The sequence below is a fragment of the Homalodisca vitripennis genome, chromosome 2 (assembly GCF_021130785.1).
Source record: "Homalodisca vitripennis isolate AUS2020 chromosome 2, UT_GWSS_2.1, whole genome shotgun sequence".
Taxonomy (NCBI): Eukaryota; Metazoa; Arthropoda; class Insecta; order Hemiptera; family Cicadellidae; genus Homalodisca; species Homalodisca vitripennis.
The window spans coordinates 136,523,351-136,595,439 of record NC_060208.1 but is presented as its reverse complement, the minus strand read 5'-3'; the positions used below and the strand labels follow the sequence as shown (position 1 = coordinate 136,595,439).

The window sequence follows — 72,089 nt, the reverse complement described above, 5'->3', positions numbered from 1 at the left end:
CACTATACTAACCGCAAATGTCGAGAAATTTGGGAATAAGGGTTGGTCGACAGCACTCTACTTTAGTGCGGAGAATAAATGTTCGTGTAAGTGGGGCATCAGAGGAATCACCCTTAAATTTGCTAGTCTAGACATGAAGGAATATTGTCTCCTTTAGAGAGCTAGCGTACCCTTCTTCGAGTTGGCGTGACAGAGATACTACCCGTTACCTTTGACAAGAGATACCCCCTGCCACCAACCTTACCCGTCATGAATATCCTGTCATTCTGGAAGCAGGTCCTTTTACGACTAAGTGCATTAAAGGGTATCATCATCTTGTCATAAGTGAATAAACAAAACAAATGTTCAAATGTAAATTTTGTCTGACTTTTTAATTGAAAAATATATAATTACATAAATATAATACAAACGTACAAAGAGGTACTAATCGAACATAAGAACTCACTACAATCTTTAAATATAGCTATTATTTATTTATCCCCATTGGCCTGTGCGTATATCTTATCAAACAAAAGAAGAAGCTCTCATACATCTATTACCATCTATTCTCAGAACCTTTTACTGACAAGGTACTAATAATAGATGCACCTGTCATAGAAAGTACTTGAATCTGACTGGGTCATAAGACCAGTGTATATAATATTGTGTAATCATCGGCTCTATCACTTATCGACAATAACAAACTATATATAATAACAAACTATTATTGCTTTTTACTCTGCTGTGAGATTTTAGCATCGATACAGCTATACGCAACGAACAGTATAGTAAAAGCAAAATACTTTAGTTTGATTCTATGACAAAACTAATAATTAGAATACTCATGAAAGCATTTGGTAGTTTTGTATTATATATCATATTTTCTTCACTATAAAAATACAAATATTTATATTTCAACTCAATTTTTAAATACAATACAGGATTCTCACAATGTTTTACATATTTTTATACCTTTTGGTTGAATCTTTTAACGATTAGATGACATGAGCGCATTTTTATACTTAGAACAAACACTTGAATCGGTACCCTATAAAACCGCAAGTATTGTATAATTTTTGTTTTCTAAATTATTGAGCAATTTTTAGATTTTTTACCAACTTCAAGAAAAGGAAGTTACATACATCATTTGAACTGTTTCTACAGCTATTTATGTTTTTCACAGACTTTATTCCAAAATACTAAATCAATTTTTATGATACATTTTTACATGTATCTGCCGTTAGTCTTTTTCTAACTGTTAAGTATTGGACTAGCATATGGGCTAGGAATTGTTTTGAAAGTCTCATATATAAAACCATATGTAAAAGCTAGACAAAATAACTTGTGAGAATTTTCTTTCTTTAAAATTATATTAAACGTTGAATTTGAAGGTTAGATTTTGATATAATTTGAAGGTTGAAAGTTTACAAATCACTATAATTTACCTTATTGGTGCTTTGGGAAGCTTCCCTGCTCAGACCTAAGTGCTGTAATTTACTCCTTTAAGCGTATTTTGAAATATAGGTAAAGCAATGAGATGAAACAAGCTGAAGAGACGTAGAATTCTTTCACTGACCAGCAACTTACCTATCGAGTGTTAGGGAACATTTCATTATTCTTGTTAGTATTCCATATGATGGCGATGTATGGCATTTTTCACTGTTGGAGGCGATGTGAAATCCTAGAGCTGTGTTACAGCTCTGATGAAATAGGATTCAGAGATTTATATTTCTTTTAATAAGTGTAAACTTCAAATATTGTAGGCGAAGTTTTTCTCTTTATGTAGAGGTTTAGGTAACGGACTATAATAGAGTGTTTAACGGGACGTAAACGAAAAAAAATGAAATAATTCAAGTTTTATTGCATTCATTAAATAATTTTCCCACCTAAAATTGAAATGTTACCGACAAAATAACATGCCTATTGATAGGTCTTTAAAAAAAAACTTAAAGCGGTATCAAACCATTAATTTAAATCTTAAACCTAATTGATGTGGTACCAGCATGTTCCGAATGAAATAACCTACCAAAAATGTATTTAAATTAAATAATTTACCGTAATTCAAAGAAACATTTCTGATAAATTGGTTTAGAGCAAAAGTGTTAACGTGTATTCGGTGCCAATCACCATGTTGATATAATATTTCACTACATAGATTTTTATGTATATAAATATGAAAATGTTCAACACATTCTGTACATTGATCGAATAGTTTGAATTTCCGCTTTACAAAATTATATTCATTGCCTATAGGCCATTCCCCAAATAATTACTTATTATACAAGTAATCACAGATTATTTATATTTCAGTTTAGAATTTTCCTATTAATTAAATATCGGTTATTTCTTGGTATAGGGTAAAGTAAAAAAAAAATGCAGACTGTCTAATAAAACATACATTCCTAATATTTTTACTACAAATTTTTTGCTACTTTAATTACTGCTACTTTAATACACTGAAAATTACTGCTTTTCCAGGCAAATGAAAATACTTTTTGTTTTCTAGTAGAGCATGTTTATTTTATATTTGAAGGACTTATTTTATAATTTATTACTTATACATATATTTCCACATGGTTAGCAATTTTGAATTTATAGTGAAAACAGTTAATAATAACCTAACAACTCAAAATGTGCACTGTAAAGTAAAATATATTACAATACCTAGACATTGTTGTTTTGTTGTGTAAAATAGACTTTCAAAGGAGCCAGTATTAATTTTAAAATATGTAATTGTCACTAATATTACAGATTTTCGTAATCATACTGTGTACACCGTTAAACATTAGATAAACCCTCAAACTGTATGAGTCGATTACGTTCATTTGCAAAACGAGTTTCATTATTTAAGTACACCTATGAACTACTAGGGGAGGTCATGGATATCTAACAGTACTATTGCCACACAGGAGAGAGATCTCTTTGATGTAGCACTTAACTGATTAGTGCTGTGCTCAATGTAAATCAATGATCAATATTTTCTTTAATTAATTACTTAATTAGTTCTAAAATACGAAAACTGAAAATTGTCTTTCTAATTATTTTAATGTATTTTATGAGTATTTAATTAATATGATAAATGAATTATGTTTTATTGCTTACTAGTTTTGATACTAAACGCATTATCACAAAGTTTATAACAGACACTAAACAGCTGTTGACACTTTCAGTTGAAGTGCGTCAAAGAGGCAGAATCATGTGATTACAATTTAAATTTTAGAACGGTGTTTGCTATTATTTTTAAATATCCTCACCTATGGCACTGGAAGTATCTAAAACCTTGCGTACATGACAAAGGCTACAAGTAGATATTTTTTTATCGACATAGGTTTCGGAGAACAATTTGTTCGTATTTCCTTTATCGGGGTAACAATACTAACTCAGCTTTGGCGTCTGAATATATATATATCCATAGAGAGAGCTCCTGGTTTTAAATGGCATTCATCCTACTAACATACTAGCACATATTAGACATATATATATATATATATATATATATATATATATATATATATATATATATATATATATATATATATATATATATATGCTTTATGTTATATGAAGGCTTCCTATCCCAAGTCATACATAATCTCTTTCCAAAGTTAGGTAGGCGTACATTCAGTACATATTATAGAAGTGCTCATGCTTAAGAGGATTATAGTATAACTTAATTCTTATGTAATATTTTACTCGTGCATGAGACTTTCTGGTCTCATTTATATATACAGGGTGTCCCATGAAGAAACGGAGAAACTGTCAGGACTTGTTCTTACGGTGAAAATAAAAAAAAAAGTTCATATACACATAGGTCCAGAAACGCTTAGTTAGAGAGCTATACAGGGTGAAAGATTTCGCCCAGATTTCAGTGCCACCGTTAAAAGGGAGCCCTATTAAATTATTTTGGGCGTTACCCAGGACGTAAAATTTAATGTAGGCCTATATTATGCAAATTGAACTGAAAAATTGAATAAAAATTGGTACCAGACCTCTAGCTGCAGTAACTTTGAAGATATCTGAAGAAATACGCAAACTTCGGTGTCCAAAAACTAGTTTCATTTAGGTTTCAAGTAGATTAACTTTGTTAAATGTATAACAAACACGTAAAATTCTTTAACAAAACTTGTAAAGAATTAATTTAATGATGTAAAATAAGCCAGTAAAAATTATACGTAAACTTACGAAAATCTATTTTTAATTAAATAAATAACGTACGAAGAATAGACAATATCGGTTACACTTTTTTTCTTACTGAATGTACATCCTAATATTTGGAGAAAACATGTTAATTATTGAAAATATTATTTAAAATAATTATGTATGGATTATATTTATAGAGACATTCTTCTATTTTTTCTAATTAATTACATACTAGTAAAAAAACTTTAGTGTCATAAAATCTGAAACTTAACAATAATAGCGAATTAATTTACGTTATTCTACAACTTTTGTAACAAAAATATTATTTTCATAGGTTGGCAGTACTAATAGCTGTTCAAAAATCACAATTACGAACTTTTTTTGAATATTTTATATTGAAGTGTCATATACAGTGTTAAGTGTTAAGGGGATTCAAATTTTTTTAAAGAAATCATTTTATATTTTCAAAGTTTATTATTATATTTCAATAAAAGTGGTAGGGGTTGTGTATTACATCATAAACTACATGCTGTAAAAATTTCATTACTGTAGCTCTACTAGTTTCTGAGATAATGGGTCATTAAAGGTCAATAAATTTTATAACAAAAATTGCGTTTTTCGGAAAACTCACGGAAACTGTAAAAATTCAACAAAAAAACAAGCTGATTATGAAAAATGAGTTTAATTTACCTTAAAACATCCCAAGGTTGTAGTCTGTGTCATCCTGGTTTACTTCTTCATCTTGCTTTTTCTTCTTTAACATCCTAGCATGTTTTCATGCCATTTTCTTGACGGGCTCGTTTGCTTTCTCTGCTTTTAAAACACGCTGGAAATCTAGCTTACTAAGGATGTCAGTGCAGTTTTTTCCCAGGATTTATACCCATTTTCTCTAACACCTTAACCCTAGCCTTATTTCCTTCATTGTAAGTCATCACAGCATCATATGTGCCACACTCTAGAGCTTTCAACCCTACAAAATTTGCCTTCGGAATTCTCGCCCATAAAACTGAATTGAAACTCTCGTTGACATTTTGAGTCTTCCCATGAAGACATTTCTTCAGAAGTTGAGGGTTAGCTAGATGCTGATAAGTTGGCTTGATTACATCAATCACTGCTGGGTCCAAGGAATTGTTGTGGTCATAGGTTAGGTTAGGTACATCAAGTGCTTGCAAATACTTACACCACGATTTATCACAGAGGTTGTGTTGCGGTTTTGCATTTGTAGAAGCTTTATGGAAGAATGTCGCCCACACATCTCTTTTCATGCTATCTAAATTATTTTTATTCCTTCTTATTGCTTGTCCATAGTAATTTTGTAAAGATTCAATTGCAGAATCATTCAACCTACCTTTCCTTCCACCCAAAGCTTTGCCATCTTCAAGTTTTTTTCCCCGATAATCACGTCGCAATTTTCTCAGCCAAGACCCCATCCTCTTTTGGACATGGCCAACGCATTCTAATTTTCCAATTATAAAATCATCACCATAAGGCTTTGATTCTAAGACTTTATGAAACCCCTTCGAATCACCGTCACCCAAGTAATATTTATATCGGACATTCCTCGAGGCCTCAGATCGGGCGAAAAACTTTGAGGGCACCTGCTACTTCCATGCTTCCACTCGCTCCAGTAAAATTCTTACATTTATGGGGAGATTTACTTTTTGTAGCACATGAATGACAGTTATTTTGTAAGTACATCTACATCTATTATCTTACTGGTATCTATACTTGAAACAGAAATAACTCCATTGAGTGACGTATGCCCCCTTTTTTTGCCACGTTCCGTCAATCCCTACGCTAAGATTCCACGACTAGGTAGGCCTACTTCATCTTCATTTTCTGTGAAAAGATTTAGGCTTACCAGACTCCTCAGTTGCTGAAATCATTGTTTCAGTGGCTACTTCTTTTTAGAGGTTTCAGTAGTACATCATTGTATCTTAAAAAATTTTTTCTGGTGGGTTAGGTAGATTTAGCAGCCCGAACAACGGTTCACTACTAAACACTCCCCTTTGCCTATGGCTCTGAGGCCGTATACACATCTAATGTTTATGTCAAAGAATTTATTTGTACTGTCTGAAGTGTAAAAAGGAAACTTTGAAGCCACAAAAATTACAAGAGATAACTAAATTGCATGCTAGACCCTTCCTAAGAGAAACATTTTCTTCCACGTAAAGTGTTTCTGAATTTTTACAATTTTTGCAGACACAACATTGCATTATAGCAGAAGACAAAAAGGTTTATACTTACTATAACATTACTATCACCCTCACTATCATCTAAAGATACTCTGCAAGGTTTTACTTCACTGTTAAATTTAGATACTGAAATACTCTGTCACTGCTAACTAGGCCTACTTCACTGTCTAATTTAGAGCAATTAGCATCTGCCACGGAAACTCTGGTATTCTCCACATTCTTACTTTTGTCACTAGGATAATCAAAACACTTGTGTGTGCTACCTACAATCTACTAAGCCTACAACACAGAAAAAAGTTTGATTTTGAAAAACTGGTTGCCACGGAACTTCGTTTTCTCCACATTTTCTTACTTTTGGTCATCTTGAATGAGCAAAACTTACTAACTTTCAAAAGCATAACCAAAACAAACAAAAAAATGTAAATTGAATCACCTAAACAAAGTTTTTTATTTTTGGACGTCTGCTAATAACAGCTGTCAATAACAACTACAGAAAAAGTTAGACACAGACCTTTCAAAATATAATTATGCTGTTACAACAGAATGTCTGTGTACTATAACCTGCGGAAATGCGGAAGCTGCTCGATGTGAATTTCAGGAAAGATTTCCTGCAAGGCGGATTCCGAATGCGAAAACCTTTTCTTCAGTGTTTCAGTTTTTAAGAACGAATTTATCATTTCCAACAATTTCGTTTTCGGTTGAACGGCAGGCACATCATCGCGTTTAACGATGAACTTCAAGTGATTCAACATATTCATCGTAGCCCGGGTACTAGTACGAGGCGAATTGCGTATCGCACTGGTTTATCGAGAAACAAAGTGTGGCGCATCTTGCGTAAAGAGAGACTTCATCCTTTTCACCTGCAAAAGGTACAACATTTGCTGACGACAGATTACCCCTTTACGGTTAAAAACAATGCTGATAGGGTGAATTCAATTATTATTTACTGATGAAGCAACTTTCACGAGAAACGGGTCCTTCAATTGTAGAAATAGTCATTTATGGAGCGAAGAAAATCCACATGGTACCGTAGAAACCTTTTTTCCAACACAAATGTTTAATTAATGTTTGGTGTGCCGTTATTGATGACAAAATTCTAGGACCATTCGTTTTTATAGGAAACCTTACAGGAAATATGTACGAACAATTTCTGAAAAATGATTTACCGGCTCTTTTGGAAGATATCCCTTTAAAAAAAAGATTAAAAATGATTTTCCAACACGATGGTGCAACTCCTCATTTTTCTTTAGTAGCTAGAAATCATTTGAATGCTAATTTTTTGAACTGGATTGGGCGTGGTGGACCAATCAACTGGCCACCACGATCGCCTGACATATCGCCTCTTGACTACTTCTTATGGGGACATATCATAGCTATGGTGTATAAACGTAAAGTTGATACCAAGGAAGAATTACTCGTTAGAATTTGCAACGCATTTGACAGTATAAGAAACAATCCAGACATAATTCGCAGAGCCACCACAAATATTTTACGTCGAGCAGAGTGCTGTGGGCATTGTGAAGGAGGGAATTTCAAACAGTTACTAAACTAAGGTTAGTTATTTTATTAGCATTTATCTTTTTTGTATCTTTTTTAATAGTAAGTGAAAATAAAAGTTTATAAAAACATGTACGTTCAGCAAGAAAAAAAGTGTAACCGATTTTGTCTATTCTTCGTACGTTATTTATTTAATTAAAAATTGATTTTCTTAAAGTTTATGTATAATTTTTATTGGCTTATTTTACACCATTATCTTAAGAAATTAATTCTTTACAAGTTTTGTTAAAGAATTTTACGTGTTTGTTATACATTTAACAAAGTTAATCTACTTGAAACCTAAATGAAATTAGTTTTTGGACACCGTAGTTTGCGTATTTCTTCAGATATCTTCAAAGTTACTGCAGCTAGAGGTCTGGTACCAATTTTATTCAATTTTTCAGTTCAATTTGCATAATATACATTAAATTTTACGTCCTGGGTAACGCCCAAAATAATTTAATAGGGCTCCCTTTATCGGTGGCACTGAAATCTGGGCGAAATCTTTCACCCTGTATAGCTCGCTAACTAAGCGTTTCTGGACCTATGTGTATATGAACTTTTTTTGTTATTTTCACCGTAAGAACAAGTCCTGACAGTTTCTCCGTTTCTTCATGGGACACCCTGTACATAGTATATGCACAGTAATAGAAATATTTTTGATACCTTCAATGATACCTTTTTCCTATATATACAAAATCCACTTACATCACGAAATCTCTAAAAACATTCAAAACATTTATACGAAATTTGGAACATAAGTTCATCTTACTTCTTAGGGGCTCACTAAGAAGTGGCTTTAAAAATATCGCAGCCTTGCAGAAAAATCCTCAAAATACTTAAGATGCTTTGAAAGAAACTTATTATCACATTGAAAGTTTATAAAAGCAATATAACGACTTTTAGGTTAGTAAATGTGTTCTATAAGAGTTTCTTAAGTAACTGTGGCTTACTTGTTATTTACTTGCTGTTTAATTGTTTTGAAAAATAACCACTCAAATCTATGATGACATCAATATTATAAGCCACAGTTCATGTCACTGCTTAGGTGCCTGCAAAAAATAATAAAAAACCTCCCAACTAAAGCTATTGTCATGCATGTATTTGAGTGGTATTATTCCGTTGAGAAGCAATGGTACCATCAGCAATTTAAGGTGTAAAAGCAATACTTACATTCTTTAAAAATCATGTGTTTTCTTCTTTATTGTGATATGTATAGATTTATGTATAGATTATAGATTTTTTATTAGAGTCATTAGCTAAAGTTAAAAGTCACTGTTTATTTTTAAAATTAAAATTTTAAAAATTAATTTGGTTTCATGTACCAATTGTATATAGATGGTTATTGTATATATGTATAATGTACTGTGTGTTATTGAATGCATGTACATGCATTGTGTAACAGTGAATGTGCCTAAATAGCCCATTGATCTTTCTATGACAGAAGTTATTTATATGTTTATAATGTTGATTTGTTTTTAATGTAATATGTTTTCTGCTATGTTTTTTTATTTGTTTTTGTTTTTTTTTAATTCGAATTTTAATTGTATAAAGAGGATACTAATATTTTTATGTTGTTTTTACTGTTAATATTAGATAATTTTTATTCTGACATTATATGGATAAGTAGTTAAAAGTATTTTTATATTGGGCATATTTTTTGTATTCTTATTTGTAGTTCATTTGTAATTTCAGGCACCTCGGAGAGTGGCTAGCATGTAATTTAATGCAACTAACTCTAAAAGTACTATTAAGTTTATTTTATTTTGTTAATCCTAATCACACTACTGGACATGTGATTAGGCTATTCCTAAGATTTTTATTTTTGTAATGTTTTTGTACTTTTTTGAAGGAATAAATCATTATTCTCATTATTCTCATATTCTCATGTTTACCTTTATTTTACACTCTTTGCTTTTTAAAATTATTATAAGTATACAAAACAATTTCTTATCATTTAATAATGATAATTCATAAACATTCATTTTTGAGCAAATAATTGTTTATAACGGTTTTAAATGTTTATTTAAATAAACCATTGTATAATGACATACAATTAAAATATTATTGAAGTGGAACATATTTTACATAATTTTGAAAATCATGACGTAACACTCATTGGGTGTTCTGACAGGCGGAAATAAATAAGAAAAACAAATAGCCAGCTGTAGCTTTGTAAACAAGCTGATGTAATACACGTCATAGTAGTAGAATGTTTTATTAACAATACAACAGACGGCAAAAAACGTAACACTCGGTTATTATGTAAAATCAGCGACTGTGTAAAACGCCAAAATTAATATCCCACTATAATTTTGATAAAAAAGTATCAATTTCATAAAATTACGGGATCCGCACTCAACGTGCTGGTCAATAACTTTACTAAGTTTTGAGTTGTATGATGATCAGATATCAGATATAGGTTCACAATTAACCATGTGGGCCTGGAAATCAATAATTTGCTGGGCGCTAGCGGTCTGTCTGCCCCCAGGAACGAACTTACCAAAGTACCCTGACATTTTTCTTGAAGCTTTTTCAACATAGACAACATAGAGTTCAATGATGGTGCATGTCACTCTACGAAATTTTGTTGAGCATAAACAAATACTTTTAATTATGCTTATGAATAACCATGACAACAAAGGGAAAATAGCAACCTAATTTTGTAAAAATAACTGATTGGGTACTACCATGTGACATTATTTTAACATGTGACATTGTACCAAGTGTAGCTTATCTATCAGCAGCATGTCTCGAAGAAGATTTCTGTAGAATTTAAATTATGCATAAAACTTCATTTATACATAACAAGAATGAGTTATATGATGGCACATGTCCGTTCAAGGGATTTGGCTAGGATTCATTGATGCCTATCACTCTGACAGTAGTTCTGTTTTGTCTGCCAGGATCTGTCCGCAGGACATCGCAAGAATGAAGCGAGTCCCCTGTTCCATGACTCGTGGGGTACCGTACTCCACCATGTCATATACAGTTCTATGGTCTTGATGTTAGAATATGTATTCATAGTATATACTATTTACTGCACGGGCATTGATCACTGTACTTCTGTGGAATATCATATCTCCTCATTCACTTGATATAGGAGAACTCGTGGGGTACCGTACTCCACCATGTCATATACAGTTCTATTGTCTTGATGTTAGAATATTTATTCATAATACATACTATTTACTGCACAGCCATTGATCACTGTACTTCAGTGGAATATTATATCTCCTCATTCACTTGATATAGGAGGATTCGTGGGGTACCGTACTCCACCATGTCATATACAGTTCTATGGTCTTGATGTTAGAATATGTATTCATAGTACATACTATTTACTGCACGGGCATTGATCACTGTACTTCAGTGGAATATCATATCTCCTCATTCACTTGATATAGGAGGATTCGTGGGGTACCGTACTCCACCATGTCATATACAGTTCTATGGTCTTGATGTTAGAATATGTATTCATAGTACATACTATTTACTGCACGGGCATTGATCACTGTACTTCAGTGGAATATTATATCTCCTCATTCACTTGATATAGGAGGATTCGTGGGGTACCGTACTCCACCATGTCATATACAGTTCTATGGTCTTGATGTTAGAATATGTATTCATAGTACATACTATTTACTGCACGGGCATTGATCACTTTACTTCAGTGGAATATTATATCTCCTCATTCACTTGATATAGGAGGATTCGTGGGGTACCGTACTCCACCATGTCATATACAGTTCTATTGTCTTGATGTTAGAATATGTATTCATAATACATACTATTTACTGCACAGCCATTGATCACTGTACTTCAGTGGAATATTATATCTCCTCATTCACTTGATATAGGAGGATTCGTGGGGTACCGTACTCCACCATGTCATATACAGTTCTATGGTCTTGATGTTAGAATATGTATTCATAGTACATACTATTTACTGCACGGGCATTGATCACTTTACTTCAGTGGAATATTATATCTCCTCATTCACTTGATATAGGAGGATTCGTGGGGTACCGTACTCCACCATGTCATATACAGTTCTATGGTCTTGATGTTAGAATATGTATTCATAGTACATACTATTTACTGCACGGGCATTGATCACTGTACTTCTGTGGAATATCATATCTCCTCATTCACTTGATATAGGAGAACTCGTGGGGTACCGTACTCCACCATGTCATATACAGTTCTATTGTCTTGATGTTAGAATATTTATTCATAATACATACTATTTACTGCACAGCCATTGATCACTGTACTTCAGTGGAATATTATATCTCCTCATTCACTTGATATAGGAGGATTCGTGGGGTACCGTACTCCACCATTTCATATACAGTTCTATGGTCTTGATGTTAGAATATGTATTCATAGTACATACTATTTACTGCACGGGCATTGATCACTGTACTTCAGTGGAATATCATATCTCCTCATTCACTTGATATAGGAGGATTCGTGGGGTACCGTACTCCACCATGTCATATACAGTTCTATGGTCTTGATGTTAGAATATGTATTCATAGTACATACTATTTACTGCACGGGCATTGATCACTGTACTTCAGTGGAATATCATATCTCCTCATTCACTTGATATAGGAGGATTCGTGGGGTACCGTACTCCACCATGTCATATACAGTTCTATGGTCTTGATGTTAGAATATGTATTCATAGTACATACTATTTACTGCACGGGCATTGATCACTGTACTTCAGTGGAATATCATATCTCCTCATTCACTTGATATAGGAGGATTCGTGGGGTACCGTACTCCACCATGTCATATACAGTTCTATGGTCTTGATGTTAGAATATGTATTCATAGTACATACTATTTACTGCACGGGCATTGATCACTGTACTTCAGTGGAATATCATATCTCCTCATTCACTTGATATAGGAGGATTCGTGGGGTACCGTACTCCACCATGTCATATACAGTTCTATGGTCTTGATGTTAGAATATGTATTCATAGTACATACTATTTACTGCACGGGCATTGATCACTGTACTTCAGTGGAATATCATATCTCCTCATTCACTTGATATAGGAGGATTCGTGGGGTACCGTACTCCACCATGTCATATACAGTTCTATGGTCTTGATGTTAGAATATGTATTCATAGTACATACTATTTACTGCACGGGCATTGATCACTGTACTTCAGTGGAATATCATATCTCCTCATTCACTTGATATAGGAGGATTCGTGGGGTACCGTACTCCACCATGTCATATACAGTTCTATGGTCTTGATGTTAGAATATGTATTCATAGTACATACTATTTACTGCACGGGCATTGATCACTGTACTTCAGTGGAATATTATATCTCCTCATTCACTTGATATAGGAGGATTCGTGGGGTACCGTACTCCACCATTTCATATACAGTTCTATGGTCTTGATGTTAGAATATGTATTCATAGTACATACTATTTACTGCACGGGCATTGATCACTTTACTTCAGTGGAATATTATATCTCCTCATTCACTTGACATAGGAGGATTCGTGGGGTACCGTACTCCACCATGTCATATACAGTTCTATGGTCTTGATGTTAGAATATGTATTCATAGTACATACTATTTACTGCACGGGCATTGATCACTTTACTTCAGTGGAATATTATATCTCCTCATTCACTTGATATAGGAGGATTCGTGGGGTACCGTACTCCACCATGTCATATACAGTTCTATGCTCTTGATGTTAGAATATGTATTCATAGTACATACTACTTACTGCACGGGCACTGATCACTGTACTTCAGTCAGATATCATATCTCCTCACTCACATGATAGTCCTCTTGGTGAGTTTCCTGTCTGTCTATACAAGCTGTCAAGTCTATGGTCTTGATGTTAGAATATGTATTCATAGTACATACTATTTACTGCACGGGCATTGATCACTGTACTTCAGTCAGATATCATATCTTCCCCCTCACACAAACAAAAGTCCTCTTGGTGAGTGTCCTGTCTATACAAGCTGTCAAGTCTATGGTCTTGATGTTAGAATATGTATTCATAGTACATACTATTTACTGCACGGGCATTGATCACTTTACTTCAGTGGAATATTATATCTCCTCATTCACTTGATATAGGAGGATTCGTGGGGTACCGTACTCCACCATGTCATATACAGTTCTATGGTCTTGATGTTAGAATATGTATTCATAGTACATACTATTTACTGCACGGGCATTGATCACTGTACTTCAGTCAGATATCATATCTCCTCACTCATATGATAGTCCTCTTGGTGAGTTTCCTGTCTATACAAGCTGTCAAGTCTATGGTCTTGATGTTAGAATATGTATTCATAGTACATACTATTTGCTGCACGGGCATTGATCACTGTACTTCAGTGAGATATCATATCGCCTCACTCACATGATAGTCCTCTTGGTGAGTGTCCTGTCTATACAAGCTGTCAAGTATGTTAAGTTCCACTTAAAATATGTTCTCGGAAATCATATACTGACATTATTTAAAGAACTCAGACATTGAAACACCAAACTACAAGGCTATGAATTATTGTGCCATTTTTTAATTTTAGTAGGCTAAAATACTGTTCTTACAGGCTAATAAATACATTTTGCAAGTAATGACTAGTTTTATATTTGTATTCGATGTAACTGTAATTACCAATCCTGATTGTTTGTTAAGAGTCATTTCAATGAAATAAAATAAAGAACTTCTGATTATTTCCAAACGTTGAGCGTGTGTGTGTGTGTGTGTGTGTGTGTGTGTGTGTGTGTGTGTGTGTGTGTGTGTGTGTGTGTGTGTGTGTGTGTGTGTGTGTGTGTGTGTGTGTGTTTAAAATACACTGGTATAGTCATCACTCTCATTCACCATAGATACTCAAACGGTGAAAAACATATATAAACCCCTTTAAATTCTTTCCTTTTCTTTTTAAAGAATCACAGAAAATATATTTTAACTTTATCATCACTGTTTATCTATTTTATATGCTTGTATTCATCAAAACACCAAATTTTCCAGCTCATCAGTAATAATCCAGGCATGAGGATTTTCACATTATACCAAGTCATACCACCAACGTGTTTAGAAGATCCATTTAATTCCTCGGTCCAAAATATTGTAATAATCTTCTGAACAGGATTAAGAGTTCTCCCAGTATTCATTTACTAAAAAAGAAAATCTCCAAACATTTTTTAATAGAAATATTTTTTATACTGGTTATACGTTTTTTGACTAAACATAATTTTACATGATTATACATATGATGTATTAATCTTTTACTTTTACTGTATGTAGCTGTAAAAGTACTATGGACAGTAAAGATTATTATGATTATGGCTTATACAAGTTCACACAATTGTGTTCATTGGACGAGTGGATTGATCATAGTTCTTATCAACCATGTAACAAGTCAATTATTTAAAATTTGAAGAAGTCTATACATAGTAAATTAAAGAAAACCAATTTTTTATTACTTTTATCAGTTATTAATATTACTTTTATTAATAACTTACGTTAATTTATAAAAAAATCTTTCATTTACATTTTCAATATAGAGAAATGATTCATGTAAAAAAGTGTTTTTGAAAATTAAATATCTCATAATTAGATGGCTTTCAATTATTAAGAGTGCCATCTTTATTAAAAGCTATTAAATCCAAAAATGGATTGAATGACATGACCTGGAATCTAGCGTGGTTTTCGTTGCTCAAAGTAAATGAGTCAATAGAGCCAACAATTATGAGAAAATTTACTGGCGGTTCCTTCACTGTCAGTATGGCAGTTGAAATAGGAAACTTTTATGTTACTTCTATATAAATTATATATAAGAATTAATGAAATACTAGAAAGAACATAGGTACCAATTATATCTCGTATAACTTCACGCAACTTTGTTTATGAGAAAAGTGGGCAGCGTTTAGTCAACATCAACCATATACATATATTATACAAGTTTTTAAACTTTAATTAGGCTATATACAGTATAGTAAAGAAAAGAATTTGACTACACAATTTACTTCGAATTAACTGTGTTAATTAATTTTAACCATGAGAATCTTCAATTTACAATTATTATTATTTTTCTCATGAAACCAACTGTGTTGTTACAACTGTACTCATTCTGTAGTATCTCCAAGTAGTAAAGCAATTAGTACAGGAGCTTATATGTGCTTATCCGCTTCAACTGTATCATCCAATTATACGGGGATGTAAGACGTGCGACCTGCAGGGCTGCATCTAGTTCGTGCATTCTTGGGCAACCTCACGGTTATGAGGCCACTAATTAGGTATTGACTTAATTTTGGTAAACAACTCAATTTTATGTCCTCAACTAAGAGTAGCTGATTGGTACAAAGAAGATTGATAAGGTAATATTGCAGGTTCATATGTGTTTTTTATCTTTCTTTCTGTCTTTTTATATATTATGTAGTAAGCGCACAGTATTTTAATGGAACTCAGAGCCACGCAGAGAATTCGTCCCATGTGGCTCTTTATTCATATTGTAATGTGTGATTGATTGGCAAATAAAGACTTTCTGATTTCTGATGTATATATCTGGCACACAAGATCTAAAAAACACGAGCTCTTTCATTACAACGTTTCAACTGTAACTAACAGTTAACCGTGTTTCCCTTGCATTAATATATAGTAAAATGCGTATGGTATTAAACTGAATACCTATTTCCAAACATAAATAAAGTTGTTAAGACAATCTCAGCGATTATCAAACCTTGGCAATTATTGTAACACCTTATTATTTGAAATCATTATTTTGTCAAAAACTGTGCAATGCAAAAACAAGATAAAATATTGTTAAAATAAGAATAAAGTGAATTCGATTTTGTTTTCTATCTATACACGAGATACTATACTAGATTGAAAATGTTAGTAATAGTGCTAATATATTTTGAGATAAAATTTACATATTTACATTCCGAAGGACAAAGGGGTTCGTACTCCAGCCGGACGTTTTACATTCTAATATTCAATGATTAAGTTAAGAACTTATAGCGGCTGAAAGCGTTTAGAGACCGAAAATATGGATACTCTTGAAAGCATTCAAGAAGTCTAATAACAGTCAAAAATGTCTTTTTAATATTAAACGAGATATTGACCAGTGGCTATCGGAAAACAGATATTTCCAGAATCCGGAACTTGTCACAGGCAGGCTTTTAGAACCAAGGCGGTCCTTGAGAGGCAGACGAATAGTTAGAAGCGATTATAGAAGCCAATAAGTGTTATTGCCTAGATTCCTTGAAATTTTTAAAGTTGTCTAAATATCTCAAAAATTAACATTGCATGTCTTTACAATGAGACCTCAGAGTTGTAACACTGACCTCATGGAGTGTAACAGTGAGATAATGCCTTGATAAATAGACATTAATCTGAATGCTTTAATCTGTACATACAACATATTACATTTTAAAAATAATTTTAAGATTAATTTTAAAGTTTGATAAACATATTTGAAATTTTTCAATAAACAAAAAAGGCTTTCCGATTTAAAGTTTACTGTCAGATTTATATTTCCCAAGATCACAGTGGAGACCGATTTAATAAAACTACCTGTTAATAGTAAAAGCTATTTAATTAATCTATTTAATATTTGTTTTATATTATAATTTGTTTCATTCTGACACGTATTCATGGATTTGTTGTTTAAATTTAAAACGTAGATTAAAATTGAATACTATTTTAGTTATGAAATATGCACAAAACATTCGATAATCATATCTTTAGTATATTTAATTTTTTTTTCAGATTATGAAACTTAATTGCCTCTACCATTGTATACCATTATAAGCTATAGTAGTTTGTTGTAATTGACCTCTCTTTAAACAGACTCCAGATCGAATAACTTTGGCGATTGTTAAAATATATTTCTTGAATAATTAATTGTGTTTGCGTATGTTATTTTGACAAATAGATAACACATAAAACCATTTTTATTGTTAAGCGCCGATTCTTATTTTTCAACATAATACCCGTTATAATTTTCACAGATCAACTACCATAGTAAATTTAGTAAATTTTCATTCACTCTGTGTCGTTTTTGGACCAGCAAAAGGTATTGGTATCAAATTATTACTGGATTGTTCTATTTAATGGGTAACAGAGTAATGGTCTTGCTTCCTCCACTGTGTTCAGGTAAAAGCTTATTATAACTTATTTTAAGAGAAATGTCAGGCAGTGTAATCAAACATCGGTGGAGGTTGCTGCCAAAGTATTTGTTATCTTCTAGGAATTTTTATCATGTTCCAGTTTAAAAACCAATTTGTCTCTGTCAAATTTATACTAAGTGTTAAATTTCTAATCAGAAGAATTTACCATTTTTTTTGCTGTCATCAATGTTTGAATTTTTATTATCCTTGATCCACACTGATATTAGGCTATGTTTTTATGTATGATTTAATAGAAGTAATTGTCTTTGAACAAGAAAATCTTACGTTATGATATCTTGTAATGTAAACTATATGACTAGACTAGACTTATTTTCTAAAGTGGTGCGGTTGTTAGATTATTGTATTATACATTACCATTATAGAGTTTGTCATTTATATATAATTCATTTATTTACCGTTTGCTCTCTGTAGAGTTATGAAGTATGGAAACCATTCAAATTCAGATGATGTTCATATATATTGATAACAGAATATGTTAAACTATAAGATCATTAGTCCAGTTAAAATTCCTGTTTTGGATAGTTCTACTGACAATTGGAAATGCTTTCTAAATGTAATATTTAAGTTATTTATCAATTACAATCTGTTATCACTTTAAATAGAATCTCCTTCATTTATGTAATTGAATAAATAAAAATGTAAACAATAATATTAATAAGTGGCAAGAATGATATTCATTATTAATTCAATATCATTACTAAATGAATAAATGTATTATGTCTCAAATCGTTTGGCCTCAATTATTTAAAGTTTTTTGTAGTTACGACTCAGTTCTTTACATTGCATGATTTTCTAAGTTTATTGATCATTTAAATATCTAGCAGTGAAAATATGCATATTACTTTAATTGTAATTGCTGCTTATTACCTATAATTTATTTTGCACCATGGTGTTTATTGCATTGTAATCTTACAATGTACACTAAACACGTGATGTATGCATATCTTGTTTAAATATTGCACATGTATATACCAATCTAAAACCTGTATAATAAAGAGCACCAGTAGATTAATTATTTAATGCACATTAAGCCTTTAGTATGATGACTGTGGGGTATACGAAAATTCTGAACGTGTTTACGTCAAATTTTAGACAAAACAAATTCTACCACGTTCAATAAATACTTATAATGCTGTAAAAGGTATTTTATAACTCTAAAAACATATCATACAATTCAAATATAATTATAACTTTTATTGTACATGAAAACTTACATCAATTTCCTTAATATAAACTATGAATCGATACATATAGTAATTTCTTTAATACCAGTATTTTAAAATCCAATGTTTACAAAAGTTATTATATTTTATAAAGTTTGACAATAAAAATAAATTTTGAATACGTACGATCAAGAAAGGTTAGTGATGGAAAGAGGATAAAGTTCACGTTATTTTGCTAACTGATCTTTGAAATAACTAAATAATTGGAACAAAATGATACATTTTTAAACCTACACTTTATATTTAACATAGTCTTTGGTTACATTTACGTTGCGTTCTCATTCAAATAATTGCTTTAAAGTATTATGATAGCTGTTTGAACATTTTAAATATAAAACATTTCCTTTTGTTAATAAATCAAATCGAGTATAAAAAGTATGAACAATGAAAAGTATGATTTTCAGCCTTTTATTTGCAAGGCATCGAATACTCCTTGACCAGCCAACTGATCTACAAGTCTTACAAAATTTTTTTCACAAAACTCTGCATCATAGTAATCATCATAAGGGTTACTTGTCCCTTCACATATTGTGTTGATCGTCTTTCCAATCTCGGTAACCCGAGGGCTTGTGATAGACGGAAAGAAATATGCAGCTATCGCGAGTATTGCAGGACTTAGGGTCTTGATGCCATCTTGGAATTCTTCATAAGACAAGCGCTCAGAGCAGTCGAGTTCCTCGAGTTTCGCATTGAGCACGTCACAGTATATATGGTACAGTTCCTCAAGTCTTTGCTCACGGACCTCGTGGCTTGCACTGGTCCAGATGAAGAAAACCAAAGAGCACAAAGGAGAACTGTATCTTGTCGCTTGGAAATCCAGAAGTTTAATTGCTGTCACTTTGCCAGCTTCATCATACTTAAACATCATATTTGGTGTCCAAGGATCTGCCTGCTGGAGCACATTTAATTTATAGTTTTGTTGATGGAGGTTTACAACCCTATCCCAAATATCACTTGTACAGTTGCGCACTACCTCAGCATACGCTTGGTACTTGTTGATACGTTCTAATCTATCGGCCATACACAACAGTCCTTGAATCATGAGTCCTTTGTGTATTTTCACGCAACTCTCCGCTAAATCTTTGGAGAACACAGGATCGACTGCTATCGATGTGACAATGTCAGGGTGCTTCTTGTACACGGCAACCGACGTGGCGTGGAAAATAGCAGAGGCGATGAAGAAATGTTTGCAATGGTCAAAGTCCAACATTTTGCATCTGTCGCCCATTTTGTAACCTTCAGCACTTAAATCTTCAAGGATTATAATATTAGATATTGGAGAGTAGAATGACCTGGGTACAGGTAAACTATCGTTGACTTTCAACGCTTCTGGAAGATATTGGTTGTAAAATGAAGGCTCTGTATCAAAAAGTTTATCAAATAGTTTAGTGATTTCGTCATTCCCTGTGAGATATTTGATGATGAGTGACTGGTTACTTGTAATTCCCGCCCTGTTGAAGATAACTTTAACCCTCAGCAGATAGCTGCTGTAGTTGTTTCCTGGGGGAAGAAGAGACGAAACTTCAAAAGAAGAAACTTGTATATCACTCTTCTCCTCATTTAAACCACCAGTAAGGCAAAGCGTTAAGAACGATTTGTCAATCCAATGTGGAACTGCATCAACCATCTTTCCTGAAAAAATACGATATTTTACTAATTAGATTAAAACATAGAGCAATATAAGTTTTTTATGAATGTCCTAAAGATATATAATAAAGTGTTAAAACAAACAACTAATGACCATTTTGTACAAATTGTTTTAAAAATTTCTAAATAATAGTAAAAAGAGTTCATATATTTACCACTCTAATGTTACAAAAGTTTAAAAGCAACTTACTGATATTACTTATCTTCTAAGGATATCGTAAACCAAATATGTATGTAAATTAACAGTTATAAGGAGAAGTGTCTTTTACAGAGCGTAACCTAGAACGCAGTTTTAATCAGGAGGAACTCAGAATTGAAGAAATCCTCGAAATTTTACAACTGAAAAAATGGAAACTCGATTGATATTGTATAAAGACATATTGACATATAAAGTAAAAATCACAATCACTTTAAATATTAATAAGTGCAGGATTTAAAAGAAAGATTCTACTACAGCCTCTAAATGTAAAGAAACTAAATTCCCTAAAAGATAAAATGAACATTTTTGAGATAAACTGATATTGAAATTCAAGAGAATGATCAATAGATCAGATTGTCCATAGGAAACGGACAATCTTTTGTTCAAAATACTGTTCATTTTCGTGTATACTCAATATTATGTCTAGCAATTTGACACCTCAAAAGAGATATAATCTTTTTAATCTTGTCCCTAAGTTTTTTTTTCTAATATATATCGTTGGAAATTTTCCTTTTATAAAATCCTTATAGTTCTTTCACATTATCTGTCCCTAATAATGAACTTTAAGCAAAAACCTGTATAAATGTTGAAACATACATTTTTAAACACAGCAAATTTTTTCTTCGTCAAAAGTAAATAAACTTATCGGAATTCACCCTATGTAAATTGTAAGGACAGCGAAAATAAAGTATAATTCAAGACGGACATGGTCCTTATGGATCTCAAGAAACTCAATATTTTGCGTTACTGTGAGGCTCCACTAATGTAACAAAACTGTATATATTTTACTAAATCAAAGTGTACTTATTAAATACTAAAACTTATGAAATCGTTAAGAAGTAATAACTAATACCACTAAAGTTACGTGAACGTTTAATTCGTTATCAATTGTATTTTTTTCAGATGTACAGCTGTTTAAAAAGAACTTCACGCTTGTTAGGTGCCAGTCGCATATCCGAGATTTTATTCAAGCGTGGTCTAAGCTAAAAATTATTTTCTTCTTAGCAATTGGACTCGAACTTAAAAATAACTTATTGTAATATCTTTCTACTCTGAAGGGATTAATATAGACTACTATTACCTGTAAATAGTATATTATTTATATTACATTTTAATATAGATCTTCTATATTTATTACATGTACAATTTTAAAATGCAGACGTATTCATCTTTCCATACCACATTTAACATACATTAAAGGTTTTCACCAATATGCAATAACTACAAAATGTGGAATATGATCACTTAGACAATAATAACGAATTTTTCAAAATCTGAGTTATATTTGGAATCACTGAGTTACTATTTTATATTATGTTTCATTATTATATAAATGTCTTATAATAACCATAATAATTATTATTATGGTTATAATTCACATTTTTTTATTCATCCAGATTATTGTTATTAAATTACCGTATTACATTCAACCAAATATCACGGACGTATTTGATTAATCTTCAAACTAGATATTGCCTGAATATAATAGAAAGTTACTTGTTGTTCAAATCCAAATCTCAATCCTAATTTAAAACTCAATTAGTCACCACAAAATAAAAGTGGTATGGTCCATCCCTTTATTAATTGCGAAATATACAATGTCGCAAGACTGTATCTCATTTTGCTTTGAAGATATATGCAGCATTTAGATTCTCTAACTCAGTTAGTTTGCGATAGTTTCTGAGGAAAATAGACGAATATATACAGACAAACTGAAAGGAGAAGAATTATACTACCCAGTTTGTTCTTGAGATTTTCTAAGGGGGATAGACAAACAGACGGATCGTGTACCAACAGAATGAAGTAGCTAAATATATAACTAGCCTTTACCTCAACTATTCTTTCACCAAATAGCCACTTGAAGATCAGCCAATTATTATGATGTTATACGAGTATATCTTATGATTGAATAAAACCTATAACTTCTATCGCATTTCTTGTAGTATGCAGGATTTACATATTACAAAATATTATAACATAATGCTTGTCCATGGGAACTTCTACTCTGGACAGTAAAAAGGAAATATTTTTCAAATATTAATAAAAATTAACTAATTTTTTATTAATTTCATATAATAGCATTAGTGTGAAAATTAAATAAAATTGAAAATATTTTAAATATGAGGAAAATGTATCCATTCAAGGCCCAATGATGGGTGTTGGAAGATATTCCTATTCCAATTTCCGTACAACATTCCATGATTCTGTTCATTGTATAGCTTAAGATATATCAGTAGCACTTGAAATATCTTATACCAGGTGGAGGAATCCCACAGTAAGAGTCTGTCATCTCAGTTAGTGAGAGCACTTATAGTGTACTAAGAAGTAGACTTATTCACAGTAATCAATATTGTCATTTTACAATTTTAACATGAAAAAAATGCTTTAAATACTTTTAAATTGTTATTTGAGTCTAGATAACCAAAATCGCTGAGTTAAAACAAAAGTTTAAATAGGATAATAGATTATTTTGCTAAATTGTATTTGGTGTATTGCAACTCATACGCTTGTATTAAATATGTTTCAGTTATGAATATTTTTAAATTTTTTAATGTAAATAATTGCTTAATATAGAATTTTTTGGGAACTGAACTTTTTTAGTTACTTTTGGAAGGATAGGTTCTCAACTATTTTGGTTAACATTTACAATAGTTTTATAATTTGTTCAGTAATGTAATAAAAATCATGTTAAATCTGTAATTTTTTATTTTTAACACCCTATAAATTTACAGCTAGATAAATTGAAAACACTGGTTTAACGATTTGTATCAAGAGAAATTTAAAGTGATGTACTACACGCCTTACACTTAAATTTTGAAATTTCCCTAAGACAACCTCCCACCTCCAAAAAATCTGTAAGATGTATTTTTTGGGGTTTAAAATAATTTTATCGAATTCTTTGGCTATAAAGTATGAGGGTTCAGTTGAAACAGAGTTATATCTTCACTCGTCATACCGTTGCGTGTTCCATATGATCTGTTTCACCCTGCATATTGATACAGTAAGTATAAGTAACTTTTATTTTATCATACGAACCGATAGACTTATTCAAATATAAACTTAATAGTTGCTTTGAGTAACTAAAATATAAAACATTATATGACTTAAACAGTAAACAAAAAACAATTTGTGTGTGTGTTAGTGTATGAGTGTTTGTGTGTGTTTTATTTTTTAATTTTTATATCTCCGTATTACTACCACTTTGGATTTAGTTTACATAGTATTTCAGCTCCATGAAAACTACCTCTATTTTCCATACTAAAATTGAAAAATGGCACTTTTAAGAGGTACTTTGGAATAAGAATATGAAATTTAATAGGAAATAATATAATGAAGACATGTTACCACAAGGTATAAACATAGCTCGTAATCATTGATCTAACTGTGATGTACAGAACGCTTGCAAACTAAAGTGAATCACGATTTATGCTGCTAAAATTCAAAGAACTTTTCATCTTATTGACAACCACCAACATAAATCTAAGTGAAGTCTATTTTCGAGGATTGGTTTCTTCACTATCCTAGCTTAATTAAAGATAAGGACGTTGCGTCGTGTCGTCGAGATGTAGGCTTCCAGTGGGACCTGGTCCTACATGTTAATGACCGTAAACTTTTTATTAGCTCACTACTGAAATTGTCCGCGATACACTTGTAAGAATATTGTAAGAATATACACAATTGTCCGCTGGTAACCATATTAGAACCGTAAAATAACATTGAATCCTTCAACATTAAAAACAACCAGGCAGAAAATTTGCATCAAGTGAATCTACGATATCAGTGTTGAAGAATAAAGTGTTATAAACACAACAGATAATGTTCAAAAAAGTAGTATGCTAGATATGAAGGAAGTACTTACCAGTAAAAATTACACCAGAGTAGTTTATCTTATAAATGAAGTCCTCAGCAGCAAGTTCACCTCAGATGTTAATATATTAATAATAAGCTACAAAATCCCATTTAAAAATGTGGATGTTCACAAACAGATGGCTGATATATTATTGAAGTGCTCAACTTTATCAATACGATACATGAAATGAAGATAGAAGCTTAATTACTGATAACCATATCTATGAGTATGACCTACCTGTCAATCAACGTAGAGGACCACTTCTAGCTAAACAATGTATAACTGTCAATGAATAATGTTTCTAAAATTAATAATTACATTTTAAAACTTTTGCTTCCCATAACATACTTGAAAACATGGGAAGACAGCCTGTTTTTTTCAGAAGATTGTCGTCAAAAAATTGTTTGTTTCTATCATATAAAAATAGTGAAATGTTACAATATAATTTTTTTCAAAATGGAATTAAATTCTGAAACACGGTAAAATACATTGTATGGTAGTTACAAATCGTTTGGTTATTTTAATGAACTTCGTATAATGATCAACGGTATGAGTATACTTACTTGTGCAGTATAAATATAACGCCTGCAATTTACCATGCGACAACACCCAGATATTCTTGTATTACGTAGCGCTACAATTATTGCGGAAGGCTTTAATATAAAACTGTGGCCGTATGGGAAATCAAAACTCAAGAAATGTTCTGGTTCAAGAAATAGCTGAGTTTGCCTTGTTGTCCTGATCAAGAATTATATAAATATAGGTCTCTGAAACCCGCTTCGGTTAAAGAAGTTTATTTCCAGCCATTGTAATCTACTTTCGGTATAAGATATTTTCTGTGCCATAGTTAAGTTTGCCTTGTAATGATAAAGAAGGTATTTGTACATGTGTAGGACTAAGAATACTACTTAGGTCAAAAAAGTCTTCTTTCGGCAGCGTGAATTCACTTTTACCAATGTATTTACGGTATCAAGTTTAAATTTGCCTTATAGCTCCGTTAAAAACAATATATACACATGTAAATCTCAGAATCCTTTTTCTGACAAAAAGGTTCCAGCTCTTGTTATCTTCTCTCGGTCTAGGGTATTTCTCGTGCCATAATTGAGTTTACCTTGTTGTCCCGATGGAGAAAATTTGCATACATACTTAGGACTAAGAAGCTAAAGTCAAAAACATCTACTCCTAATATAAAGAGGAAATCCTTACTATCATGTTCATGCAACATTTCAAATTAATCATATATAATAGATTTTGAAGAATTTTGGACATACAGTTCAGGTAAAGAATGGTTCGTTGAGACATATTGGAGTTTATTTCTCTCTTTTTCTTTAAGCCACCATAAAAATCCTACATCACAATGTCAAGGAAACCAACCAATATCGATTATTTTACGTGCACTCTTTCACAGCTTTGTTCATTAAGGTGGGATTTATAAGAATGTTTTAATAATATTTCAAAAAACAAATGTTAAACAACGTATTCTAAAGAAATATATGATTACGGCCTAATCTGGAATAAAGGTTATAGGGTAACTTTCTCTGTCATCTTCATTTCACTTCTTTGTACTTAATATTTCATAAAATCATAATATTAACAAATCTTTTAGCCTCTGACGAACTTTAGCTGAAACATCTAAGAAGAATGTAATGTGTCAACAGCTGTTTAATTTCAGTGAAATTTGTATTATGAAACATAAATATTGTACTTTTTTAATATTCTGAAGTGTTCCAGGAACTTTTTTCAATCTTTCTATTCCTATAAATCTTCTTTAGGCTTCAAATACTTTTTTTAATTAGCCAAATTGGCCCAGCCGTTCTCGATATTAGCGTTTAGCAACATTTTAACGAAATCATTTTTATTTATAACGTAATCAAATATCTTACTTAAATTCTCTTTCCAAAATAGTCTCACTGTAAAACATTACAAAACAAATTTTATATAAATAATGCAAATCGTGCTCGTCCAATTTCTCATTTCGATGTTGATTTATTTATGAACATGTATATTTCACAATGTTTCTTGAAATTTACATTGAAAAAAATGTAAGATCTACTAATCACATTGAATCAGTATACAAAAAGCTAACACGAAGAGATTGTTGGCAGAATATTACGGACTAATCTATTGCTATCTTAGCTGAGTTGCAATCTAATCTGGGAATGCAAAAAAGATAATATTCTTGGTCTTAATATTATCTCTGGATTGCACCACAGAGTTGAGGATGTTTTATATGTATTAAGCTAGTTTGGTTTTGATTCTTTACCAGTTATAAACTGTAAATATTTCTCTAGGTAAATCTTCATATTAAAGAGTTCTTAGTTTGGTATGTCATAATGGACAAATATCTGACGTTATTAAGTAGCTTTTGCAGCAATTCGAATAAAGAATTTCTTAATTTTCTTTTATAACTATAAAACTCCCAGTTACCTTTAAGCCATTTGTATAACCAATTGCGGACAGATAATCATCCTAAGCGTTTCCTTCTCATGTCTGTTTTTTAACATTAATCTTTTTTTAATCCATGTTTCTTTATCATGTTCGTAGTTAAAAGTGGTTCAGTAGATTATTTACTAGAAAATTCTTTTAGTCAAAATTCATTGCTTCTACAAAATACAAGGTATCCAAGAAGTCTCGAACAATTAAAATCTGACAACATCTTGTCACTTCGAAAGTAGTGCATTCAATATCTAAGTGCAATTTCTCAGCTTATTATTCTAAAAGAAAAAAACTAATTAAAAGTTTTTAATATTTTGTTTCTTAAACTAAATTAAATATTTTCTATATTTATGTATTATATTTCATGTACTGAACATATTGTAAATTATATCCTTATCTTCAAAATTTTCCCTTTGACCTTGATTATAAGATGTCCCAAAATTTAGCGCCTAATAAAAGTGCTGTGAACAAAATTTCTTTTACATATTAAAATAAACTATTCCACTAAAATCGATTACACCTAATATTAACTTTATTTTATTGTACTGTATTTTACTATACTGCAACTTTCTGTAAAGTAACCTGACTGTTTAATATGTATTATATTTTAAATAATAAATCATACACACTGTTTATTTGCAAGTAACCTTTTAGATTTATTTCACATATTTCACAACACATTCTCAAAATGGTTGCTTTACTCTTTGATGCATGCACGGACTGTTTTTGTCTTGTTTTAAACCACTTTGCGGAAATCATTTGCAATAAGTTAATGTGCGTTGTAAAAAAGTAAAGTAAAAAGTAAAGAATGTCTTATTATCTTTTTATATCTCTCTAAAACTTAACCGCAGTTACCGTAGTTATATTTACCGCAGTTTCTCCAGTTTGATAGATACATTTAATATAGCGTTATAGTGTTTTTGTATATCTTTCTTGTAGTGCAATCCCAAGGATGGAATCTAGAGGTGAGAAATCGGAAGACGTCGGAACTATAGTCCTAAGAGATGGTACATTTGCCTCGTGTAACGTATACTTTTTTATTAGATGTGTGACATGTGGCACTGTCCAGCTTCAATTAATATTTTAAGCTCATAGTTTTTAAAAATCACAATAAACTGAGTAATATTTTTAGGGGTCTTGCAGAGAACACTGTTTACCTCATTATATCCAAGAAATTAAGGGTAACTGTTCAACGACGAGATCCAACGTAAGATCCCTGAAAACGTCAAAATATGATTCTATCTCTTAAATTTGTTTCCATTTAATTATGATGGCTGTCTTGTAATTAGAGGACTATTTCAAATCTGATCTGCGCACACTCGTCCTAAAGAAGCTTTGCATATGACATATAGTGCCGATATATTAGATCAATCCATTTTCTCATAGTTGACGTAAAACTTAATTTTAATTAATGTTTAACATGATTCTATGAAATTAAGGTATTTCAAGCATTAACTTTATACTGAAAACAACTCTGTATTATGTTATGTGAGAGTAAGGAAGTGGACACTACAGATTTAAAACACTTCATATCACAACAAAAACAAAACATTCTATATTTTATACTAGCTCGTGATGGTAAATTCAAGACATATGACTCATTACTTTTCCATATAGAATACAACATACTGTTAGCGTAATGCATTTAATATTTTTTTCACAACTTCAGAGTCAAAAGTAACAATCTACTATTGTAATAATATTTCTTATCAGTTCAAATTGAACAAAACATATATGTGTAGATAATATATTACTATTTACAAACTTAAGTGGTTCGGTATCTTTATTACAAAAAAAATAGGAATGTTATGAACTTCACTCACAAACACTCAATTGAGTCAAAAACGCCAGTTCGTTCTAACTGTCCCAAAAGTTTTAAAAAGCTATTTTTGCAGTACTCATCATCATAATTTTCTTCATACGGGTTCACTTTTCCCTCAGCTACAGCTGTGAAACGCTGCTCGATACTAATAACGCGAGGACTGGTTAGAGACGGGAAAAAATACGAAGAAATGGCAAGTATTGCAGGACTAAGAAGATTTATGCCTGCCCGTAGGTCTTCGAAGGACACGCACTCAGAGCAGTGGAATTCTTTTAGTTTTGAATTGAGTTCGTCACAGTAAATATGATAAAGTTCCTCTAATTTGCTGTCACGAACGTCGTGGTTTGCACTCGTCCAGAGAAAGAACACTAGGGAACATAATGGAGAGCCGTATCGTGTTGCCTGAAAGTCCAAGAGCTTTATGTCTATCACATTGCCAGTTTCGTCGTATTTGAACATCATATTTGGTGTCCAAGGGTCTGCTTGCTGGAGAACGTTGAATGTCGGATGTCTTTTGTGGAGTTCTATAACTTTCCCCCAAATTATGCCGGCATTTTTGCGCACAACATTCGCATACTTGTAATATTTTTCAGTTCTTTCCATTCTATCAACCATGCATAAAAGTCCATTTGTCATCAGTGCTTTGTGCATGTCGGCACACCCTTGAGCTAATTCCGAGGAGTACAAGGGATCCACAGCTATGGACTCGACGGTTTCAGGGCGTTTCTTATGAACGGCAAATGATGCCGCGTGAAAAGTGGCGGAGGCTATCATGAATTGTTTACAGTGATCGAAATCCAACATTTTGCGTCGATCGGCCATTTTGTAGCCTTCCTCCTTCAAATCATTAAGGACTATTACGTCAGGTAATGGAGAGTAAAACGACTTAGGCACCGGTAAGTCAACAGTAATATTCAATGCTTCTGGAAGATATTCATTGTAAAATGAAGGCTCCTTCTCGAACAGCTTATCAAATAATTTAGTTATTTCTTTATACCCAGAAGGAAATTTTATTATCAGTGATTCGTTGCATATTTCCTCGTTCTTCTTGTAGTTAACTTTAACCCTCAACAGGTTGCTGCCATAGTTGTTCCCTGGAGGAAGGACGGAGGAGACTTCGAACGAAGAAACTTCCACGTCACTTTTCTCTTCACCACCATTCAAACAAAGTGTTAGAAACGATTTGTCAAGCCATATTGGGGTCAAGATTTCCATCTTGAATATTTTATCTGAAAAAAATAAGAATAAATATTGAAATCGGCACACTATGAAAAACGTGTTTTATAACTATAATAGTATAAGTTAAAAACTAATAAGTTCAATGAACATGAAAATACTGTTACGATTGTTTTTAAATCTATGTCGGAAATAAGTTATACTTTCTCTAAGTTCATAATTGGCTAAGGATGATTTAAAAGTGATAACAGTCTTACAGACATCCACCATCGTTAGGTGTTATAACAAAAGAGTAACGACTTTTCCATAACTGTGCCGAGAATTTGCCCTATTCTTCAGGTCTCCATTCATAAAACATAGGGTTGAGCATGAGAAAATAAATAATTTTAACTCGAGGTGATGAACAGACCAAAATTTTAATTCGTATAAGAACGATGGATGTTAGAGGAATTAAACTAATACCAGAACTATGAATCAAAAAAGATATTTATCTACACACATAAATCATATTTACATTTTTTTATTTCTTTTGTATACCTCTTGACCTATATCGAGCAAAGTTATGTCAATTTATTGTCGAAAATAATTAAAGATGTTATCATTTTATAAAATAGCCAAAGAGAAATTTACATACACACTAGCATAATAATGACCTGATTTGTAATTGGTATTAACAGTGTTCAACGAGTGCCTGTGATTCTTTAATGGAATGGAACTCGCAGCCTGTATCTAGGGTGAAGATCATTCACCACCTAATACTACAGGTCAGAGCTGCAATAAATCACAGATAGATCAAACTATATTTAATGATCCTGAGACAATACTCAGTTCTAACTCATATTTGCTTCTTAGATAACCGTTCTCTGATGTTCTTAACATTAGATAATGTTTAACATTTAACAAGTGTTCTGTGTAAACATTATTTTGCGAAAAAATTATAACATTACAAATGCTATGTCGAATTCGAGGAGTTTGCTACGGAATTAAAACCAAACAGAGAAAGAACGGAAAGAAAATTCAGCTTTCTTTATAAATACTCGTACATAGCCAACTCTTTGTATCAATCCGTTTCAAAAGTAAAATATATTTTAAATATTCACACCTCAGTGCAGATTTAAATTATCTTTCTTTTTAAAATTAAAAACACAATATAAAAGTTTTATTGTGGTATACTATACTTTTAGCTTTGTCTACAGCTTAAAATCCTACTAAAGCTGGAAATGTATTTCGTATAGCTAGTAAAACAAATATTTTTACATTTTCAACTGTTTTTATTTTAATAATTACTCGATGTTCAAAATTCAATTGAAAGTGACTTGATTAAAGAATAACTACGCCTCACTAGTCTTTAAAGTAGCGTAATATCCCATCTTCGTCTCTAAAGTTGTTAAATATTAATTGAAAGGGCCTGTAAAAATTTATTCAAATGTTTTGTGTAAACATATTTGTATGGCAGCTCAACCATATGTGTAATAAATAACCACTATTGTCAATTGTTTACATTTAAAATGTGTAAATTTTCTAAGGAATAACTATTAGCTTTCACGTGGTTTTTTTTATTTCAGCGATTAGGTAAGTATTCATTTAACTTAGAAAACATTTTAAAACAAATGTAAGATGGTAAAATTTGTCTCCGAATACTCACTTTGAAGCAGTTAGCAAAAACTATACTATTGTTAATGTACTTTTAACTGTATATTCTAAGCAAACACTAAATATTATATATAAAAGACAAAGTTACTTTTTACTATAAATTTAAACTCTTTTCTAGATCTATCTAACTTGTCTTTTGAAAGAAGTAGGCTTCTCTGATCTGTTATTTATATATATATATATATATATATATATATATATATATATATATATATATATATATATATTTCATCCAGAAACAGAATGCAAAACCTAAGAAATAGCGTGCCGTGGGTAACTGTTAGTTTAAACTATATTATAATGAGAGATGAATTAACAATATTATAACATATTTTGATAAATAATTTATATTTAAGGATATAAAAGCTGATGTCTGATATGAATAGATTATTCATATATATTATACTATTGATAATAAAGGCGTTTTCCATTTCATTTTATATTCAGCAAAATACACTGTAATAACAAACAATCACTTTATGTTGTTTCGAAATATGTATTTTGTTGTTGTTAAGGATAATTTACATTACTGTTAATTTGCTTGTATACTGAAATGTTGCCCAATAATTTAACTGCGGTGAACAAACTAAACTATTTGTTATACTGTAGTAAACTAAAGTATTTTTTATAAATCTGAAATTCTTCGTGACATGAAACATGTTTAACTTTATTTATGGAGTTAAAGCACAAATATATTTGTTGTATGTAAAAAAGAAAAAATTACCTAAATTCAGTTCACAGTAGAATGATGTTGTCACACCTCTGTCACGTAACTATTAGTAGAACTGCAGTAAACCTGCAGTTTATAAGACAAGTAAAAGCTATTATCTCACCAGTATAAACACGTGTAAATTCTGCGATAAGCCCCTCTATTAATGGTAAAGGTGGCCTTGTGAATTATCAAATTAGACCAAATATATTAGATTGCATATTACGATAGTAATAAATACTTAAGGAAAGAAAGTATTAAAAGGAATTAACTAGCAAAACTTGTCCTCATGGCTTATCTCTTAGTGTTTACTAAAGCGGTGTATGGGTAAGTATACATCCAGATTTATAGAATCAGATGGAAAAATAACTAAATGTCCCTGAAATCTAATTTAGTCTACTGTGACTTTTGAACAATTGAGACATTTCAAATCTCCTTTGGAGATATTTAATAATGTCATGTGAGTAAGGTTTTTGAGGGTTTCAAAATTATTTCCTCTCTCAAAATATGATAGGTAGAGAAAACTTAAAAGTCATACCTCAAATTAATGATCATGATAAGATAGTAACAACAAAAAGAAGACGAATTTAGTCAACGCCATTGAAATTTGATACCTTTTGAACTCAAGTGTTCAATTTATTTGTTTACTGTCATAGTAAATTCAATGCTATTTACATTTAGCAGTATAAATCAGTGAGGAATAGTCTTAGAATATATTCCTAAGTGAGGATACATTGTAAGATATTAAAATTTCAGAATACATTTTTCGTTTAACTTTCTGTACATAGCTCGTTAACGTTATTTATTTATTATTCAAGGCCTTATATAAAGATTTTAATACTATAGAAATTAGGTTGTTTTCTTTTTAAATTTCAAAATTTCCAGACTAACTGTTATTATTATTATTGGCAAACTCTATTTTCTTTAAAAAAATCGTTTTTAAATTTGTTTCCTTATATTCTTCTTAATTTTGTCCATACTCCATATTGCACATTACATTTCCGTATTTTTAGTACTTGTCTGGAGACTGAAAATTAATTCATTAGTATATTTCAAGTTCATGTAAATATTATCGACCAAATGCAAATTAGTTGCTTACTGAAAGTAGGACACGTCACAAGTGCTATCTATATAGACAATTAAAAATACGATTGCGTAGTTGCTTAAGTATTTTCCTCATTTTCCAAAACAAGATTAGAAACCTTTGTATGTCCACAGTACACATTATTAAGTCAATTAACACTGTAGACGATTAGAGATGTACATCATATTTAAATAATAACAGCTATAACTTGACGTAGTGTGACTTTGGTACAGACTTGGGGAGTTTAAATGTTTGCTTACCCGGTGTATTCGTAATCATTGAGTTTTGCTTATTAAGCTATTGTTTATTTTTATTTGGGGACGAAAGGGAGTAGTTATGCATATTTTCAAGTACCTATACAAAACTATTTACTGTTACATTTATAAAATAAATTCTCTAGAAATGAACGATTCGTTCAGAATATTTACAAAATTAAAAAATGTGAGGGTGATTTTTGGTGTTTCCATTACTAATACCATTTCCGCCACATATAATAACATTACTAAGCTCAATATAACTTAGATTTATCATTGTTTAATAAATTTTTACCTGCTCTACACATTTTTAAATATAGCAGTCTATAGTATTAAATTAAATAGATAGGAAATAAGTGATTGACTTTTTTGAGCACGACTAAAAACATTTTTTCGACTTATGAGCCTTTCTTGATTTATCTCCGGCCTCTAGAAAGAACCTTCAAGAGCCAACCATTTTCCCGTCACGGAAACGGAATTGAATAATCAGTGGACTGATGATGCAATCAGTAATCACCTGCATTTGTCTGATAAACGGATCAGCGTCAGCTGTCCCAGTGTCAGCTCCCGTCCGTACCTCTACTGCATGTGCCAACTTGATTTATCGTCTCTGATGTAACATGCAGAAAACCTGATGACGATTGATGACAGTTTGTTTGAATAATGATACTGATGGTTTCAATAATAAATAATCGTTACCGTAAAATATATGTTGCTAGTTAATTTCTTTAAAATAAAATATGTTTTTAATTTCAATTAGATTATAATTTTACGGAATATTCTGTATAGAGTCCAATTTTGAAAGTGTTTAAATGCTGTGTGTGTTTTGTTTACAAATCAGTTTAAAATTCACTTATGTGGTCATTTTTATCCGTAAAAGTTTAGATAACACCTATTATATTATTGTCCTAACGCATTTATATTGTACGTACTATAAAACAGAAAACAGTCATTTTTTTGAATTTTTTCAATGGTTCATTAGTTGCCAGTTAATTGACATATAATGTTTTCCATAGTTTATCTTTTCAAATTTTGATTCGAAGTTCAATAAAAAAGGTAATGAATGAAAAGAGCCTATCATATATATTATACGGAAAGCTGTACAATATCTGTTAACGTCCCCTCAATGTACAACAATAATAGCCTTGTTTGCTCGCTGGTGGTAATAAAGGCAACCACCACAAGGGGTCGGCTGCTGGCATGTAGTCAATATGTAGGATCAATGGTAGGTAGACAGCTTCTGATACGTTTGTACACTGAAATCTTTGTTAAAGTGCTCATTATTCAGAGACTACTTTGTACAATTAGTGTGATATGGTATGAGTATTATTAATATTCACAATCATCCTTTGCCAGACTCGATTCTATTTTTTAAACCATTTAAATTCTAATCGTCATTGTATCTGATTTTATTCCGGAATTTAAATCTGATTTGATATAGTTAAAAAGGATTATAAATAATTATGAAAGATTTCATGATAATTGAATATTCGTGCTATCACAACCTGCAATTACTCCTAGTCATAAAGGTTTTCATATTTCCAAGAGCATTTATCAAATAAAATATAATTGTCTCAAGTCTACTCCCATTTTAATTTAAACAATACACTTTAAACTTCTTATTACCAGGCACTCTTAATGTATATCAAAAAGTTCCTAAATATTTCTTTGAAACAGATAATGGCCATGGCGCAATCACCAACTCCACTTCAGTCGTTCTCACTACATTAGGTATCAAAGTTCATGGTATCCCAAAGAGATTAAAATTCATACACGGACATTACATTAATGGCTTATTTTTAACGATCGCTTTATGTGGTCAGCCTATAACATACTTGGGTCTGTACCGGTACCGGCATATTTGGGGAACGTGGTCTGATATACAATAACACTACAAAAAGATTATTAAATTGCAGAAGTATGCTAAATAATGAATGCCTCCTCGAGAATATCCATAACAGGTGAACATCATGGATGGTAGTGAGAGTCTATTGGCTTGCCTCTGGGAGAAATTACATTTCCCATCGTTAAGTGAAACAAAAATTAGTTACACTACGTTCGAGATCTGCAATCTGATCTCTTCCTAGGGTGAACAACTAAACCTAGACTAAGCTAAAATTGATAATAAAATAGACAAATCATACCAAATTGTTGTGACACGCATAACTCAGGAATTACAACAGCCATGTTGTGAGTCAACTCCATGCACACTAACTATACGTAAGACAGATTAATTATTAAAACTGAACTAAAGATTATGTATACTCACAGTAACCCTTATAAAAGCAATGAAGACTGTTATAGACAACAACAGATAACAATGGGCTGATACAGGTTAAAGCGTGGAGTTCTTAAAATGCTTTGGCTTTACGAGATCTCTGAAAGACATGAGTTTCTTCAGGTGGAATAACACACTAGAGGTGAGAAAGCTTTACTGCATCAGTTTGTCCATTTATCTACCCAGGTGTGGGAATTGGGAGATAATTATGAATACTAGTGATTTTCCTTCAATTTCTTTCTTTTATATATATTTGCTTAATACCCTTTAAGTTCCTGGCATTGGAGAAAATAAACTCCAATGTGTCCATATTTCATTTTGCTGCAAAAATCTTAAAATAAACCGAGAGGTGCATTTTCGAATATTTCATTTTAATTCTTATGCACAACTTTAAAAAATGACATTTTAACATTTAATATAAGCCACACAAATGTAGTTTTACGGACCTTACTAAATATGTTCAAGAATAGTTTTCCATATTAAAAGAATTTGATGGATTGTTAGTTTCCAGAATATCATCAAATTATAAAAAAGTTAAAATAGAATCAGTAGTAATTTACAAGCGGTTTCGTAGCTGTAACAAAACGGTACTTGTCATAATTTTGAACTTAGCTCTAAAATTAAAATTTCCAGTCTATTTTCATTGAAATAAAGTCGTAATAAAGTCATGGCATACGCTTATTTTCAGTATTCATAATAATGAAAAGTTATATTTATTAATTAGGGAAATCAATAAATCAAGGTTCGTTTACAGGTTGACATTTTGGCACTTAAATTTAACTAGCTTTACATGTTCACACTTTTAACATTCAAAACTGTAATAATTCTTTGATCTACCGCTCGTTTTAATGTGCACTACGCTGACTATTATAAATTCGCCCTTTGGGGTGCGGCAGTAAATTATATTGCATGGAAACCATGTTAACGTAATGCATTTTCAGCCTTAAAAATGTTTACGAAAACTGGTCCACCAACTATTCACTTCACATTTTCAATGATATCCCATTTTCACTCGTAAAGCACTAATTAGGCTGGCACGGGCCTTAACTACAGCGAAGTGAACTCATAAATAGGTACTTCTTTGTACCCCGATGAAAATATTATGAAATCAGGGAAAATTGGAAAATGTAAATGTGAGGAAGCACAGTGTTTAGAAACTTGAGAATTGTTATTCTCACTGTGTTAAAATAATGTTACATTTCAGTAAATAATTTAGGAGTTACCAATCATTGTCCACATGGTACTTATAATTATTAATTATAAGTATATTTATTGGTAAACTGATTTTGTAACTTCTAATAAAATATTTATTTTTATTTTTGTTTCTACAATAATTATTTAGTGCTGTATCCAGATTCAGTTTTTAGTTTATATAATTTTTATATTAAGGTTTGCTTCACCAAAAAACTCGAAGAGTCGATCGCAGTAAAATGAACTTAAGTTTATACCCATATTATAATTATCATAAACATGGTAAATACAATTAAAATTTAAGTGGCGCTCGTAGATTAAAATAATGTGTAGGTATAGGATTATACCAGGAACAAGTTGCTTTGTTAACCATTGCTTAGATAAATATAACCTCAAACCATCAATTATATAACTATAATAAAATACATAATCTCTTTTTGGCCATTTTCGTCAAAGCCAATTGCATCAAACAGCCAAAGTAGTTATTGTATTCCTCCCTTTTGATAAGTAAGAAATCTGTATCTTTGTCACTTTTGGATCTAAGTAAGACGTTCGATTGTTTGCCATTTACATCTATAGTACATAAACTCAAGTGTTATGGCACTCAGAGATTTCATGTAAAATAATTACTTCATATCTCGAAAATAGGCAGCAATGTGTGTGTGAAAGGATCTAACTTAACAATGAAAACTGTCACAATAGGAGTACCTCAGGGGACCGTACTTGGTCCTTTTTTATTTTTAGTTATAATAAATGATTTTCCGAACAATCTCAATCTAAACTCAGTCATCTATGCAGACGGCACATCGATTTTTGCAAATAATAAAACTATAAACAACTTGCAGGCGAGTATTGGAACTGCACAACCGGAAGCCGGAAATTGATTTAGTTTCAATGGCCTTTACTGTAACCAGGGAAAACACAAAATATTCTACTCAGTTTGTCAGCAGGCCAGTAGCAGTCGGTAAAGTTGTTGAGGATCTGGATCGATACTAAATTAACTTGGTCAGATCACGTATATAAGTTATGTAAAATAATCTCGAGAGTTAGGTTCTTGTTATGGAAGCTGAGGGACTAATATCCACAGAATATTTGAAAACTTGCTACTTAGGTTTGTTCCAATCACATATATCATATTTCCTTATTCTCTGGGGTCATTCAGCTGCAAAACCATAGGATCTTGCTTCTTAAAAGAAGGTGGTGAAGACCATTTGCAGAGTGGTACCATAAGATCATTGTAGGCCTTTATTTATTTACAACAAAATTTTAACAATTATTTATCTGACATTAAAACTAATTCATTTTTCAAGCAGTAATGAAATTCTTAGTCACTTAACACGCTATAGATACGAATAAGATATACCTTAACATAGATTGGTTAAAATCGGATCATCTCACCAGATAAATGCGATTAGGTGTTTTAACAAATTACTCAGTTCAGCCAGGGACACTTCTTTAACAAAGTTTAAGAACACAGGATCCTTGATTTGCTGCAAATAAATCATTTTTATACAATTCAAGAATTTTTAAACTATGAGGTAAAGTTAATGTTTTAATATTATAAGTAATAAGATTTTATCTATATCTCTTTTATAAATAATCCATTTTACATTTAATTAAAAATAGTTTTCACTGTTGTAATCTTACTGTTCAAATGTATTTCATTGTTAGTTTAATTATATTTACTGACGATTCCTATTTGAATTATGTACTGATCAATGGAATAAAGAATTTTGACTTTAACCTTTCGTGATGATAGGAGAATGTTATAGATTTAAACAGTTTTCGCAATAGCAAATCAAATTTAATCCTACAAGAATTTAGATTCATTTAAGTTCATTAATCTATTCGCGCTAAAAAAATTCTACTCTTTTCTTGTAATTAATATAACAGCCAATCTGAAAGTTGTTTAACATATCTGTACGTATGGTTTAAGTATTTATGTACTTTCTTTCAACTTGCATACATTATTTTGCCTACCCTGCTCACCGATTATCATCATAACTCAAAGGATTCGAGGGTACTTGAGACACATTAAATCAGCGTGAGCCTAACAATGCTTTTAATTTTAATGTTTGGAAACATTGTTTTGCGAATAAGTATATTGCGAATCAAATTTTTCAAATAACATTTAAGATTTGTGAAAATACATCCCCTGAAATTTAATTTAATAGTGAATTCTGGCATTGAACACAAATAAAAATGTCGTACATTTACGCTCAACATTACCAGTCCAGTGTGATCTCTCTTGGCAGTTTCTAAACTGTTTTACTCAATGACAGTATTTTACGTGAACGATGTCTTGAACAGTTATCATAAATCATTTCGAACATACAGATTCCGCGGTAAGTGACGGGACCAAAATTTGAAATAAAGAAAGGAAAAATCCGAAAAAATGCAGTTATGTGACTAGGCTAATAAGTGATTCAACAGTAAAACAATCTTCTAAGTATTAAAATAAGCCATAACAGACATGTTATGGTTACGTTTTACCATAATGAACTATTTTAAGTTAGTACTTAAAAATATAAATAGCAAATTAACATCATGCTTGTTTTCTAACTCATTTTTTTAGACTGTTCACAAAACTTTGATATTAAATTTTAATTACAATACTGTACGTACTGTTAAATAATAATTATAATAATAGTAGTTTCGACATCCTACAAATACCAGCGTGACTTTCCAGTGTAACTTTAAAAATAATGTTATTTTATTGGTTATATATCTCTCTAAAAGACAATTAAATTTCTGAGTGAAATTGCTGAGAAATCTCTAGTCTAACAGTTTACTGTCGTTATCTATTTTACGTCTCAAACGTATAAATTGCCTTTCCTTGTTATAAGTTACAACAATGATTTATCCATTTATCCAGTTCCATTTGCGCGCCCTCCTTATCATAGTTCCATATAAGATGGATTATAAGAGGGTTAAATATAGGGATTTGGGATAGCAAACTATCTGACAACTCACAAAAAATTGTTATTTTTATTCTTTTGTTGTTTTATATGCATATACTGATCAAACCTTTCGCGGATGTTTTTCTTTCCTTCTCTTTATTTATTTTATCTGTATTTAAGTTAATTGACAACCTAAAATCTAAGAGGAAATAAACATTATATTTTAACAGAAACTTAGTAAAACATGGCGTTGACAATTGTATTAAAGATGTTAAAGATTGTATTAAAGAATTGTATTAAACTGTTCTGACAGTACTTTTGGAGTTCAAAGTTACACATACATCGAATTCAATGTTTTCTTATCGTCCACAGGAACGTTTATATTTCTGATGCGTTGCAAGGCAAGCATAAACACGAAGTTGAGCGCTGTTCTGTGAACGTCAATTATAACTGAGAAGTAGATTCAATTTTCAGATCAACGACGCAAAAATATTTAAATTAATTAATATTTATTGTAAGTTTATTCATTGACAGTAAGTGGTGACGTCAATTTATGACTTATTTTGTTGCGGTCAGTTCCTTCCAACACTTGTCGACAACTTTTTCAAGAGCGTTAAAAATAAAGATTGAAACTTTGTATACCTCAATACGGGGTAAATATTCATAGTTTTTACAGGAAAGCTGTAATAAAATAACAAAATCAAACTAAAAAAGTCATTGAAAATTACATATCACGCAGGAATAGTGACACAGCAATTCTCACTATCCCAAATTTATTTATTTTTCGTGCCTATTAAGCTTTATAACACAAAAACAGTAATTTACCCAATTTAATCGGCATTACAAAATGTTTACACTTTTAAATGGTTGTGTACAAATTTTACTTCATAAACTTTTTGAGACCTATTTAATTTTCCGTACATCACACCTTTAGAATGTCCCCATGCTAGTTATCATCTAAATATAATTAAAAAACATATAGAGTTCAGAGTAATAAAGGGGTCTCAATATTTATGTAATGAATTAAAGATCCTTAAAAAATATAATTTCGCACTGTCACATTGCTTATGTTAAAAACATACCCATGTTAGTTGATAAAGAAGTAGAACTGAATAAATATAAATAAAAAACACGACATTAAAAAGAACACAACACTTCATTATAAAGAAAAAGGAGTATAGATTAAGGTGTTCATGTTTTCTTATTATAAATTAAACGGGTCTTCCATGTAATACAAAAAAAGATTTACTTATATCATTACTGTGATGATCTTGGGAATCGACAAATGTACGTCGGTACGTTTCATTAAAGAAACCAGATTAAATTACGTGTAAGTACTAAAAGTAATTTTGATATGAATCATTATATAGCATTTGTGTGGCAAATAAGTTGTTTTACTTTTATGATTGTACATCCTATTTTGATGATATTTTTGCTCACGAGCTTTTGACAGATAATCCTAATGAACCCCACCTGGTAATCAAGAACAGACCCCCTGTCAACGTTGGCCTTTGCTCTAACCTGTTTAATCTCCTTTTGTGCCCAGGACCTTGCTACTACGCTATTCTATGGTATGTTTTACATTAATTGCCTCTTGGCAATACAGGAAATTATAAGTTTCTACTCAACAATAAACAATAATTATCAAAACATTCCTACTGCAAATATGTGAGATTGGTCAAAACATTTTTTTGGTCAATCTGAGACGTTATTTTTGTCTCAATTATTGTATATTGTAGTTGGCCAAGATAATTGTCAAAACTCATATGTATGTAACTATTTAAGCTTATAATTTGTGCATTGAAAATATAAATAAACTATTTTTCTAATAATCCAAATTTAACTTATTTAAAAACATCCGATTCTAATGTCTCATTAAGGCCTCCCTTCTACGTTGTTCTGTAATTTTTAATTCAGTTCGGGTTCATTATTAAATACAGATACACAAATTTTATTTTTTAATTTTACAAACATCTGTAATTAAGTTCAATTTACTTATTTCGTTTAAGTATTGCAACAAAATTACAAGAATATTACATTGGAAATCACAATGTACAAACAAGATTAATGTACAAGAACAATTTGCATAAATTTATTAAGAAACATATAGTAACTACATAACTCTGGGGGACATCCTCATATAACAGTGACAGTAATGCAACCGTGTACTTCAAGTGAAGTTTTAGTCATCTTAAAAATCATTTAAAGAAATATTCACTAAATTACATGTGCTCTAGAGTTAGCGTTTTAACACAAATATTTCATCTATCGAGACTGAAGGGTTGCATTTCAATACATAGTTTTATTTTACAATAAACCCAATATGGTAAAACTTTTTTTAAATAAGGATCACAAATTATCGCTGTCATCCTGAGAGTGAATTCAGGATAAGGTTGACAGTGTTTACACTTTTACATATAAGAAATGTTATGTACAATTTAACACACCTCCTCCCTATTACAATTATTGTTTAAGCGAAAAAATAATTATGCCCTAATTATCTTTCACTTAATTTGTGTTTGACACCGGTTCTCTAAGCAAACATTTGAAGGATAAATCCTTGAAAAGCATAATACTGTTACTGATGCACTAATACTGATATCACATAAATAACTGTTATATTTAGAAACATAAGATGAAAAGATTTAACTTAACCATAATGAGTTACCAACGCTATTACAGAATTTTAATGCTTGAAAGCTTTCAATAAATAATTCTTCCCTAAACTAGTTTTATATTTATATTATTTTACAAGGTAGGAGGTAGAATTGTCATACATGTCAGTTAACAGGCTTCGCTAAGACTGCAAACTAAATTTTAATTCTATCATATGTTACTATGTCTTATTTCAAATGCCATTTTATTGTACTCATTTAGTTTGCAAATTTATGTTTCTACTATTTTCTCGTTGACATCATGGTTTCCCACAAGAACAACGTAAAATATTGTAAAGCTAATATAATCCTATGGAATGACATGAGCCATCATCGAACTAAAAGTTGTCTGTATAGAAATAAATCTTCGTGCAAAATTGTAAATCTAAAGGTTAGTTAGATTTTTAGATATTGTAAGACATAACATACACATAGAGATGACATTTTTACAGCCTCTCAGTTATATTCTTCTGCCATTAATTTGAGAAACAGTACAGTAATAGTTTTATCTAATATTGTACCGAAAAATCGTTGTGTACAATTTTATGCCACATTATGGAATTAAACTAATAAATGATTCACTACTACTTCATTTGACTATGAACCTAATTTTTCTGACGAAATTTAAAATGTTATTGTTAACTCGAATAAGAGGGTGAATAATTTGCAGTAAGATGTGGCGTGTGGAATCTGCGTCATTATTGACATTTAGAGGTCAGAAACCATTGTTCAGTGCTGCAACCTATCTCACAATTGTATCTTGTTTAATAGCAACCACAATAAGTAGTATAGTATAAATCTAAAAAATAATTGTAAAATCCCAGCCTTTAAAACATTCCCTCAAGATGGGAAATATAGACATAATTTTATCGTTGTATTATTAATTGTACGCTTAGTTGTAAAAATATGAGTTAACATAAAATTAATAAAACATAGACTACAGATAAATATTTAAATTTTTTTGTATATACGAAATATTACAAACAGAAAAAATGTCTACATGTACGAAATTTAACCTCAGTAATTAGTATTTAATTACAAACATTGATTTTCTTATATTATACTTACTTTATAAAAATGTTACTGGCTAAGTCATTATATATATGCTAAATTCATAACCTAGAAATAACTAATTTCTAATGCTTAGTAATTCCTCATGGGATGATCTAACAATTGTTTTATACTTTACATATTTTTAGGAATAAATGTACATTAAATAGCTTATATCTCAGTTTCTTGAACATATATTATTTTTAAAAGATTTCAATGAAGACGAAAAACCATCTTCCTGCATGTTGGCTATAAATAAGTTACGTTTTCATAGTTGTTCTTTCAAGAAAACCACGTGTAATGTACGTTTTCAAATTTTAATAACGAAAATGTATGTTGATATTTGACTACAATAATACATCTTCAAATTTTAAAATAACATGTTTTATGATTTAAAACTTATAAAACCGCGATCCGCAAAGATAATACTGTAAATAAAAATTAAAATAACACAGTACCTAATATTGATTACACAGAACTATTTGGTAACTTCTCAACAACTGAGGTCAAGATGGTGTCGATATCAAGTTGATACGTGATTATTGAGATATTCCATTAGGTCCCCTCTAAACTTGTGCCAACCCCCTCCCCCCAACGATCATCCACCCTCATCATCCAACATTGATATTGCTTCTAATAGTCTCAGCTAAGATGGGCCAGCAATTATAATTGCAGATTTGTTCAAGACAAGTCACCGTGTGATTGTTTATCTTATAAAGCAGTGAACATTTTCCTTGTATATTGGATGGTTTGTTTTAGAAATATGGATTCACTTTATTACCGTAATCCTGCCTTAGTCGTTGTCTTTATTTGTGTATCTAGATTATTATCTGCGTCATTTTTTTACATGTTACTTATAACTATTACAATAGACCCCCCCCATTACAAACGTATGACTTAATTAACCAACTTAAATATAAATATTTATGAAATATTTACTTAAGATGTTTTTCTCTGTATAACTGAAAGGGGGAGGATTTTGTCCCTTTTTAATATTTCCTTCAAATCAGGGATGTTTTATATAATACGTCATTTCCTCTTCCTGATTTTTCCAACTATCCAATCACAAATTAAGCATTAATCTTATGCGTCAGTCTTTAACTGCTTTAGAAATCATATTGCATGTGCTTGTGACGTTTAACCTACATGTATATACAGTTAATTAATCTATAAAAATATTGTACATTTTTAGCTGAACTATTTAGTTGCATCATTTAGTGCGGTGCTTCAAAAAATATTAAAATTGATAAAACATTTCTTATTAAGTTCTAATGAACGATCTTTGTAAATGTATAATTTTTAGAATAAACTCGGTTACAAAATATTCACCTAATACAATGTATTTCAACGTATGAGTTAAAATGATCAAATGATCAATCAGTAACTGTTTACCTTCCCACACTATTTGCAGGAGAGCATGTGCCTGTTTGTGCGTTCCATCCCTGTGTCTACATGACAAGGCCAATCGAGCTATCAACACTTAAACTGTGTACCCTCAACACACAAGTCCTGAATCAATCTAGAACATCACTTAAAATGTGGTAGAATATATAACATAAGTAGAATATAAGTAAAATCGAATACACTACAAATCATCTCACCCATTGGAAAGGAAAAAATAAAAGAATGTGATTTTAATGGTAATTTTTGGGTATTTTAATTAAGACATTATTAATGTCTTAATTAAAATACTACTAAGAAGTTAATTTAAAACGTTTAAAATACTATGAAATGTAAATTAGAAATATGTACGTATCTATATAATCATATAAAAAATTAAAACAATCTGTCCAATGTCTCATTAAAAAACAATAAGAAGATTTGCTTACATTGAAGTGTGTTTTTCATTACAGCATCATTAGGGTGTTCAAGACCATCTCATCTGAAAGTGATACAATTGATGCGAAATAAACGAGTATGAATATACATATAACATAATGGTATTTATACAAAAATACACTTGTTTTAGTTTTATATATTGGTCATATGGCTAAAACTTGATAGCTCATCACTAATATGTGTCTTTATGTTTATTAATTCGTCTCATGTGCCAATCTTTGACTTCTTAGTCAAATTTACCTGATGATGTTGTGACAGTGGAATGGTTACAATTTTAAACTCCATAAATAATTTTGATAAAACCATTAAACGCATATGGTTAAATATGAAAGTTTCTCTTGAAGTTTAGGTCAAAATAGATAAATTTTGCAATATTTGTTTTACTGAATATTTAGTAAGTAGGTAGTTTTCTTTTTGAAACTACTACACGTTTATCACTGAACTTAAAAACCTATATAGTTATTGAAGTGAATGGTAGTAATATGATATTAATTCATGATATTTTGCACCTATTTGTATTACAGTGAATTATTAGAATTATAGTTTGTTCCTTTCAAATAAGATGTTAACAGTTCCAAATAATACATGGGTACATTAAAATTTATTTTAGCTGGCAATTGTAACGGTTATTGCAGCAGAGTGTAAATGTTTCTTTATATTTTTTATATTTTAAAACTATGTTTAAGAATAAAAAGTAAGAAAACCTTTTCCTTTACGATGTATTAGTAATATAGATAAATATATGTGTATATAATATTATATAAATAATTACGCATAAAGTAATAATGTAATATTTTTCTTTCTTTCTTCTTCTTAATATGTTTCTTTTTCTTGTGTTTTGTGGTTACAGTAGGTCAACAGTGAACGTTGCGTGGCTAATACCCTATGTCGTGTGTGTTTTGTAATACTGCTAAAACAAATGATACATTTTGTACATTGAATTTTGCTACGAATAAAGCTAATTAAACCCCCTGAGTTCTAGTTTGATTAAATAAACTAATTGATAATCGGGAATCAACAAACTATACATTGTTAGTATTATAATTTGTCATAATTATATTCAGTTACAATAGTTTAAATTCATTGAAACATAATATGATAGCCGTAGTGCTATTAATTCAGTGCTAATTAATTACACAGGCTACACAATATAATGTCAATTTTAGTATTAATTGGAAATAACTAAATTAATTACTGGAGTCAAAATCACATTGTACTACTTACCGTATAGTGAAACTTATTAAGTCCGACATATTAGTTAGTTCCATACAAATAAATGTTTAATATTTGCTACCGTTGAAACTTCGTAGCCATAACGTTTTTAAATCGCATATAAAAATAATATGTAAAACCTTCCTTGTTTTTCAATAGGAAAACAATAAGGAAAGCAATTACCCGCGGTTTTGCACGTTAAAACCTTGAGCTAAATACGAGTATATGGTAGTATTCACTCCTTACCCAATCGATATTTATAAATCGATTGCATATGTGTATGTAGTACTTTCATATGTACGCCTGAGATTTCAATCTTGATTTACTATTACATTATAGTACTAAAATTTCATATTACAAGATGCTTAGTTACCAGCTGTTTTTTAATACTCTGAGTACATAAGTGTAATGCTTTACCGAATTGTAACAATTACAGCGTGGCCAATATTATATTTTCTTGTAATGTTTTGCTAGGCTTTGTAGACGGCGATAAATTTTCAATACTAACAAAATTGAAGATATCAGTTGATTTTTAATTTTATGTCTCCTCACATAACTGCTGATCGAATATGTTTTTTCATAATATCACACATCTTTCTGATAGTTTTCCATAACGCATATTTAGTTTTAGCTTTTAGAGGGAAATTTGTCAATTTTACTTTCTGCAAAGCATGGAATGGGCATATAGTATTTAGTTTTTAGATTGTATGGAGATCCAATGAAATTTTACTCAAATTGAACCCAAAGACCTATACCTACCCTGAGAAATAAAAGCAAAAGTATCTCACCAGATTATTAAATGTATATAAAATACCAAAATGCACTCATGTCATTAAATCTTATTTGAATATATTATGTGATTATTAGGAAGGACTACGATGTAAGTACTTACTTAGTAACATTTACAATTATTGAAATTATTCTTTTTTACTTACACTTTTGACGGCTTTAAAGGTCTTCAGAAATTCTCATGATCTCAGATAAAACTAATTATTTGACACAAACTTTAAATTAGAAACAAACAAAAATTGAATAAATTCGATATGACTAATTTGAAAAACTGTTATTAAGATTTAAGCTTACTTAGTTTTATTTTACATAATGTTATCATAAAACAATTATTTGATTTGATTGTTTCATAAAAAAGAATTAGTGCCCATCAAGCTCTTAAATTACGACAAAATTATCACTTCTTGTACGGTTCACGAAACTGTGTATAAAATAGTGCTTTTGGCGTTTTTTTCCCACATAATCATATAAGTTATCACTGTATATTTGAGGTAATCTTCATGTTATTGACGTATTTATGTAAATATTTCTGGCGTTAAACAGCACAGATTAAATATTTAATGTAACAAACTTCGTAATTGGAATTACAGATATCTGTTTGTTTCGTTAAAGTATTATCATAAGTTTAACAAAAACTACGTCAACTTACCGTGTAACTTGATTCATTCATCAAATTATGTATTTGTTTCGTTAAAGTATCATCATAAGTTTAACAAAAACTACGTCAACTTACCGTGTAACTTGATCAATTCATCAAATTATGTATTTGTTTCGTTAAAGTATCATCATAAGTTTAATAAAAACTACGTCAACTTACCGTGTAACTTGATCAATTAACAAAATCTACGTCAACTTACCGTGTAACTTGATCAATTAACAAAATCTACGTCAACTTACCGTCCCGTTTTAACTTGATCCATTCATCAAATTATGTATTTGTTTCGTTAAATCATCATAAACTTGATCAATTAACAAAAACTACGTCAACTTACCGTGTAACTTGATCCATTCATCAAATTATGTATTTGTTTCGTTAAAGTATCATCATAAGTTTAACAAAAACTACGTCAACTTACCGTGTAACTTGATCAATTCATCAAATTATGTATTTGTTTCATTTTCACAAATAATTTTTTCAAGGCGGAGAAGTGAAAGATCGCACTTTCGGGCTAAGTTGATAGTCTTTAAACTTGAAACCTCTATGTAACTACAAATAAGATCTACCCAAAACTAGAGGTTGTTAAAAATATTTATCTTACATTTGGCTATGATATTTATAAAAAATTATCACCAACACTATTTAAGCCCATATGTGAGGTTGATCTTGAAGAAAAATCTTGACTTTGCCTGTTGAGAGCATGAGGCACATGTGCGCTAAGTTTCGTCGTTCTACATCATTTATATATTGAAAAACAAAAATACAGTTCTTTTAGGGTTGCAACAGTATTTCAACCCCCATGGGCGGTCTATCTTTATGAAAATGCTTTGTTTTTTTACTAAAGCCATGAGGCATATGTTTGCTACCTTTCTGGTATATCGGGAAGTTAAAAACATTTGTGATGGTTGAGAGAGTAAGTGAATGAGTGAGGGCTTTGTCTTTTATGTGTAGAGATTTAATAATATAAGATTATATTTTAAGAAAATTTGTTCACAATTAAATTTTTAGAGTAGTTTTTGTTTTATGAAACTTCATTGTTTCAATAATACAGGGTGGCGCAGAAAAACGGGAAATTTTAAAATAATCATATTAAACCAATGAATAGTTCAACCATTCAATTGTTTTAACGTTTAAAATGTGTTAGGCAAGATTGGAAATTACATAAAAATATTGAAAATAACAATAAAGTAAAAGTCACTTTTTTAAAAATAACATCAGATAAGTGCTGTCCAATGCGCCCAAAACGACCTCAGGGGTAGTCGGCTTTCGACTACACGGGAGGCCTCCCCTTTCTTCTGGGAGGCTGGCGACCCCGGGGCTACCTGAGCCTAGCTGTGAGACTCTCCTTACAGTCCTTCTAGAGCTAAGGTCTTTCTTCTCTCTTTCGGATCTTAGCTCGACATCTTTTATCTTTTCTGGGCAAATCTCGCCCACCTCTTCTTTTCTTCGACCCCACGTGGGTGTCACTTCCTCCTTCTTTCCGACCGGCGCATACCGGAGAACCCGGGAAGTGTCCCTGAATTGTCGCAGGGACTGATGTGTGCTTTGCACTGCCGATGGTGTTTTCTCTGGTATGACGCCAGGAGCCAGCCCCTTCGGGCCCTAGTCAGGAAGTGCGCCATGGATGCAGAGGTCGGACTCTGCATTGCTATGGTCGGCCCCCGGCACGTCTGGTTTCCGGTGCTGGGAGTACGGAGGTCGGGCCCCAGGGAACTGGGGTAGAGGCTCAGTCCTCGAGGGTACACCAGTTCCCGATTTTTCCGGGCCGCCCTTGTCGCACGATGCGCTGGTAAACTTAAAGTATGGAATCGCAAAAACCCATTGACAACGATACAGAGAGGTTGAGGAAGGAATTCCCCCCTCTCCCTTCGTGTACTGCAGACCCGTTTGCTAAGAGTAGTCGTTTATTGAGGTCCCCTCCTTCGCGACCTCATAGCGAGACTCCGCCTTCGGCATCTCTGCAGGCCATGGCTTCCTGTGCCTCACAAGAGACGGGTACACCGGTTGTCTCTGATGTGTTTCAATCTGAGGAGACACCAGTCAGAATTCAGGAAATATCTTTTCCCTTGGTTTCCCCCGATGGGAAGAACATGGAGTATGCGGCGGACACCATCTTCACGGAGGTAAAGAGGATGAAAGACGTTCTTCTCGACATGCGAGCAGCTACGTCGAGACAGAAGAGCCTAAGCACGGCAGTCAGGAACGGCATGATCTCTCTGGAGTCGTCTCTAGATCTGATCGATACATTTTGGCAGGTCTGGAAGATATCGATGGAGAGACTGCAGAGAGAAAGCCGCGAAAAAGAGACTCAGGCCCCCTCACCATCTATGGTGACAGCAGCCTCTACCACGGCTGGGAAAAGAACGGCCGGAAGTCCCCCTGAACATCCAAGGGAGGAAAAGCGGCAGAGAGACGCCGGAGAGCCTGCTTCTGTCGACGCGACAGAAGAGAGCGAGTTTCGCCCGGTAGTCTCAAAAAAGAAAAAAAAAGCGAAGGCCGTAGATAAGAGCGGGAAGAGGCAAGATCTACCTCCACCTCCTCCCCCACAAGTAAAGAAGCCGGAGAAACTCCCGCGTTCCAGGCCTGGGAGGCAGGTGGTGATTGTCAAGCCTAAAGCTGGCAAGTCATACGCCGAGATTCTTGGTGCAATGAGGGCTGGAGTTACTCCCGAAGAGTCGGGCACCGTGGTACGCCACATAAGGAAGACTGTCACTGGAGGAGTATTACTGGAAATCGCAAAATGCGACGACAGAAGGAAACTCCAGGAGGCGATACAGAAGGCGGTGGGCGACAGGGGCGATGTTCGCTCCATTGTTCCTAAGGCAAGGCTAGAGATCCTAGATCTGGACGCCTTGACCACCGAAGCCGATATCTCGGACGCCCTAAGCAGGGAGTTTCCTGTCCTTGGTGGCGAAATTAGGGTTACCCTCTTCAAGCCTAACCGGCAAGAACAGAGGAAGGCCGTGGTTGAGCTGCTCGAGAGTGACTCCTTGACAGTACTTCGAAAGGGGAAGATCAAGGTCGGGTGGGTCGTCTGCCGGATTCGGGGCCGTGTGGAGGTGGACAGATGCTTCCGCTGTCTCGGCTACGGTCACACTAGGAGGAACTGTTCCGGGCCGGACAGGAGCAGTAACTGTTGGAAATGCGGCAGCGCCGAACACAAGGCGGCGGTTTGCACGGGGGCTCCTTCTTGCGTCTTATGTACCGGAAACCCTGGAGCAAAGACGGATCATGTTCCAGGATCAGGTGCCTGCGGGGTTTTCAAGAAAGCCCTGGACGACAGGAAGGCCCGTGCTAGGCCACGAAAATGATCCGGTTTATCCAGGCCAATCTGCAGAGATGTCACGCTGCGGACGCAATCCTTGAACAGCTGGCCTGTGAGACCAAAGCCCAGATAGTGATCGTCAGTGAACCCGTCCGAACCAAAACTAGCTCATATTGGTTTTACGATGGACTCGGCACTGCGGCTGTTTGGATCGCAGACAGTCGTGGGGTCCGTGTACTGCGTCATGGTTCCGGTGACGGTTATGCCTGGGTTAAGTTGAACAGCGTTACCATTTACAGTGTGTACCTCTCCCCCAATTACTCCGCGCGAGAGTACCTGGAAAGGTTGGAAGCGCTGGAAGACAGTCTCCGAAACGTCCCTGGGCGTGTTATAGTGGCGGATGACTTCAACGCCCGTGCGGTCGAATGGGGTATGCCCGTGACTAACGTGAGGAGAAGACATATTTTGGAGATGGTCTCGAGACTCGATTTGGAAGTCGCGAATAGAGGGACAAGGCCGACCTTCCGAAGCACTCTCGGTGAGTCAATACCAGATATTACGATGGTATCGGCCTATTTGTTTCCTTTAGTAGCGGAATGGCGAGTGATGGACGTCTACACTGCTAGTGACCACGAGTTCATCGCTTTCCATCTTATCGATAATCGGCTGCCGCGGCGACCGAATACCCGAAACACTCTTGGCTGGAATCTGGCTAAGCTGGACAGGGGAAAACTCGTCGAGCAGCTAGATCGTAGTATCGAGGCTGGTGTTCCGGAGTTTCCCGAGTCCACTGAAACAGCTGAGGTTGAGGCTTATATCGACTCTTCCATGAAACTGATAGAATACGCTTGCAATTCGTCAATGCCTCGGAAACGACCTTACCGGGGCCGTCGCCAAGCCTTCTGGTGGACGGACGAAATCGGCGAGCTCAGGAGAACTGCGCTAATGTGCAGACGTAGAGCGCAGCGAGATCGAAACCGGCCTGAAGCTATAACTAGGTCGGCAGAGCACAAGGCTGCTAAGAAAGCTCTGAGTGCAGCAATTCGTTTGAGCAAAGCACGATGCTGGCGTGAGCTCTGCCAGGAGGTGGACTCGGACACTTGGGGAAGAGGATACAAACTTATGACAAAAAAGCTCGGAGGAATAGGGAACAGCACGCAAATGCCTGCTGGAATGATTTCGACGATCGTGGAAGCTCTCTTCCCAAGTCACCCAGTAAGGCGGGAGGAGAGAGTAGCGAGACCGGTTCCAGACGTTCCCATTTTTACGGAGCAGGAGCTTGTAGCGGCGGTGTCTACCATGCGCAACAAGTAGGCTCCAGGACCTGATGGCATTCCAGCTGAAGTTTTGAAGATTGTGGCGGCGAGTTATCCACTCTTGCTGCTGAATATGTTTAATGCATGTTTGGTAGCGGGTGTGTTCCCGTCGCGCTGGAAGGTTGCTAGGTTGGCGCTGATCAGCAAAGGCAAAGGTGATCCGAACGGGGAGTCGGCATACAGGCCACTTTGTATGCTTGACACCGCGGGGAAACTCTATGAAAGGTTGCTGAAACCCAGGTTACAGTGGTCCATCGAAGCCGCCGGAGAGGCAGCACGGCTTTCGAAAGCGACACTCAACTCTGAACGCCATTACAGAGGTGATCACTGATCAGTGCCGTCCAGCAAGCCGAAACAGCTTGTCACCAGGCTCGGCCGATTGTGCTGTTGGTTACCCTTGACGTAAAGAACGCGTTTAACTCTGCTCGGTGGGAGGACATGCTAGAGGCGTTGCAGCGGGACTTCAGCGTGCCCGACTATCTCCTGGTCATTGTGCAGGACTACCTGAAGAACCGTCGGCTGTTGTATGAAACCAAAGACGGAAGGAGAACAAAAGAGGTCACTGCCGGTGCGGCTCAAGGGTCTATTCTCGGCCCAGACCTATGGAATGTTTCATACGATGGTTTGCTTCGCCTTGAGATGCCCCACGACGTCTACCTCGTGGGTTATGCTGATCACGTGGCTGCAGTCATCACGGCGAGGACTCCGGACTTGGCACAGTTACGCCTTAATCAGGTAATGATTCGGGTCAATGCCTGGATGACGAGCCATGGACTTGAGCTGGCGGTCGCCAAGACCGAAATCGTTATGCTCACTCGACGGAGAATCCCCACTCTGATCTCTATGAATGTTGGGGGTGTCGAGGTTCGGACAAGGACTGCGGCGAAGTACCTGGGTGTGTTACTCGACTGCCGTCTTCGGTATTGGGATCACATTCAGGCAGTGTGTGACAAAGCCTCTAAGGTGGTTATGTCTCTCGGCAGGCTGATGGCTAACGTAGGAAGCCCTAGGTTAAGTAAGAGACGCCTCCTCATGTCTACTGTAAACTCAACCCTTCTGTATGGCGCAGAGGTTTGGGCGGGTGTCATGAGGATAAGGCGATACAGTCAAAAGCTGTTATCGATACAGAGAAGAGCGGCACTTCCGTTCCTATCGCACCGTTTCCGGTTCAGCCGTGGCGGTCGTGGCTGGGGTGATTCCTATTGACCTGCTGGCCATCGAGAGACAGGCCGTCTTCCGGGAGGCTGCCAAGCGGGGTAGAGAGGATGCCGTGGCTGCTGCCAGGGCGGAGACTCTGCAGGTTTGGCAGCGGAGGTGGACGGAAGGATCGGACGGTCGCTGGACCTTCCGTCTCATTCGAGAGCTTCAATCCTGGATAGATCGTGGCCACGGGGAGATAGATTTCTACCTGTGTCAGTTCCTGACGGGGCACGGTTACTTTAGGAAGTACCTCTACAGGATGGGAAAAGTCAGGTCGCCTCGGTGTGCTTACTGCCCGGAGGAAGATGATGAAGTTCATCACACCTTCTTCGCTTGTGGGCGCTTCACCGAGGCCAGGCGAACGCTCGCCACCACAGTTGGTGATGTTACAGCAGAGACCATTGTGGAGATGATGCTGCAGAATGAGGACGCCTGGAATGCAGTCACCACTCATGTACATGCGATCCTTCATCAGAAGCGTGAAGACGGATGCCTGGCTGACCCCTAGCTTCCGAAACAAGTAGTTTTGTCCTGGTTGGGATATAAGACACACGGACCAGGCAAGATGTCATCCGAAAGGGTTCCGGCCTGGGCCCTCCGTGGCCCGTAGGGGGTTTAGTGGGTAGTCCGCAAGGGAGTCCCACACTCCGTGCGCAAAAGCATTACCCCTACGTAAAAAAAAACGCGCCCAAAACATTCAATCTATCGATTTAGAAAACTTATCATTGTGCGACGCAATATGTTCTCTGGGATGTTGGCGACGTGTTCTTCAATCTGAGTCTTGAGCTCAAGAAGATTTCTTGGCCTAGTCTGGTACACAACGCTCTTTAGATGTCCCCATAGAAAGAAGTCGCATACTGAGAGGTCTGGAGACCATGGAGTCCAAATGACGTTAGCGTTCCTTTAAATTATGCGCTCCCCAAACAAACGCCTCAATGCTGCCATTGAGGTGGCTCCATCCTATTGAAACCAGGTTTGCTGAATGTCAATATCTGGAAAAGCATTAAGCCGTGTGGCAAAAAATGGCTCCAGCATATGAATTTAATGTTCAGATATGACAGTTATAGTGGAACCATTACCATCCTCAAAGAAGTAAGGTCCAATCATCCCTCGACAAGACACTGCACACCATAAAGTAACTTTAAAGGTGTGTAACGGACGTTGATGAAGTTCACCGGGATTTCTGCGATCTCAGTAACGCATGTTCTGGTTATTGACAAGCCCATTTCAATGAAAGTGGGCCTCATCAGACATCCATAGATTTTCGAGAGAATTTGCGTCCTCAATGATTTTAGTAAGTAGCTGTTCACAAAATTGTAAGCATAACTCACCGGCATTCGGTTTTAGAGCTTGAACAATCTGAAGCTTTTAAGGATAAAACTGCAGGCCATGGAATATTTTTGCACACTCCGACGCTCAAGTCGCAATGATGAGGCGATTTTTCGTACAGAACGACGTGGACTCCTTTCCACTGCGACTCGCACTGCATCAACATTTTCTGGGGTTCAAACAGTCACTACACGCCCAGAAGGTTTTTTTTCTTCAAGGCCAAACCAGTCTCTTCAAAATGTAAAACCCATGATGGTATGGCATGTGAAGAAGGAACTCGACTGCGGGTAGGAATCTCATAATGGCGTCGGAACATTCGTTGTGCAGCTGTTGCACTGTCGCCATTTTTGTAATACTCTCTCACGGCAACAGCATACTCCGCACCACTCCACTGCTCCATCTCAACTAAATGACCGTTACTACTTGGCGAGATGACTTCCGTCCCCCACTCCTACGAGACTTACAGGTGTACCAACAACAACTTCAAAATTTCCCGTTTCTATGCGCCATCTGTACTTTAAAGTGTTTATTAAAAGAAGATGATTTTAATATTTCAAATTAAAGTTATGTGAGTCATTTTAGGATATAAATATAACTTTGTCATCCACTATAATTGCTGATTACTTATTCCAAAGCTTTCAGTTTCGTTACTTTGATAAGTTACTACACTTATATCATGTAGGAAATGTATTAAAATAACTTTCCCTCCGACAATATATTATGCAGTAAATAGACAGCCGGAGCTTTCCTCGAAAAAGCAAGTCTACTTATGAATATAAATTGATAAAGTTAGGACTAACGCGCCCTTTACCCAAGTTCCATCAGCTCCTTCATGTGTTTGCCTCATTGGTATTCCATTATTAAATGATTTGGAGTCTTAACTCTGCTCTTTTTGTTAAAATATAATGTAAGTACTATTTTATTTGCATTAAATTATATTTTAATTATGTTCTATCAATTCAACAAAACACGTTCTATATATTTTATAATTGGTTTAAATTAATTATCATATTATTGTTATCACTCTTCAGTAATTTAATGCATGTAATAATTTGGGTATAAGCTTCAATATAGAACTAATAGGTGACATTTTATTAGTTACTTTTAGATTATGTTTTAAAACAATAGAAAACATGGTGCTGTAGAAAATAATTTTTAATATTCATAACATGCTGCGTTATTGACATTCATGTTAACATCTAAAGATCATGTATTAGTTAGTGTCGTTATTTCATATCCTAAATACAATTTTAAGGCTACCGTGCTCAACAATATTTATCCTTTAATGTAAATTGTAAATTGCTTCAAAAAATACTAATGTATATCAGATGCGTTTTGCCACTGAAAAAGGCTGATATTAGACCGTAGCAGATCTCAAGTTTTGCTGCATTGTGTAACAAGAGTAACTGCTCCAAATTTAATGGTATGAATCATAAATTTATAGCAATCTTTCAGACTCTCAACTTAAGATGTGCTACCCAAAAGTACCATTATTAGAGGTAAAAGTCTTTAACCTAATTTTGAATTTAAATAAAGTACATTTCATGACTTGCCATTTACCCACTTTTTACTAAAAATCAATACTATATCCAATGTGCTTCAGGATAATAAAAAAATAGTGTTCTGTAGCTAGAAATGTATTGAATTTTTTACTTAAATATTTTTAAACTCGAAATATTTACTATGCACCAGGATTAATATGCATTTTAAATTTCCGGGCTAGGGTCTGTCAAGTACAGCTACTATACTTCATTTCTCGTCAGACATCAGTAATGTATATCCTTATTTTTATAGGAGCCTTATGACTTTTATTACATAGCCTAAGTCTAAACAACGAGAGACTTCTGTTATATATCTTAATTACACTAAACTAATATAATTAATCATTATTATAGTGCAATGTAGTGTAACAAATATCGTGTAACAGTAAAGTCAGGTATATCTTTTATAAATTTAGTAGATTGTAATACACCCTAGAGCCCTAGATTACACAAGTACAGTGCCAGTCTTATTTCAATACCATTGTTATAACTGTAAACTTTAAACAAAGAAGATTAGTATTTTTATAATGAAATCAAATATTTTATTAATTTCATAGCGCTAAATTCTTTAAAATCCCTCTAGGTCAGTGAATTGGTCATAACAATTATTCAAATAATAGAGATAATTCTATTGTGAAAGAAATTATTACATTGAACTACACATGAGTAGACTTTTCTTCATGGTGTTAAAAATATGTTTTATTAATTTATGTTATTTAAATTGTTTAACAGTTCCTTGTTATGCTTGTAACCAAAAATAATAAAATGTAACCTCTTTGTAAGATACAAATAAATACCTTGTGATCCGTATAGAATAAATAGTAAGAGGATGGAATAATAAAACCATTTTATAATGCTTTGATACAATATATGGCTGGAGTGTATATATTATAGTTACCCTGTTTTTATTTCAGCTCTTTGTACTATAAATACATACTCATGGTCGTGGCACGCTGCTGACGCTTGTCACCACCACCAACACACGCGTGAAACACGAGCTGTCCGGACACGGTCTGGTTAATTAAACACGTTACAGCAAAGGCTGATTGCTGACAAGGGACAGGGGGCTGCTGATTACCAGGTGAGTCCTCGACAGGGTAGGGGTAGTTATATTTTATGAACAGCATGTATTAGAAAAAACATACTTAAAATGTTGATTGTTTTAGGTACATATTATATTTATTTATTTATTTATATTTATTTATAGTAAGTTCAGTACTGTAGCAGAATAAGATCGAAAAGTAAATCCAATATATGAGAAACATATTTTGTGACATAATATCATATCATATTTTAATATAAAGACGATAATGACTTACTAACTTACTAAATAATATTTGTTACAAGTTATTAGATCAAAGTCATTAGATCGATAAACACAAATATAAAGAATTTTACAACACGTTTCAAAATTAAACTTTATATATTAGAAAATATGGGCCGTAAGTCACGCATAAAATAAACCAATTCGTCGGAGTAAGAAGACACCGACTTAACGTACCAAGGAGTATCGACGGATAGACGGACTGCTCTTCGACCTTTAACCCCTTGGACGAAGGGAAATGTATACACGACGTTTAAAATGTCTAAGACTTTACCATCTATAAACTAGTTACGCCTGTAGTGATATAGCCTTAAGGTTTTCTCCACAAGAACAGTTTTAAACTTCAAACATGTATAAGCACGCATTTGAAATATATAATTAATAACGCATCTAAACAAATTTTATTTGTCTTGTAAATTTTAATTACCAGATACTAAATACCTTAAAATCTTTTTAATAACAATAAAATAATAGAAAAATTAAAAGGCTGTATCTGGAGGCAAGTCTAGTGTCATAGCTGTGTATCTCCAATCCTCATTGTAGTACTTTTTGGTCTACATACAGTATTACACATTAGAAGTAAAGCGCAATTTCTGTCATAATTTTTAGTTTTGGAAACACTTCCTAGCATCTTTCAAGAAGCCAATGCTTTAGAGAATTCTAATGCCTTGCTTTTTTAGCTGAAGAACTCGATGGAGATTTCCTGTAGTTTTCTTTCCAAGTAAGAAGGACATAATGGTGCCGAGATTCGAAAAGTACATACATGATACGCTACTTTGGTTGCGTCTGTGAATTATATGTTTAATTTTTGTAAGACGTATAAAATTGTGTTTAATTTAATGCAAAGAGAATCAAAATTCCAAGAGATTTTCCTATATATTTTGGTTACAAGAAAATATTACATTTTTTCGATCTCCACATCCGGTGTGGACTTTATTTCCTCTTGCATATACTACTTGTTTAGTTTACAAGTATCAAAGCTAAGTAGTTATCTTGGAAAATTTGATAGGCCATGTTCAGCGTAACAAATAAATCAATTGATAATGCTTCTTTCTGGCAAGCAGCAGGGTTGCAACATCAGCGATCAGTAGTTTGCAGCGTTCTTCATGATACTGTGGCATATCATTTGTCAGTAAAATAAAAAGAACAAGGCCAAAAATACAGTGAATTTAAGATATGCCTCGACTAACTGAGAGGGTTTTGGAATTGCGTTGTCCTGTGGTAGGTTTTTCTCAGTTCAACGATTTGTACTATTCTCTCGGGATAGCTTGATCTCTTATACCCAGATTGCCTACTTTGTGCATTATTAGATCAACGATAAATTTGAATAGATTCTCAATTTTTGTGTTGGTTGATCTTTCTTTGACAAACCTCTTGTTGGGCCGTTATAATAATGCGATATCTTTAGTGATTTATCAATTTTCTAAAGACTGCTCTCTCAATTTTGTTGATAGGAGTGATATTGGGCGATAGTTAATGGCATCCACAAGAGAGCTACTTTTATACTTAGGATTCAACTTTTGCAACTTTTAATTCTGATGGGAAATGACCCTCCAGTAGTGACAGATTAATTATTTGACTAGGGGTATAGTGAAAGCAGGCCTATAATGTCTTATTTTCTTTGCTGAGACTTCGGCAAGTCCAGTGGAGGTTTTGGGTTTTTAACGTTTAATTGTGTTTTCTATTATTCTTTGTCAGTGAATTGAAAGTAAGTTACATCTTTCGTTGACGTTGAGTGTTTAAAGTTATTTACTCTAGTGGGAATTATTTTAAGAGTTTGATCATCTATCTGAATAAAAATAAGTAAAGATGATTTGATATTTTCCTGAAGTCACAGGTGTTTTCTCCCTCTATTTTAGTTCTATCTGTGGCACTTTCGATTGTTGTTTGATTTCTCTTTCTCTATTTATAGCCTGCGAAATAGCTTTAGAGTTGTTCTCGGAATTTTTTATTTGAGTCATGGATGTTTGCTCTCTTAATATTTAAAGCCTAAGATCATACTGATGTTTAGTTCTATCCTGTGCAATATCGGTGAGTAGAAATTGGAGTACCTCGGATAATTAGACTTCAGATGTAATAATTAGGCTAATGAGGCTACTGTGTATGGAATGTTTTTCTAGGTGTCTTCTCAATTTTTGCGATGGTACATTGCATGTAGCGCTGTACGGACTCTGTCTAGTTAATAGAAATACCATTTCTACAGATTGAGAATTAAAAACTTCTTCCTACGTTTCGAATTCCAAGAAGTTTTGAAAACAATGTAGGTTTTGTTAATTGTACGCACTGTAGTAGTCTTGGCCAGTCATAAAAAGTTGTGCTATAAAGCATAAGTTCAGATAGTCCAGCATTTATTACTTCCATGTTTAATCAGCTAAGTTGGTACAGATGAAGTCGATTGATGCTGAGTTATCAAGGATTATCTGGTTGGAGAAGAAGTAATCTTGGGATGTTTTGGCTCACCAAGGTGTCCTTAAGCTCCCTCGTATTACTGTTAAGCAGTCAATGTTGATGCCTTCTCCGATAATGATGATATTGTTTTCTTTATGGGTCGTTGGTAGTTTGTAGAGAAAAATTCTATGTTCTTTTCATGTTTTATTTACCTCGTGGCAGTCTCACAGATTAATTTTTGGCTTTTTTTCACTAGTGGTTACAAGTTTGAGCTATTTTAAAATTTATTATGTAAAAAATGCGACACAGCCTTTTTTCTGCTAAAGTAGGACATGAGCGTGTAACTTTTCACAATTTTGTGTTAGGAATATTTTAATTTTTAGGCCATGTTCAGTTAGAATCAAAATATTTGGTTTTATTTCTCCCAGAAAGTCGATTTACCTGTCAACCTGATTGCCTCACGTCAATACACGGTCGACACAGAGAGGATAGTGCGTGCTGCGGTAATGGATTTGGGACCGGTTAATTGCGGTTTGTTCATCAAGGATTGTGATTTCAATTTAAATTAGTGCTTTTAATTACACCTTTATTAGCTTTCTGACAGGATTTAAACATTGCAGAATCAATACGCGTGTTTTTTCAACTCATGGTGTTTACTGTTAATCCAACTAGTTCACTCATGTTCATCCAGTAAATGGAATCATGTGGGGTATGTATGGGGTACAGAGTGTAAATAGTTCCTTCTATAAAAAAAAACTTATTTATTGCTATATGTAAAATTATTTATTTATTTTATACGCCTATTGGTTTTAACTACCAATATTACAGTTTTTATTACAATATTACATTTTTAATCCTACCTTTTTCAAAATGTATTGTACAAAACCTTTTGTATGAACGTTGGTCTTAAAGAAAAAGTCGAAACCATTAAATGTTATTTTATTGATAATTTCTTCCAAATAAACTTTATCAAATTTTCTTAAAGAGAATTAACACCAAATATGACATCAATTCTATGCACATCAATATCCATAAGATTATGTGCATCTTAAATAGTCATCACTGTATTCCATGCAATATTTCTTGTATGTTGATGACTGTCAACACTCAATAAATTTTAAATTGGCGTTTAATAATGCTACGTATTAACACTTTAAGTATTTTTTAATTCTGCCTTTTTCAAAAAGTGCTGTACAAAACCTTGTATAACCGCTGTTAAGGCAGTCCAGAAAAAGAAGAAATAACATTTCTGAGAAGTGGAACATACCTAATTTGTTATTTAACATACTCCCCCCATGTTAGCCACTCGTTAATTAATAGAGTATGAGGCTAAGAGTGGAGTTCCCAAACTTTATCCATTGTGTAGGTTGCGCACTGAAATTTTCGTTGCTTAGGTAGTTATTAGCCTAAGTAATTTCTTATTAGTATCACCTCATTATATTTACACTTATTAGTTTTAATTATTAGTCTCAGGTTATATTCAGGCAAATGCAATTTCAATACAACAAACTACGTTTTTAAGAATTTCTCGATTTGAGAACTACTCTTTACCATTTAAATTTGTTATGTAGAGGCTCTATTGTGATAGTTATTCCCACTCTTGTATCGGTTGGTACAAAAACAATGTCATTTGTACTTATAAGGATTCATAGAAAACTTGCTAAATTTGTAATAGTGAGGACCTTAATCTTTACTTGTTACTGGTGCAATTAAACATTTATTTTCAAGGAACATTTTTTTATGTAACCAAATTCATTTCGAATTATTTAACATTCGGCATCAAATACCTTATAATATAAACAAAATTTAGAGTAATTGGAATTATTTTGTTATGGTTTTCTTTTAAATATAGGGCAGTTTTATTATTTCACATTTGAAATATAAAGAAATTTTATTGACTGATTCGAAAGTTGACATTAGATTTCGACTATATCACATCACATCTATTGAGTTCTGAAAGAATTCCAAGTATCAACTCACAGAGTGGGGTAGAAAGTATTCAATTGTGTTTATTTGGACAGCAACATTATTTTACCAGGCGAAATAAGACATTCTTTACTTTATAATTCAAAGTGCTGTAATAAACATGTCAATGTCCTTGCTTTGTCCGCGGTAAACGCCCAGGCATGGTTGCCCCTCAGTCCCACCCTTTGACGTGAATAAACATTCCTGCTAAATTGAAGAACCTTACAGACCTCAAAAGCTTGTTTTGCCTAAGCAAACAACACGGAAAATATCTGTACTATTAAAACTTTATATGTTTATATATCATTATAATAATAAGTATCTACCAAATGCAATTTTATAAATCAACCAAGCTAATCTTCTCAGAATTTTATTCAACAACATGATTATTCAACCCCTTACTACTGCGAATATACAGGGTGATTCATGAAGTTCTCCCCCCACTTCTACAGCACATTGTACTAGTAAAAATAATGAAAAATTTTATATAAACATAGGTCCGAAAACGCTTCGTTAGCGAGTTACAGCTAGCGAAAAGATTTCGCCTGAATTCCTGGGTAAAGATTAAAATAAAGCCATACTGAACTTTTGGAAAGGTTAATTAAGTAAGAAATATCGTGGATTCTTATGTATTTTTACCTGATAAAGCTAATAAAATAGGTTTCAGAACTGTACCTGTAGTAGTTTTTGAGGGATTCAGGGTTAAATGCAAAAAATTGGGGCACGAAACAATGTTTTTTTAAGTTTGATGTACAATAAACTTTGTTAAATTGGTAATAAATACATCAAATCAACAAACATTAATTGTAGAGAATTTAATTCTGAGAAAATTGATATAATCAAAGTCTAAAATAAAACAGAAATAAGTACCAAAAAATCGATTTTATTCAGTATAATTACATTACTAGTTTTAAGCAAAATTAATCAGGTTGGGCCAACCGTACGCACCTTTTTATAATAGATGTTCGAAAATGAGGCCAATCATTATCAATACATTTTGCAGCACGTTTGCGTATTGCTTTTGTTGCGTTTCTTAATTTTTCAGGACTTCCCTGTATCTGCACAGCCGAATCCATAATACGGGCAATTAATTCATCACGAGAATTCACTTTTGTATTGTATACAATGTCTTTCATCCATCCCCAGATGCAACAATAATCCAATGGAGATAGATCTGGTGATCTTGGTGGCCAAGGGTGAGGCCCTCCACGACCAATCCAGTGTCCAGGAAATTGATGATTATTAAGTAAGCAGAAACGGCACGTGAAAAGTGGGGAGGTGCTCCGTCATGCTGGAAGTACAAATTTTGTCTGAGATGTAAAATGGACATTCTCTAACAGCTGCGGCAAACTCTTCTTGAAGGAAATGCAAATTATAACTCAGCATTTAGGCGTCCAGGTAATATGAAAGGTCCAATCAGCCGATTGTGCAAAAGGCCACACCAGACATTGACGCTAAATCGGTGTTGAAAGTTTTGTTCCACTACCTCATGTGGATTTTCTTCTGCCCATGAGTGTTCATTGTGCAAGTTATTGACACCATCCCGAGTGAATTGTGCCTCATCCGTAAACAAAATACGCTTGTAGAGTTGATTATTAATATTCAAAAAGTTGCAAAACTCCAAGCGAAGCGGACCATCCCCTAACTGTAGATGTTGAACCTTTTGTTTATGAAACGGATAAAATTTGTTTCGATTAAGTGACCTCCACATCGTTGACTGCGAAACTCCTATCCGCCTAGAAATACGTCGTGTACTTACACCTGGACTGCGATGAACAGCATTAATAACAATATCATCATCAAGTTGGACAGCTCGTTCATAATTGGTTCTAGTACTTGGTAGTGATCCTGTTTCCCGAAGAGTACGAAAAGTTCCTGAAATTGTTTTGGTATCTGGAATCCTCCTATTAGGATAACGTAGTTCATATTCTTCTACAGCAGCTCTAGCATTACCATTACAGTAACCCAAAATAAAAACCATATCAGCGTATTCCTCTGATGTAAATAAGTAAGGCATTTTTTCGCTGAATAAACAATCGAATTATAACTCACAGAAAAAATTGCATTTAATAATACGATTCACAGAACCCGATCTCCTGCTGTAGCTTGCAAAAACACCACTAATACACAGTTCTAACGTAACAGTACAGAATACTATTGTTGATCAGCTGTTATTCGTGCGTTACCAACTTAGAAATTAATAAAACAAAAAACTGCATTTCGATTATTAGTAAACAATAATGGGAAAAATGTTTGCTTCATTTATTTTCGAACATTTGATGTAAATTTTTATTAAAAAAAAAACAACGTAATAAAACATGATATTTTTATTTACAAACAAATTTATTTAACAGTTAATCTTGTTTTCTCAATTTATCTCATCATTAAGGAACAAACATTTTGTTTTTGTTTTATTTTAAACTAAATACCGTAGTACGGTATTTCTTTACAGCTAGTAATGTATTATACTGAATAAAATCGATTTTTTGGTACTTATTTCTGTTTTATTTTAGACTTTGATTATATCAATTTTCTCCAGAATTAAATTCTCTACAATTAATGTTTGTTGATTTGATGTATTTATTACCAATTTAACAAAGTTATTGTACATCAAACTTAAAAAAAAACATTGTTTCGTGCCCCAATTTTTTGCAATTTTAAACCTGAATCCCTCAAAAACTACTACAGGTACAGTTCTGAAACCTATTTTATTAGCTTTATCAGGTAAAAATACACAAGAATCCACGATATTTCTTACTTAATTAACCTTTCCAAAAGTTCAGTATGGGCTTTATTTTAATCTTTACCCAGGAATTCAGGCGAAATCTTTCGCTAGCTGTAACTCGCTAACGAAGCGTTTTCGGACCTATGTTTATATAACATTTTTCATTATTTTTACTAGTACAATGTGCTGTAGAAGTGGGGGGAGAACTTCATGAATTACCCTGTATTTGCTGTATTAAAATAGAAAACAACGTGATCTTTAAAATCCTGATCCGTCTTTTTTAATCCATATTTGTACAAAACTTCTTTAATACAATTTTTCTTATTTGAGTCCACCGTTCTTGCCAAACCAAAATTTTGGGGATCTTGTATTTTAGGTATCTTATTTACTACTCGCGAGATCAAAGAAGAGCCATGGTGTACATATACCTGTACATATTTCTCTTGCATTTATTTACCTAAGTTTCTCAGAATTTTATTCAACAACATGATTATTCAACCCCTTACTATTGCGAATATATTTTAAATGAATTAATAACCAATACATATAATTAAAGAGATGATAAATATTTTATTGCAATATTATACATTACAATACTCTACATATTTACTTTCCAAATAATTTGTTATGTGATTGTAAAATAATCCTTCGTATCTCTAATTTTTAAATAAAATTATGGTGTATATTAGATTTTGGAAAGATTTCCACAGTAATGAACTAATAGTTCATAATAGTTCAATTCGAAATAGTTTTTTATAATGATACTTTTCAAGAGATCACTGGAACCCCTGTTTCAATGAAAATGGAAAGGATATTCCTTTAACGAGCTTTCCGAATTATTCTTGAGCAATATCTCATTTGAAATGCACATAAAGTTTGCGAGTCTTAAGCAAATGTAAGCAGGTAGAATACCAAGATAAACAGCAGAGGTTGAGAGGTCGTTCAACCCTTCGGCTCAACCCCCCAATGACTTCACAGCTGCTTACTTAGCATATTAAAGGATTGTTAAAACACCTTTAACGTATAAATATAAATTTGTTAAAAAGCTCATTACAATGTAATAGTATTCAGAAGCTGAATGGAATTATTTTAACTTTTATTTAATTTTAGATATTGATATTATAACCGTCTTCTCTTTAAAAAAATCAAAGCCCAGGTATAACGTTTCAACAGTATCTACAAGAGTGCCATTAGAATTTTTATTTTACTCAAATATTAATAAAAATATTCCACAAATAAATAATAATCAACCAATAATTTATTTGGGTAGATATCGTCTATCTAAATTTCTAAAGGTATGTTACGCGGTAATGTATGTTACACTGTTATAATTTGTGTGTTTATTATCTCGTAATACTGGCAAATTAATGTACAGTAGTGCCATAATATAATGGCGGAAATATTGTAAGATTCTGTTGAATGTTTTGTACATTAAAAGATACATCAGATACATTAAAATCTAGATTATACGACATTGTTATTTATCACAAGAATAGTAAACAGTGATGGTTTATTGGTAATTACACATTCAGGGCACAAAAAGTTCATTGCTAAAGTTTAATGGATTTATAATCATCTCCCTGCAGGATAATAATGGAGTAACGAAAATTTAGAAGTGCATTAACTAATAAAGGTCATATTGGTATTGGCAATTGTGTTAAATATATTAGCGTGATGCTGTGTTTGACGCTATTAACAAACTATAAAGATCGTATTTCTATCAACCGTGAATTATTGGTGAATGCATATTGCAGAAATTTGCGTAATGCATTTGCATCTATATATTACTCACTACTCGAATATCAATTAATTCGTAAAATATATGTTATGTTATTGGAAGAGATGCGGGATATTAAATGAGTAATATTGCATTGGATTCCTTCATGCTTATATTATTTAAGAACTAATACAGTTTGTGTTTCATGAGCCAATACGCGCAATAATTTGTAACTATATAGATTTACTGTAACAAACAAAAAAGAAGTGTTGTTTTTATATGGAACCTGAAGTTGCTTTACCTTTGGTTTCAAAAGATATAAAGAACGTACTTAACCTTATAATCATATTTTAAAATACGTGACTGAGTTATAATGCAATGGGTAAGATTATTCAATTAAATATTAATTATAAAAAATTTCAAATTTATTATACATATAAAAAGAGAGGGAGTAAGGGAAACTGCTCTTCAGTTCAGATAAAAATTTAAAAAACTGTCTGTAGTTAAATCTTACATCATTATTTTGTATACCTTTCTGTAACATACATGTTTTCTATGCTCCATGATCTGCATTTGCTCACTATTTACGTTACAGAGGCAGTTAATTTGTCTTTGCTCTATAAGTTTCAAAATTTAACTTATCTATGGATCGACAATTCATAAATGTGTGTTCCGTAAAAGGTTACTGATGCAATGAGATTTGAAAGGCTTATTATTGATGGTTTCAGTAAAGTTTTTCCTAAGGTAAACCTATCCAGGAGCAACGAGGGATGACAATAGAGAATGAGATTGAGAAGAATGAGTCTTACAGCAGCTATACCTACCATGTGTTCTCTAACAACGATACAGGATACGAGGACAGAATATAGAATTTTGATAGCTCTTCCATTGTAGTTGATTGTATCATAGTAGTTCATTACTATCGGTGAAGCGGAACATTTATCGTTAATTTTGATGGCAGATACAACTTGCGTACTTGAAACCTCCATCCCCGGTCAGTGACACTGGATTAATTTATTCTTTGAATATAAATAATCAATGAACTAATACAAATACATTTTTTTTTAATTCAATACTTCATTATATTTCAAGAATGACGGTGGCTAGAAAAAACTGAGGTTGCTGACTCAGGAATAATCCTGGGTGTATCAAATGTCTAAGCCTAAAGCTAGGGCTTTACTTGAACTTTAAAAGCTAGAGTTGATTGACTGCTAAGAGAACATTTGTATATCTTCGTCTCCATTATAGAGAGGTAATATTCTTCCTACTGGGCCTGCAAAAGGAATGTCCAATCCTCTACTCAACTTGTAGTTGATAGAATAAGCCTTGATTGAATGTGGTTTACATTGGTTTACACATCAGCAGAATATACTGGCTGTGAACAATCAATATGTTTAGTCTCTTGAAGATTATTACAGAAAAGTCTACACTTATCAATGCAACTAACCATAGATATGTAGTTTTAGAATGTATTTGTATCCGGTAGCATGCTCCAATCACTAGCTTATGTGACTGTGAAAGAGCATATGATACACTATTACTAGGTGTTGATTGTTCAACAACTTACGAGTCCACAGTAAAATCTCGTACTTTTACAGTATTATTTCAACAATACAAATTTATTACTCAACCTGTTAGATCACAATCTGGGTTTCTCCTTTTTTTTAAATCTGTTGGCTGAAAACAATCAGGAGTTCTCTCGAAAATGTACCCTTGAGGTTACACTTAATGGAGTTGATGGAGAAGATTGAAGAGAAGAGACATTACTGTGGATAAATCTCTTAATAACTCTAGGATACAATTCGTGGAACAAATTTAATTTGAAGATGCATCAGTATGTAACAAGAACTGACTGTAGGTCACCCATGCATAGAATTTTGTTAACAGCTCATTATCATGTTATGTTAATTGTAATAAGCGTTTTAATGAAATTAAATAATACTATAATATTGTAAAATCTGATTATGGCCAACAAAGAAATACTCATCATTTCCTATGTTTTTTTATAGATAAAAAAACGTAAAAACTCAGAGAACAGTGTTATAGTAGTGAGCGGCGAGCAAGGAGGGAAGATTAAACACGTTAGAGCAAGGCTAATTGTTGACAGGGGGTCTGCTTCTGATTAGCAGGTCGGGCGGGAGTTCAGGTTGGGGTAATCAGGCTTAAAACACAACACTCGATTGTGTGAAAACAGTATTTAAGATTACAAATTTTAAACTATATAAATTTAAATGTCATATAATCTAAATTAAAAATATAATGTAAGGAGTCAAGTATAGTACGTAGCTATTTTGTTTATATATACTGTTAAGGAAAATATGGAAAAAGTTATATAATTTCTTTAAGCTTTAAAATAACACGGCAAAAACTGTTTACTCGTAAGAATGACCTCTCACGGTTAGACAGATCTTCCTGACTGTTCGGGCAGGTTCCGAAGTACAAGTAGTACGTAAATCGTTTAATAAACCTTGTGTCATATGAAACAATACAATCGTGTTGAAAATATTAAATCATGATTAATTGAGTAATATTTTACTTTTATTTCAATGAGAACCCGTAAATTTCAATTTTAGTTTTGCAGCATTATTAATTGTTAAAGGTTGTATGTTGTAATACAAATGGTTTCTTTAGTAATTTTCCCACAAACATTATGTCCTGAATAATAAATGACGAGAACCTTCATGATTTACAACCAATTACAAACTGTTTTAAAATCTCTGACCTACTAATGTATTTTTAAATATTGTATCCCAAACATATAGAACGAACGACATCCACCAAATCACCATCTCGGAGAGGAGTAGCACGTCTGCTCTATCATTTAAAAAGCCACAATTTTAAGCATATGCTGCAGTGAAATGCAAGTGAGTATGTAGACAATGTAAGTATACACAAATTTCAATACACGATTTACTATACCAATTCTATTTCAGTAGTTAACTTCATCTTATTGTATTTGCAGGTCGAATGAAGTACTAAATTTGAATTCGAAGAGTATATCCAGATCTCTTGGAATCAATCTGTGTAAAATAAAACAATGAAAAGTATTTGTATTGGCTGAGCATTTACGAGGCCAATTTCTAACTAAATTTGTGCACCTACATCCAATGTATGTACGCACGATAAATGCCGAACGAAATGGCCCAGAGAATTGAAATCTGGCATGAAGCTGTCTCTACCTCTATTTTCTCTGCATCTGTATTGATAACGGATGTTGTTCGCTGTTTGAGGAGATTGAAACCTTCCACATTGACACGAAGTATTGCGTTTAGCTTTTTTAAATTACACTTATATTGATATAAGTATATCTTCTTTGAATTTTCGCGAGAAATTCAATTATATTAATTGAAGAACTATTTAACAATTTCAGTTTGTTTATCACCTTTCTTTACAAAATAAGGCATAATCAGTATTCATTTTTTTTACTAAAAGTATTAATTTATCGGTCTGTTTTGACAGTTTGCAAAGTATTATATTTAAAACAAATCTATTTGAAACAAAACGTAAGGTGATATCTTTGACAAAATATGTCATCAATAACAATATTGTAGTAACAGAATTTCGTTCATGTAAATTTTACTTCGTTTTTATTTCAAGTTAATTATTTTATTCGTCAATTTTACCGATGGAACTGAAAGATGGGTCATCAAAAGAACGAGCCAATACCCATCAAGATCGTAACATTACACAAAATATATCTGCACATAGAGTTAGTAACGAATTGTAGATAATAAAGTGTGCATGTTTAAAGTTGTTTAAATGTATGTCTTGAAATAAGTATAAAGAGACACAATATACCCCTACCAATAAAAACAACACTCAAACGTATGAATTACTATTTTTTTATGGTGCCCTTTAGACAGTGGGGCAATGATGTCCCACTTGAATACCCAACCACATATATTTTATATACTTGGTACAGTATCATCAAATATACAGTATATACAATATTATCAAATATATAGTATTATCAAATATACAGTATTATCAAATATAAAGTATTATCAAATGGTACAGTAACTGTAACAAAGTTACAACCCTAGTAAACTACAAGAATGTTAATACACATAACTTACTTCATCCAAGTTGATTCTTCTTGAATGATGTAAATTTTCTGCTGACACATAATAAACTCTCTAGTTTATTTTTAATATACAATAGGTTATTGTGTATTAAAAAGATATTTCAAAATAAAAATGTACATTACATTTATTTCAGAAGCGAAAAATTTCAAAATAATTCTTTTAATATATGACCATAATTATTCTACCAGAAGAGAGTATGGGTGAACAACATTATTAATTTCAGAATATTTGTCAAGAAATAAATCATAATAACCTACTTAAAAGAAATATCAATCTGTTAGTTTCTATGGCAAAGAATGTTACTTACGTAAAATATGACAGAACTCCAGCTGTGAACTCGGAACAAGCTAATGAAGCTGATAATGAAAGGGGAAATGTTCTAACTAGATATCAGACCAAAAAAAATGCTTTGCTTGATATCATTTGCAGGTATGATAAACAACACTGCTTGAATGATTTGATAATAGTTTAATATAAGTGCTACTAGCTACGTTGCGTTGAGATATGGCCTGGGCGGCCGATTCACGCACCTCATTTGCAAACAAGCCACACAGTT

General features: G+C 32.9%; 2 protein-coding genes across 2 annotated transcripts; both read right to left on the bottom strand.

Annotated features, from left to right (window-relative positions):
- Positions 1–19,227: 19,227 nt before the first annotated feature.
- Positions 19,228–25,132, bottom strand: LOC124354767. Its single transcript, XM_046805453.1, has 2 exons — positions 24,983–25,132; positions 19,228–20,909 (listed from the first exon to the last, which is right to left on the bottom strand). The coding sequence occupies exon 2, from the start codon at positions 20,902–20,904 to the stop codon at positions 19,678–19,680; it is 1,227 nt and encodes a 408-aa protein (XP_046661409.1). The 5' UTR covers positions 20,905–20,909; positions 24,983–25,132; the 3' UTR covers positions 19,228–19,677.
- Positions 25,133–29,196: 4,064 nt separating this feature from the next.
- Positions 29,197–30,452, bottom strand: LOC124356343. Its single transcript, XM_046807528.1, has one exon. The coding sequence runs from the start codon at positions 30,444–30,446 to the stop codon at positions 29,229–29,231; it is 1,218 nt and encodes a 405-aa protein (XP_046663484.1). The 5' UTR covers positions 30,447–30,452; the 3' UTR covers positions 29,197–29,228.
- Positions 30,453–72,089: the final 41,637 nt, after the last annotated feature.

Bases quoted from the DNA above. Each gene is read 5' to 3' on its own strand.
- LOC124354767 (XM_046805453.1), bottom strand. From the start codon at position 20,904: ATGGTTGATGCAGTTCCACATTGGATTGACAAATCGTTCTTAACGCTT.
- LOC124356343 (XM_046807528.1), bottom strand. From the start codon at position 30,446: ATGGAAATCTTGACCCCAATATGGCTTGACAAATCGTTTCTAACACTT.